Genomic DNA, 69,683 nt, shown 5'->3' on the forward strand with positions numbered 1-69,683 from the left:
CAAATGGAATAAAGCAAGAATAACTCACAAATCACTGAAGATCCAGGTGCTGTGAGGCGTTCTCCTACCGAAGTGGTATGCAATGCAGAGAATTCGTAGATGGCGGTGCATCTGCCTGGGAAAAAATAGCGTAGGACAAAACTTGCAGGAACTGGGTACAAAAAGAATTTATTGGCACATAAAAACAGCAACAGCAAAACTCTGACGCGTTTCAGCCGCAACGGGCCTTTGTCAAAGACTCTTTGACAAAGGCCCGTTGCGGCTGAAACGCGTCAGAGTTTTGCTGTTGCTGTTTTTATGTGCCAATAAATTCTTTTTGTACCCAATTCCTGCAAGTTTGGTCCTATGCTATTTTTTCCCAGGCAGATGCACCGCCATCTAAGAATTCTCTGCAGGACATGATCATTGACATGTTAGGTGACAAACTCCACCCTGTTTGTTACTTCCGGAAGGACCTCACATAATCCATACATGCTTCCGGAAGGACCTCACATAATCCATACATGCTTCCGGAAGGACCTCACATAATCCATACATGCTTCCGGAAGGACCTCACATAATCCATACATGCTTCCGGAAGGACCTCACATAATCCATACATGCTTCCGGAAGGACCTCACATAATCAATACATGCTTCCGGAAGGACCTCACATAATCATGAATTACATAATCCTGTAGATACGATCCCAGTGTTATTGACATCTGTCACTATTACAGGAAGAGTTGTGATAGGGGGCAGAGTTAAGGCTGTGAGGGACAGCAGAGTGACCGATCCAAAGTGAATGTTTACTCACAGAGAGCCTGTTTGAATTGGCAATCCTTTAATGTCTCTATATACACAGAGAACACCCGCACAGCTGAGCAATAGACCAATGTGAGGTGCTAACTAGGTAAGGACAAGAATGTATCAAGGAGAAAAAGAAACCTACTATGCAAGCACTCTGTCACAAATGAATGTATAGTGAATGTATTAAAATACTTTATTGTATCAATAAATAAAAAAAGGGGGTTTAAAATAAAATGTATGTCAAACAGTACGTGACTGTCATTTATAACATAACTCTGGTAACTTAGGTTGATTTATCATATGGAGATCCCTGATTGATGTTCAGGACCTGTTGCTATTATATAGCTGCCTATATTTATTGTGACTGACATGGTCCTAGAGGTACAGTGTGTCCTACACATATCTGGCACTGTCCCATGAGAAGTGACCGCTCTGAACCAGCGCACCTCTCCCCAGGGATCTGGAGGGGAGCCAGCGATCCTCTCCCCTGGGATCTGGAGGGGAGCCAGCGATCCTCTCCCCTGGGATCTGGAGGGGAGCCAGCGATCCTCTCCCCTGGGATCTGGAGGGGAGCCAGCGATCCTCTCCCCTGGGATCTGGAGGGGAGCCAGCGATCCTCTCCCCTGGGATCTGGAGGGGAGCCAGCGATCCTCTCCCCTGGGATCTGGAGGGAGCCAGCGCAGGTTCTCAGCATTTGCATGCTAGCTCGGAGCCAGAACTCGTTGGAGCTAAAGCCCCAGACGGTTCATTAGCACAGGGGAACCATGAGCCGTTTCAAATTCCCAAATATTAGTCCATCGTCCCCCAACAGCAGCAGGAGGGAGGTGAAGAGTGTATTGTCATACTCTACACCCATTTATTCTGCAGCATGTTTAGGGTCCCCAGCGTTGGGCTGCTTCTTCCGTGAGACAGGAGGCTGAGAGATCCTCCGTTTCCCATCTGTTCTCTGGCTGTGTACGGGCCGGAGGGGGGGAGGTCCTGCGGGCCGGAGGGGGGGGTCCTGCGGGCCTGTGAGGCTGGAGGGGGTCCTGCGGGCCGGCGAGGCTGGCTGTGATGGTGTGTGTCCCAGGTGAGCACAAATGATAGAAACACAGGGAGTTCCAGTGAGAGCAGCGCGTGTGCGTGTGTGTGCGTGTGTGTGGTGCTTCGGCTGGGAGAAATAAGTGAATATGATGTCCTGTTATTAAGTCCCATAACTTACTGTATATACAAGCTGTCAAGAGAAGCCAAATATTAGGATGAAGTGACTCCATATGGAATTTCATTTGGATTGCTAGCTCTTCAAGACAGATTGCCTACACCCTGCTTCTCTTGTCCCTGTATTGTAGGTGTATAGCCCTGTACTGGTGTCTCCGCTATGGCGTGCGCCCACGCGGCGGCAGCCCGTGTGCCGTGCGCAGGGTGGGATGGTGAGTTTCTGTGAAGTGGTGGCAGGCGATTCCTCGGCTGCCCGAGTTTCCAAATGCGACGATTAACGAGGCACAAAACCAGGCCTGTTCACTAGCGAGCGAGCGTGCGAGGCAGGCTGCTTCCCCGGCCTCCGAGCACACATTCCGTGCAGCCGGAGCCCCCAGGGGCCTGAACAAGATGCTCGTGTGAGGAATGCTTCTTTTCCACAGGAAGTGCGGCTCTCGTTCAGGGGGCTAGGGGTAATATTCCTGCCCCTTACTCTGACACTGTGCGCGCAGCTTATGTAAAGTCCTCCGCGGGAAAGACCAGGGCGCTGCCATCTTAAATGTGACCTGCACACCCGACGTGTTTTTTGTAACGTTCCCGAGATGCTCCACGTGGAAGTGTAAAGGGACAGTGGCTGTAGTTAAGATGGGGGGGGGGGGCGGGGGGTTGGAGACGTTTCCCATTTAAATGCTCTGTGTGCAGGGTTATGATCTGCTGCAGACACCGTAATCCCACTGAAACCTCTATCTGTCCCAGGCATTTCTTTATAGGGGATCCTCCCCCCCCCTCTGTCATCCACATGGACGGATTAGATTGTAAGCTCTTCGGGGCAGGGACTCCTTTTCATGAATGTTACTTTTATGTCTGAAGCACTTCTCCCCTTTATGTGTTAGTTGTATTATTTGTTATTTATGACTGTCCCGTGTGTCACTGCGGTGAAGCGCTGTGTACATTAATGGCGCTATATAAATAAAGACGTCACAGAGCGAGGGCTCCGGGGTTGATATCACGCCATGCTTGTCCTGCACCGGTTTGTGTACTTACCGAATCTCGCTGCATCATCGCGCGTGTCTGTCCCGCGGAGGGCAGGTCCCAGTGCAGGCCTTAAAACTTAACGCAGGAGACGTGCGCTGGTGTTAACCCTGTCGGTGCTGGGCTCGGTGTGCCTGCTTTGTTACTGAAGCGCCTGTCTGTGTCACAGATGTGAGTTTATAGCATTACAGATCTGTTTCTCATTAGGGCAGAGTTCTCAACTCCAGTCCTCAAGAAACCCCCCCCCCCTCCCAACAGGTCAGGTTTTCAGGATATCCCTGCTTCAGCACATGTGGCTCAGTCTTCCATTGAGCCACTTGTGCTGAGGCAGGGATATCCTTGAAACCTGACCTGTTTGGTTGGGGGCTTGAAGTCTGGAGTTGAGCCCCCTGGGTTAGGGGATTCAGATAATGAAGATAACGTAGTGTGGGTGTTGTCTGTGCTATATATGGCTCAGCGTGTGCTGTTATACCCCCTGTGTTATATACTGCTCAGCGTGTGCTGTTATACCCCCTGTGTGCTGCTATATCCTGTGTTGTATACTGCTCAGCGTGTGCTGTTATACCCCCTGTTTGCTGTGCTATATACTGCTTAGCTGCCATACTCCCTGTGTGCTGTGCTATATACTGCTCAGCTGCTATACTCCCTGTGTGCTGTGCTATATACTGCTCAGCCGCTATACCCCCTGTGTGCTGTGCTATATACTGCTCAGCATGTGCTGCTATACCCCCTGTGTGCTGTGCTATATACTGCTCGGGTGTGCTGTGCTATATACTGCTCGGGTGTGCTGTGCTATATACTGCTCAGCTGCTATATCCCCTGTATGCTGTGCTATATACTGCTCGGGGTGTGCTGCTATATCCCCTGTGCTGTGCTATATACTGCTCGGGGTGTGCTGCTATATCCCCTGTGTGCTGTGCTATATACTGCTCGGGGTGTGCTGCTGTATCCCCTGTGCTGTGCTATATACTGCTCGGGGTGTGCTGCTGTATCCCCTGTGCTGTGCTATATACTGCTCAGCGTGTGCTGTTATACCCCCTGTTTGCTGTGCTATATACTGCTTAGCTGCCATACTCCCTGTGTGCTGTGCTATATACTGCTCAGCCGCTATACCCCCTGTGTGCTGTGCTATATACTGCTCAGCATGTGCTGCTATACCCCCTGTGTGCTGTGCTATATACTGCTCGGGTGTGCTGTGCTATATACTGCTCGGGTGTGCTGTGCTATATACTGCTCAGCTGCTATATCCCCTGTATGCTGTGCTATATACTGCTCGGGGTGTGCTGCTATATCCCCTGTGCTGTGCTATATACTGCTCGGGGTGTGCTGCTATATCCCCTGTGTGCTGTGCTATATACTGCTCGGGGTGTGCTGCTGTATCCCCTGTGCTGTGCTATATACTGCTCGGGGTGTGCTGCTATATCCCCTGTGTGCTGTGCTATATACTGCTCGGGGTGTGCTGCTGTATCCCCTGTGCTGTGCTATATACTGCTCGGGGTGTGCTGCTGTATCCCCTATGCTGTGCTATATACTGCTCGGGGTGTGCTGCTGTATCCCCTGTGCTGTGCTATATACTGCTCGGGGTGTGCTGCTGTATCCCCTGTGCTGTGCTATATACTGCTCGGGTGTGCTGCTGTATCCCCTGTGTGCTGCGGTGAGGTATCAACCAGAGTAACTGTTCCCAATGTTGGGGTTTACACCCAGCTCAAAAGTGTGACCACCCCTGTCCCGCAATCAATGGTCATCGCATCCCAAAGCAGCGCTTTGCAGAAGGACAGAACTGCCAGTATCACCAACTGTGTGTGTGTGTGTGTGTGTGTGTGTGTGTGTGTGTGTGTGTGTGACACTGTGTGGGTGTGGGACATTGTGGGTGTGGGACACTGTGGGTGTGGGACACTGTGGGACACTGTGTGTGGGTGTGGGACACTGTGTGTGGGTGTGGGACACTGTGTGTGTGGGTGGGGGACACTGTGGGACACTGTGTGTGGGTGTGGGACACTGTGTGTGGGTGTGGGACACTGTGTGTGTGGGTGGGGGACACTGTGTGTGTGGGTGTGGGACACTGTGTGTGGGTGTGGGACACTGTGTGTGTGGGTGGGGGACACTGTGTGTGTGGGTGTGGGACACTGTGTGTGTGGGTGTGGGACACTGTGTGTGTGGGTGTGGGACACTGTGTGTGTGGGTGTGGGACACTGTGTGTGTGGGTGGGGGACACTGTGTGTGTGGGTGGGGGACACTGTGTGTGTGTGGGTGGGGGACACTGTGTGTGTGTGGGTGGGGGACACTGTGTGTGTGTGGGTGGGGGACACTGTGTGTGTGTGGGTGGGGGACACTGTGTGTGTGTGGGTGGGGGACACTGTGTGTGTGTGGGTGGGGGACACTGTGTGTGTGTGGGTGGGGGACACTGTGTGTGTGTGGGTAGGGGACACTGTGTGTGTGTGGGTGGGGGACACTGTGTGTGTGTGTGTGTGTGTGTGTGTGTGTGTGACACTGTGTGTGTGTGTGACACTGTGTGTGTGTGTGTCACTGTGTGTGTGTGTGTCACTGTGTGTGTGTGTGTCACTGTGTGTGTGTCACTGTGTGTGTGTCACTGTGTGTGTCACTGTGTGTGTGTGTGTCACTGTGTGTGTGTGTGTGTGTGTGTCACTGTGTGTGTGTGTGTCACTGTGTGTGTGTGTGTGTGTGTGTGTGTGTGTGTGTGTGTGTGTGTGTGTGTGTGTGTGTGACACTGTGTGTGTGTGTGTGACACTGTGTGTGTGTGTGACACTGTGTGTGTGTGTGACACTGTGTGTGTGTGTGACACTGTGTGTGTGTGTGACACTGTGTGTGTGTGTGTGTGACACTGTGTGTGTGTGTGTGTGACACTGTGTGTGTGTGTGTGACACTGTGTGTGTGTGTGTGACACTGTGTGTGTGTGACACTGTGTGTGTGTGTGACACTGTGTGTGTGTGTGACACTGTGTGTGTGTGTGACACTGTGTGTGTGACACTGTGTGTGTGACACTGTGTGTGACACTGTGTGTGTGTCACTGTGTGTGTGTCACTGTGTGTGTGTCACTGTGTGTGTGTCACTGTGTGTGTGTCACTGTGTGTGTGTCACTGTGTGTGTGTCACTGTGTGTCACTGTGTGTCACTGTGTGTCACTGTGTGTGTGTGTGTCACTGTGTGTGTGTCAGTGTGTGTGACACTGTGTCAGTGTGTGTGACACTGTGTCAGTGTGTGTGACACTGTGTCAGTGTGTGTGACACTGTGTCAGTGTGTGTGACACTGTGTGTGTGTGACACTGTGTGTGTGTGTGTGTGTGTGACACTTACAGAATGTTGCGTGTATGTATACATACATACATATGCTGAAGGAGTTGTAGATTGTAAGCTCTGCGGGGCAGGGACAGTGCCTATAACATTCTACGTATATACTGTGTGTGGGTGTGGGACACTGTGTGTGGGTGTGGGACACTGTGTGTGTGGGTGTGGGACACTGTGTGTGTGGGTGTGGGACACTGTGTGTGTGGGTGTGGGACACTGTGTGTGTGGGTGTGGGACACTGTGTGTGTGGGTGTGGGACACTGTGTGTGTGGGTGGGGGACACTGTGTGTGTGGGTGTGGGACACTGTGTGTGTGGGTGGGGGACACTGTGTGTGTGTGGGTGGGGGACACTGTGTGTGTGTGGGTGGGGGACACTGTGTGTGTGTGGGTGGGGGACACTGTGTGTGTGTGGGTGGGGGACACTGTGTGTGTGTGGGTGGGGGACACTGTGTGTGTGTGGGTGGGGGACACTGTGTGTGTGTGGGTGGGGGACACTGTGTGTGTGTGGGTGGGGGACACTGTGTGTGTGTGGGTGGGGGACACTGTGTGTGTGTGTGGGACACTGTGTGTGTGTGTGTGTGTGTGTGTGTGTGTGTGTGTGACACTGTGTGTGTGTGTGACACTGTGTGTGTGTGTGACACTGTGTGTGTGTGTGTCACTGTGTGTGTGTGTCACTGTGTGTGTCACTGTGTGTGTGTGTGTCACTGTGTGTGTGTGTGTGTGTGTGTCACTGTGTGTGTGTGTGTCACTGTGTGTGTGTGTGTCACTGTGTGTGTGTGTGTGTGTGTGTGACACTGTGTGTGTGTGTGTGTGTGTGTGTGACACTGTGTGTGTGTGTGTGTGTGTGACACTGTGTGTGTGTGTGACACTGTGTGTGTGTGTGACACTGTGTGTGTGTGTGTGTGTGTGACACTGTGTGTGTGTGTGACACTGTGTGTGTGTGTGTGTGACACTGTGTGTGTGACACTGTGTGTGTGTGTGTGACACTGTGTGTGTGTGTGTGACACTGTGTGTGTGTGTGACACTGTGTGTGTGACACTGTGTGTGTGACACTGTGTGTGTGTCACTGTGTGTGTGTCACTGTGTGTGTGTCACTGTGTGTGTGTCACTGTGTGTGTCACTGTGTGTGTCACTGTGTGTCACTGTGTGTCACTGTGTGTCACTGTGTGTCACTGTGTGTCACTGTGTGTCACTGTGTGTCACTGTGTGTGTGTGTGTCACTGTGTGTGTGTCAGTGTGTGTGACACTGTGTCAGTGTGTGTGACACTGTGTCAGTGTGTGTGACACTGTGTCAGTGTGTGTGACACTGTGTGTGTGTGACACTGTGTGTGTGTGACACTGTGTGTGTGTGTGTGTGTGTGTGACACTTACAGAATGTTGCGTGTATGTATACATACATACATATGCTGAAGGAGTTGTAGATTGTAAGCTCTGCGGGGCAGGGACAGTGCCTGTAACATTCTACGTATAGCGCTGCGTCCCACGCACTGTTGTAAATGGGAGAAACATGCTATGTGAAATAGTTCTGTGTGTGTGTGTGTGTGTGTGTGTGTGACACTGTGTGTGTGTGTTACATGAACAAATCCATGCAGTGTTTTTGCCATTGAGCTGCGTTCTGATCCTGATGTTGTAATACACAGAGAATCTCTGTATTGTGCAGCCTGTGTGACATCTTCTCGCTGATCCATGGGCTTCGCTCCGCTAGATAAACTCATTCTGAAAAGAGCTGCACCTTCCTGTATCCCTGTTATAGCCCTCCCGTCCTGCACCTTCCTGTATCCCTGTTATAACCCTCCCGTCCTGCACCTTCCTGTATCCCTGTTATAGCCCTCCCGTCCTGCACCTTCCTGTATCCCTGTTATAACCCTCCCGTCCTGCACCTTCCTGTATCCCTGTTATAACCCTCCCGTCCTGCACCTTCCTGTATCCCTGTTATAGCCCTCCCGTCCTGCACCTTCCTGTATCCCTGTTATAGCCCTCCCGTCCTGCACCTTCCTGTATCCCTGTTATAGCCCTCCCGTCCTGCACCTTCCTGTATCCCTGTTATAACCCTCCCGTCCTGCACCTTCCTGTATCCCTGTTATAGCCCTCCCGTCCTGCACCTTCCTGTATCCCTGTTATAACCCTCCCGTCCTGCACCTTCCTGTATCCCTGTTATAACCCTCCCGTCCTGCACCTTCCTGTATCCCTGTTATAACCCTCCCGTCCTGCACCTTCCTGTATCCCTGTTATAGCCCTCCCGTCCTGCACCTTCCTGTATCCCTGTTATAACCCTCCCGTCCTGCACCTTCCTGTATCCCTGTTATAACCCTCCCGTGCTGCACCTTATTGTATCCTTGTTATAACCCTCCCGTCCTGCACCTTCCTGTATCCCTGTTATAACCCTCCCGTGCTGCACCTTATTGTATCCCTGTTATAACCCTCCCGTCCTGCACCTTATTGTATCCCTGTTATAACCCTCCCGTCCTGCACCTTCCTGTATCCCTGTTATAACCCTCCCGTCCTGCACCTTCCTGTATCCCTGTTATAGCCCTCCCGTCCTGCACCTTCCTGTATCCCTGTTATAGCCCTCCCGTCCTGCACCTTCCTGTATCCCTGTTATAACCCTCCCGTCCTGCACCTTCCTGTATCCCTGTTATAACCCTCCCGTGCTGCACCTTATTGTATCCCTGTTATAGCCCTCCCGTCCTGCGCCTTCCTGTACCCCTGTTATAGCCCTCCCGTCCTGCACCTTCCTGTATCCCTGTTATAACCCTCCCGTCCTGCACCTTCCTGTGTCCCTGTTATAACCCTCCCGTCCTGCACCTTCCTGTATCCCTGTTATAGCCCTCCCGTCCTGCGCCTTCCTGTATCCCTGTTATATCCCTCCCGTCCTGCACCTTCCTGTATCCCTGTTATAACCCTCCCGTCCTGCACCTTCCTGTATCCCTGTTATAACCCTCCCGTCCTGCACCTTCCTGTATCCCTGTTATAACCCTCCCGTCCTGCACCTTCCTGTATCCCTGTTATAGCCCTCCCGTCCTGCACCTTCCTGTATCCCTGTTATAGCCCTCCCGTCCTGCACCTTCCTGTATCCCTGTTATAACCCTCCCGTCCTGCACCTTCCTGTATCCCTGTTATAACCCTCCCGTCCTGCACCTTCCTGTATCCCTGTTATACCCCTCCCGTCCTGCACCTTCCTGTATCCCTGTTATATCCCTCCCGTCCTGCACCTTCCTGTATCCCTGTTATAACCCTCCCGTCCTGCACCTTCCTGTATCCCTGTTATAGCCCTCCCGTCCTGCACCTTCCTGTATCCCTGTTATAACCCTCCCGTCCTGCACCTTCCTGTATCCCTGTTATAGCCCTCCCGTCCTGCACCTTCCTGTATCCCTGTTATAACCCTCCCGTCCTGCACCTTCCTGTATCCCTGTTATAGCCCTCCCGTCCTGCACCTTCCTGTATCCCTGTTATAGCCCTCCCTTCCTGTATCCCTGTTATAACCCTCCCGTCCTGCACCTTCCTGTATCCCTGTTATAGCCCTCCCGTCCTGCACCTTATTCTATCCCTGTTATAGCCCTCCCGTCCTGCACCTTCCTGTATCCCTGTTATAACCCTCCCGTCCTGCACCTTCCTGTATCCCTGTTATAGCCCTCCCGTCCTGCACCTTCCTGTATCCCTGTTATAACCCTCCCGTCCTGCACCTTCCTGTATCCCTGTTATAGCCCTCCCGTCCTGCACCTTCCTGTATCCCTGTTATAACCCTCCCGTCCTGCACCTTCCTGTATCCCTGTTATAACCCTCCCGTCCTGCACCTTCCTGTATCCCTGTTATAACCCTCCCGTCCTGCACCTTCCTGTATCCCTGTTATAGCCCTCCCGTCCTGCACCTTCCTGTATCCCTGTTATAACCCTCCCGTCCTGCACCTTCCTGTATCCCTGTTATAGCCCTCCCGTCCTGCACCTTCCTGTATCCCTGTTATAGCACTCCCGTCCTGCACCTTCCTGTATCCCTGTTATAACCCTCCCGTCCTGCACCTTCCTGTATCCCTGTTATAACCCTCCCGTCCTGCACCTTCCTGTATCCCTGTTATAACCCTCCCGTCCTGCACCTTCCTGTATCCCTGTTATAGCCCTCCTGTCCTGCACCTTATTCTATCCCTGTTATAGCCCTCCCGTCCTGCACCTTCCTGTATCCCTGTTATAACCCTCCCGTCCTGCACCTTCCTGTATCCCTGTTATAACCCTCCCGTCCTGCACCTTCCTGTATCCCTGTTATAACACTCCCGTCCTGCACCTTCCTGTATCCCTGTTATAACCCTCCCGTCCTGCACCTTCCTGTATCCCTGTTATAACCCTCCCGTCCTGCACCTTCCTGTATCCCTGTTATAACCCTCCCGTCCTGCGCCTTCCTGTATCCCTGTTATAGCCCTCCCGTCCTGCGCCTTCCTGTATCCCTGTTATAGCCCTCCCGTCCTGCGCCTTCCTGTATCCCTGTTATAGCCCTCCCGTCCTGCGCCTTCCTGTATCCCTGTTATAACCCTCCCGTCCTGCGCCTTCCTGTATCCCTGTTATAACCCTCCCGTCCTGCGCCTTCCTGTATCCCTGTTATAACCCTCCCGTCCTGCGCCTTCCTGTATCCCTGTTATAACCCTCCCGTCCTGCGCCTTCCTGTATCCCTGTTATAACCCTCCCGTCCTGCGCCTTCCTGTATCCCTGTTATAACCCTCCCGTCCTGCGCCTTCCTGTATCCCTGTTATAACCCTCCCGTCCTGCGCCTTCCTGTATCCCTGTTATAACCCTCCCGTCCTGCGCCTTCCTGTATCCCTGTTATAACCCTCCCGTCCTGCGCCTTCCTGTATCCCTGTTATAGCCCTCCCGTCCTGCACCTTCCTGTATCCCTGTTATAACCCTCCCGTCCTGCACCTTCCTGTATCCCTGTTATAACCCTCCCGTCCTGCACCTTCCTGTATCCCTGTTATAACCCTCCCGTCCTGCACCTTCCTGTATCCCTGTTATAACCCTCCCGTCCTGCACCTTCCTGTAACCCTGTTATAACCCTCCCGTCCTGCACCTTCCTGTATCCCTGTTATAGCCCTCCCGTCCTGCACCTTCCTGTATCCCTGTTATACCCCTCCCGTCCTGCACCTTCCTGTATCCCTGTTATAGCCCTCCCGTCCTGCACCTTATTCTATCCCTGTTATAGCCCTCCCGTCCTGCACCTTCCTGTATCCCTGTTATAACCCTCCCGTCCTGCACCTTCCTGTATCCCTGTTATAGCCCTCCCGTCCTGCACCTTCCTGTATCCCTGTTATAACCCTCCCGTCCTGCACCTTCCTGTATCCCTGTTATAACCCTCCCGTCCTGCACCTTCCTGTATCCCTGTTATAGCCCTCCCGTCCTGCACCTTCCTGTATCCCTGTTATAACCCTCCCGTCCTGCACCTTCCTGTATCCCTGTTATAACCCTCCCGTCCTGCACCTTCCTGTATCCCTGTTATAACCCTCCCGTCCTGCACCTTCCTGTATCCCTGTTATAGCCCTCCCGTCCTGCACCTTCCTGTATCCCTGTTATAGCCCTCCCGTCCTGCACCTTCCTGTATCCCTGTTATAACCCTCCCGTCCTGCACCTTCCTGTATCCCTGTTATAACCCTCCCGTCCTGCACCTTCCTGTATCCCTGTTATACCCCTCCCGTCCTGCACCTTCCTGTATCCCTGTTATATCCCTCCCGTCCTGCACCTTCCTGTATCCCTGTTATAACCCTCCCGTCCTGCACCTTCCTGTATCCCTGTTATAGCCCTCCCGTCCTGCACCTTCCTGTATCCCTGTTATAACCCTCCCGTCCTGCACCTTCCTGTATCCCTGTTATAGCCCTCCCGTCCTGCACCTTCCTGTATCCCTGTTATAACCCTCCCGTCCTGCACCTTCCTGTATCCCTGTTATAGCCCTCCCGTCCTGCACCTTCCTGTATCCCTGTTATAGCCCTCCCTTCCTGTATCCCTGTTATAACCCTCCCGTCCTGCACCTTCCTGTATCCCTGTTATAGCCCTCCCGTCCTGCACCTTATTCTATCCCTGTTATAGCCCTCCCGTCCTGCACCTTCCTGTATCCCTGTTATAACCCTCCCGTCCTGCACCTTCCTGTATCCCTGTTATAGCCCTCCCGTCCTGCACCTTCCTGTATCCCTGTTATAACCCTCCCGTCCTGCACCTTCCTGTATCCCTGTTATAGCCCTCCCGTCCTGCACCTTCCTGTATCCCTGTTATAACCCTCCCGTCCTGCACCTTCCTGTATCCCTGTTATAACCCTCCCGTCCTGCACCTTCCTGTATCCCTGTTATAACCCTCCCGTCCTGCACCTTCCTGTATCCCTGTTATAGCCCTCCCGTCCTGCACCTTCCTGTATCCCTGTTATAACCCTCCCGTCCTGCACCTTCCTGTATCCCTGTTATAGCCCTCCCGTCCTGCACCTTCCTGTATCCCTGTTATAGCACTCCCGTCCTGCACCTTCCTGTATCCCTGTTATAACCCTCCCGTCCTGCACCTTCCTGTATCCCTGTTATAACCCTCCCGTCCTGCACCTTCCTGTATCCCTGTTATAACCCTCCCGTCCTGCACCTTCCTGTATCCCTGTTATAGCCCTCCTGTCCTGCACCTTATTCTATCCCTGTTATAGCCCTCCCGTCCTGCACCTTCCTGTATCCCTGTTATAACCCTCCCGTCCTGCACCTTCCTGTATCCCTGTTATAACCCTCCCGTCCTGCACCTTCCTGTATCCCTGTTATAACACTCCCGTCCTGCACCTTCCTGTATCCCTGTTATAACCCTCCCGTCCTGCACCTTCCTGTATCCCTGTTATAACCCTCCCGTCCTGCACCTTCCTGTATCCCTGTTATAACCCTCCCGTCCTGCGCCTTCCTGTATCCCTGTTATAGCCCTCCCGTCCTGCGCCTTCCTGTATCCCTGTTATAGCCCTCCCGTCCTGCGCCTTCCTGTATCCCTGTTATAGCCCTCCCGTCCTGCGCCTTCCTGTATCCCTGTTATAACCCTCCCGTCCTGCGCCTTCCTGTATCCCTGTTATAACCCTCCCGTCCTGCGCCTTCCTGTATCCCTGTTATAACCCTCCCGTCCTGCGCCTTCCTGTATCCCTGTTATAACCCTCCCGTCCTGCGCCTTCCTGTATCCCTGTTATAACCCTCCCGTCCTGCGCCTTCCTGTATCCCTGTTATAACCCTCCCGTCCTGCGCCTTCCTGTATCCCTGTTATAACCCTCCCGTCCTGCGCCTTCCTGTATCCCTGTTATAACCCTCCCGTCCTGCGCCTTCCTGTATCCCTGTTATAACCCTCCCGTCCTGCGCCTTCCTGTATCCCTGTTATAGCCCTCCCGTCCTGCACCTTCCTGTATCCCTGTTATAGCCCTCCCGTCCTGCACCTTCCTGTATCCTTGTTATAGCCCTCCCGTCCTGCACCTTCCTGTATCCCTGTTATAACCCTCCCGTCCTGCACCTTCCTGTATCCCTGTTATAGCCCTCCCGTCCTGCACCTTCCTGTATCCCTGTTATAGCCCTCCCGTCCTGCACCTTCCTGTATCCCTGTTATAGCCCTCCCGTCCTGCACCTTCCTGTATCCCTGTTATAACCCTCCCGTCCTGCACCTTCCTGTATCCCTGTTATAGCCCTCCCGTCCTGCACCTTCCTGTATCCCTGTTATTGCCCTCCCGTCCTGCACCTTCCTGTATCCCTGTTATAACCCTCCCGTCCTGCACCTTCCTGTATCCCTGTTATAACCCTCCCGTCCTGCACCTTCCTGTATCCCTGTTATAACCCTCCCGTCCTGCACCTTCCTGTATCCCTGTTATAGCCCTCCCGTCCTGCACCTTCCTGTATCCCTGTTATAACCCTCCCGTCCTGCACCTTCCTGTATCCCTGTTATAACCCTCCCGTCCTGCACCTTCCTGTATCCCTGTTATAACCCTCCCGTCCTGCACCTTCCTGTATCCCTGTTATAACCCTCCCGTCCTGCACCTTCCTGTATCCCTGTTATAACCCTCCCGTCCTGCACCTTCCTGTAACCCTGTTATAACCCTCCCGTCCTGCACCTTCCTGTATCCCTGTTATAGCCCTCCCGTCCTGCACCTTCCTGTATCCCTGTTATACCCCTCCCGTCCTGCACCTTCCTGTATCCCTGTTATAGCCCTCCCGTCCTGCACCTTATTCTATCCCTGTTATAGCCCTCCCGTCCTGCACCTTCCTGTATCCCTGTTATAACCCTCCCGTCCTGCACCTTCCTGTATCCCTGTTATAGCCCTCCCGTCCTGCACCTTCCTGTATCCCTGTTATAGCCCTCCCGTCCTGCACCTTATTCTATCCCTGTTATAACCCTCCCGTCCTGCACCTTCCTGTATCCCTGTTATAACCCTCCCGTCCTGCACCTTCCTGTATCCCTGTTATAACCCTCCCGTCCTGCACCTTCCTGTATCCCTGTTATAGCCCTCCCGTCCTGCACCTTCCTGTATCCCTGTTATAACCCTCCCGTCCTGCACCTTCCTGTATCCCTGTTATAGCCCTCCCGTCCTGCACCTTCCTGTATCCCTGTTATAACCCTCCCGTCCTGCACCTTCCTGTATCCCTGTTATAACCCTCCCGTCCTGCACCTTCCTGTATCCCTGTTATAGCCCTCCCGTCCTGCACCTTCCTGTATCCCTGTTATAACCCTCCCGTCCTGCTCCTTCCTGTATCCCTGTTATAGCCCTCCCGTCCTGCACCTTCCTGTATCCCTGTTATAACCCTCCCGTCCTGCACCTTCCTGTATCCCTGTTATAACCCTCCCGTCCTGCACCTTCCTGTATCCCTGTTATAGCCCTCCCGTCCTGCACCTTCCTGTATCCCTGTTATAACCCTCCCGTCCTGCACCTTCCTGTATCCCTGTTATAGCCCTCCCGTCCTGCACCTTCCTGTATCCCTGTTATAGCCCTCCCGTCCTGCACCTTCCTGTATCCCTGTTATAGCCCTCCCGTCCTGCACATTCCTGTATCCCTGTTATAACCCTCCCGTCCTGCACCTTCCTGTATCCCTGTTATAACCCTCCCGTCCTGCACCTTCCTGTATCCCTGTTATAGCCCTCCCGTCCTGCACCTTCCTGTATCCCTGTTATAACCCTCCCGTCCTGCACCTTCCTGTACCCCTGTTATAGCCCTCCCGTCCTGCACCTTCCTGTATCCCTGTTATAGCCCTCCCGTCTGCGTGCGGCTCACTTTGGCCCTTGTGTTATACTCCCCTGGAGTCGGTTTGTTACAGGGTTTTGTGTGTTACAGGGTTTTGTGTGTTACAGGGTTTTGTGTGTTACAGGGTTTTGTGTGTTACAGGGTTTTGTGTGTTACAGGGTTTTGTGTGTTACAGGGTTTTGTGTGTTACAGGGTTTTGTGTGTTACAGGGTTTTGTGTGTTACAGGGTTTTGTGTGTTACAGGGTTTTGTGTGTTACAGGGTTTTGTGTGTTACAGGGTTTTGTGTGTTACAGGGTTTTGTGTGTAACCGGCCACAAAAGGGTTTAAAACAAAAAAAAATAATGTGGTGACAACAGCAAATGTGAAACGTTTGTATTTTTGTAGCCAGCGCCTATATGGGAAAGCGTCTCCCCGGCACCTCTCTCCGCGCTGGGATCCAGATGTGCATATAACATGTTTACCGTGGGACAGACGCCTCGGAGGGGGATGGGGGTGCAGACTCGTATCTGTGACTTAACAAGGAATGCCAAGTATTAGCAACGGTTTAGCGTCTGTCAGGAGCCGCGTGATGCTGTGCGAGAATCCAAATAAGGGAAACGGTCCCTCGATGGGGTGTGTGTGTGTGTGTGTGTGTGTGTGTATCCGTGCTGGGATTTGTTGTCTTTAGCAGAAACTCCGTGAAACCTCCTCCTCCTCCTTTTATCCTGGTACCGTGAGACCCGACGCAGCGTCGCTGTGGAAGTGAAGGGTTTCATTGAGCGCGGGACGGGGAGTTGGGGGGGGGGGTGTGTGTGTGTGTGTATGTGTGTGTGTTTTCATTGAGCGCGGGACGGGGAGTTGGGGGGGGGGGTGTGTGTGTGTGTGTATGTGTGTGTGTTTTCATTGAGCGCGGGACGGGGAGTTGGGGTGACGACGTGTTGGTTGGTAGCAGTTGAGTGTTTGTTGATGTCACTGCCGTGGATCTCCATTGGGCTGCAGCGATATTTGAAAGGTGAGGAGGAGGAGGAGCTGCTGTATATATCTTCCCCCCGTTGCTGTTCTGCGGGAGACCGTGTGCGTCCCGACCCGTCTCCACCAGCTGGGACCCGTATTGCAGCAGGTACTGATCCCACTAGCTCCTCACTGCGCTATTTCTGAGCCCTTTAATATGCAGGGAGACGTGTAAGCAAGGGAACCGCCGCCCTGCAGAGCTTACTGTCCAAGGTGACTAGTGGGGGACAGAGGGGTGATTGTATGCAGTGTGTGGACAGGATAGGCATTAGTAAGGCCGCGATTATTGTACCGGCGGTGCGCGCACGAAGCGGCCGTCGCATCTAAAACAAATTATTTTATCGTCTCTGGATAGTCGCTCCGTCGCGATTCCGCGCGGTCGCACCCACTATGCGCAGCGTCATTGGACACCAGGTATTTGATTCACGCCGCCGGCACTGTAATAGCGGCCTAAGTGTGTGTGGTTAGCCTCGGGCGACGGTCGGCGTTTGTAAGAGGTTGCAATTCCGAATTGAGGAAAAGGGGAACGACCTTGTGGCAGGCGGGAGGTAGGTACCTAGTGCAAAAATAATAGATCGCTATATAAATCTATACACGATGCGCTGTATATCGTGCACGGTTAGAATCTGTGGCTTTTCACCTCGATCGCACATGCGCCCCTGGGAACGTCTCTGAAGTAAGTTTATTTTGGTGCTGCGGCCGCCCCTACTGTATATCTGGAGGGACCAGGAACGCGGCAGAATGGTAATCCCTCAGAATATGCCATACTCTGCACCATTATATCCTCTGCAGTCACTAGTCCCCGGCTTCAATCGGGTTTGTGCCCTGACAAAAAGATGACCGGTATCATTGAATACGTGCGTGTACCAAGGATGCACAACAGTTTGTCCTGGTCAGTGCGCGGGATGGAGAATATTTGAGAGATTCTTGAGACGAACGCGGTCCTAAAACCTGGCTGAGTGTCGGCGAGCCGCCAGGAAAGTGCGGCCCGCGAAATACGCCGTGTAATAAACTGAATCTCTCGTCTCTACCCTCCCCCCGCCCCCCAGATCCGGCTGTAAATGCATCACAAACAGAAGGCCCAGAATGAGGAAAGCCAACAGGAGCGCGGGCGCCGCCCCCAAGGCACCCGCCGCTAGCAAACCGCCGGGCGCCGAGAGGGCCAAGTCCGAGAGCAACGCAAGCGCGGCGGCCAAGAGCTCCCGGCCGGGCTCTTCCTTATCCAAGGTGAGAGGGGAGGCAGGGGGTGGGGGGCATGGTGAGGGGGCAGATTGCAGGGGGGGGCATCTGACCTTCTTCCTCGTCTCCCTCCCAGGCTAAAAGCAACGATGATCTCCTAGCCGGCGTGGCTGCCGGACTGCCCACGAGCAACGGTGTGAAGGCGAAGAGGAGCAACGCCGCGTCGAACCCCGGGGCGGCGATGAGCGGACAGGAGGGGAGAACGAGGAGCGGCGCAGGTACAGCGGCGCGGTCACCCCCCCTGATAGAGCTGCCTCCATGTCGTGTGGCAGTGATACTTCATGCATATAAGCGAATAAGGCGAAAGTGTCATATTACTTTGGTACTCCTAACTGCGCCACTTCCTGCAGGCCATGATGACATCACTTGTTCACTTGACTGGCTGTACAGGAAGTGACGCAGCCCTGCATGACCTGATTGGCATAGGTCTGGGAGCTGTATACATACTGGCTTATTCACGCCCCTATAATAATCCTAAAGAGATAATGGAACTAGAGGTTAATAGTCTGTGTCTTTCGTCCCCGGCGCCCAGTCGCTCCCGTCTTTACAGCGCCATATTTCCTCTCGTCTTGCAGGCAGCGGCTCCAACGCCAAGCGCAGCGGCTCCTCGGGGGCAAAAGAGGCCGGGTCGTCCCGTGAGAGAGTGCGCGACCGCTCACGTCTGAACCTCAGCAAGAAGCCCCAGGGATCGGGGGTCAGCGCGGGAGAGGCGCCCGGCCCCAGCAAGCGCTCCCGAGGCCGCGCAGAGTCGGACGTGCTCCGCATGAGCAAATCCAAGTCTGACAACCAGATCAGTGACCGGTCAGCCCTGGAGGCCAAAGTGAAGGACCTGCTGAGCCTGGCCAAGAGCAAGGATGCAGAGATACTGCTGCTGCGCGGCGAGCTGAGGGACACCCGATCAGAGCTGGGGCAAGACGCCTCCGACCAGAGCCCCGAGGAGCCCCCCTTAGTGCAGCTGCAGGAGCAGAACGCGGTGGTGCGTGAGGAGCTGCAGCAGCTGAAGAGTGAGAACCGCATGCTAAAAGATCGGCTGAACGCGCTTGGTTTCTCCCTGGGGCAGCAGCCGGACGTCACAGAGAAGTTCTACAGCTACCAATCGCTAAGCCCCGCAGCGGAGAGCCACAGCGACTGTGGCGGGGGGACTCTGGCCTCCTCGGTGGAGGGCTCAGCCCCCGGCTCCATGGAGGACCTTCTGAGCCAAGACGAGAGCACGCTGACCGGGGAGAGGAGAAGCAGCTCCGTAGATAACCTGGACAGCGAGTGCAGCGAGGTTTACCAGCCTCTCACCTCCAGCGACGACGCCCTGGACGCTCCCTCCTCGTCTTCCGAGTCCGAAGGCCTCCCCAGCACGGATCGCTCCCGCAAGGGCAGCAGCGGGAACAGCAGCGAGGTGTCCGTCGCTTGCCTGACCGAGCGCATCCACCAGATGGAGGAGAACCAGCACAGCACGGCAGAGGAGCTGCAGGCCACCCTGCAGGAGCTCGCCGACCTGCAGCAGATCACGCAGGAGCTGAACAGCGAGAACGAAAGGCTGGGCGAAGAGAAGCTCATCCTGATGGACTCGCTGTGCCAGCAGAGCGACAAGCTGGAGCAGTTCAGCCGGCAGCTGGAGTACGCCCGGGCGCTCCTGGACGAGAACCACGTGCCCTACACACTCGACGAAGACCTGAAGAGCAGCCGCTACCTGGACCTGGAGCAGCGCTACGTGGAGCTGGCGGAGAGCGGCCGCTTCGAGCGGGAGCAGCTCCTGGGGGTGCAGCAGCACCTGAGCAACACGCTGAAGATGGCGGAGCAGGACAACAAGGACGCCCAGGACGTGATCCGCGCGCTGAAGGATCGCAACCATCACATGGAGCGCATCGCGGAGGCCGAGCAACTGGGGAAGCAGGCTCTGGCGGCCACGCTGGAGGAGTACAAGATCACGCTGGGGTCCGAGCAGGCCGAGTCCACGCGGGTGAAGGCGCAGCTGGAGCAGGAGAAGCAGAGGGTGGCGGAGCTGTACTCCATCCACAGCTCCGGCGACGCGTCTCACATCCAGAACCTGCTGGAGAGCGTGCGCGGCGACAAGGAGAAGGCGGAGAGCCTGGCGGGGAGCCTGCAGGACGAGCTGGCGCACGTACGCAGCGACTTCAACCGCATGCAGGACGCCTTCGGCAAGGTGAGCGCTGCGCGTCGGCAACGGAGGGTGGGAAGGGCCTTCCAATAAGCCCAGCGCGGCTTGGGTTTCTGAGCCTCAAGGTGTAACTGGGACATAGGCCCGAGGAACCTGTGACTCATGAAGTGTGCGTTTCATCCACTAGGTGGCGCTGACAGGGGGGTGACAGGAGTCGGAATCTTTCTCCCTTACCGTTTCCCTGGCTGCCTCTCGCCACCTCTTTGGTGACTTCACCTCCTTTTTTCGCGCCCCCCCCCCCCCCATCTTGTTACCCCATCTCAGCTGGAGGACGAGTACCGAGGTTTCCGGGACGAGGCGCAGAAGCAGGTGTCGGAGCTGACGGTGGCGCTGGAGAAGGCGCGGGGCGAGCTGGAGGAGAAGGATACCGAGCGCGGCGACATGAAGGAGACGATCTTCGAGCTGGAGGACGAAGTGGAGCAGCACAGAGCCGTGAAGCTGCACGACAACCTGATCATCTCCGACCTGGAGAGTGAGTGTCACCCTGCCCCGGGGCAGCAGGGGGCAGTGTGGCACAGGGCAGCGTGCAGGCTGCTCGGGGATGGCGGTATATAGGGGGTTGTACATTGCGGTGACTGATGTACAAGCTCCCGGCGGTGCATGTGAGCATGGCCAGCAACGCACACACGTGTGCAGTCACAAAGCTAGCACACGCACAACCTCACAACAGTGCACACGTAACACACGGCCAACAGGTGACCCTGGTATTGTTTACTGTCACGGCTGCCGATACTCCAACACTCGCGCCCTCTGTCTGCTGTCTTGCTCTCGCGTTTTCTCGTGCTGCCATCTTTCTTGCGCACCGTTGCTCTCTCGCACCCTCTCGTACTGACGTTTCGCTTGCGCACCATGACGCTCTTCCACCCTCTCGTACTGACGTCTCGCTTGTGCACCATGACGCTCTTCCACCCTCTCGTACTGACGTCTCGCTTGTGCACCATGGGTCTCACAGCCTCTCGTACCGCCGTCTCGGTTGCGCACTATTACTCTCTCGTCCCCTCTCGTGCTGCCGTCTCGCTTGCGCACTGTGACTCTCGCGCCCGCTCGTGCTGCCGTCTCACTTGCGCACTGTGACTCTCGTGCCCGCTCGTGCTGCCGTCTCGCTTGCGCACCGTGACTCTCGCGCCCGCTTGTGCTGCCGTCTCGGCTGCGCACCATGACTCCCTCGCCCCCCTCTCATGCTGTCTCGCTTGCACACCATGGCTCTCTCGCGCCCTCTCTTACTGCCGTCTCGCTTGAGCACCATGGATCTCTCACCGTCTCGCTTGCGCACCATGACTCTAGCGCCCTCTCTTACTGCCGTCTCGCTTGAGCACCATGGCTCTCTCGCCGTCTCGCTTGCGCACCATGACTCTAGCGCCCTCTCTTACTGCCGTCTCGCTTGAGCACCATGGCTCTCTCGCCGTCTCGCTTGCGCACCATGACTCTAGCGCCCTCTCTTACTGCCGTCTCGCTTGCGCACCATGGCTCTCTCGCCGTCTCGCTTGCGCACCATGGCTCTGTTGCACTCGTACTGCTGTCTCGCTTGCGCACCATGACTCTCGCGCCCTCTCTTACTGCCGTCTCGCTAGCGCACCATGGCTCTCTCGCCGTCTCGCTTGCGCACCATGACTCTCTCGCCCTCTCTTACTGCCGTCTCGCTTGCGCACCATGGCTCTCTCGCCGTCTCGCTTGCGCACCATGACTCTCGCGCCCTCTCTTACTGCCGTCTCGCTTGCGCACCATGGCTCTCTCGCCGTCTCGCTTGCGCACCATGACTCTAGCGCCCTCTCTTACTGCCGTCTCGCTTGCGCACCATGACTCTCGCGCCCTCTCTTACTGCCGTCTCGCTTGCGCACCATGGCTCTCTCGCCGTCTCGCTTGCACACCATGGCTCTCTCATGCTGCCGTCTCTCTTGCGCACCATGGCTCTCTCGCCGTCTCGCTTGCGCACCATAGCTCTCTCACGCCCTTGTACCGCCGTCCCGGTTGCGCACCATGGCTCTGTTGCACTCTCATGCTGCCGTCTCTCTTGCGCACCGTGACTCTCGCGCCCTCTCGTACTGCCGTCTCTTGCACACCATGGCTCTCTCGCGCTCTCCTGTATCGCGTGGTCGCACACGGAGCCGGCATGTTTTATCACATGATCTTGCTGTGTGCGTGTGCAGTATAACACGGAGTCACGCAGAGCGGCCCTGCTGCGGAGCTGACATGGTTACAAACACAGCCTAGAGGTCACATCCTGCCCTGTACGTGCTCATCCCACCTCTCCCCCTCCCCCACTCCCCCCCAAGCGCCTGCGTCTTCCTGCTTCAAACAATGAGGCAGCGACGCAAGTGATTTCTGCCACCAGCAGCCATAAATCTTCCCCGGGATGACGAGGTGTTAGGACGCGGGATCTTTGGGGAGACACGTCTCACATGGAGCCCGGGGGGGGGGGGGGGGGGGGGGAGAGAGTTATTCAATTACGTCTGCATCTCCAGCGTGTTTTCTTCGGCAATTTGCTCTTAGTACCGTGATGAATGGGTGCGTGTTACAGGGTGCGTGTTACAGGGTGCGTGTTACAGGCAGCGAGCGGGATCTGAAGCTGTGTGGGAAATCATGCATTTAAGGCTGGGAATAGTTAGAGGGCTTTGGAGCCAAACCTCTGTCTGTGGCTGACTTGTGTCAGAGTCCTGTGTTCTGCGTGTGACACTGTCCCTCTCTCTCTTCTCCCCTCTTCCCTTTCTCCCCATCCCGTCCCTCTACCCCCCATCTCTCTACCCTCTCCCATCTCTTTCACCCCCCCCATCTTCCTATCTTTCCTTCCCCCCCATCTTTCCTTCCCCCCCCGTCCCATCTTTCCTTCCCCCCCGTCCCATCTTTCCTTCCCCCCCCGTCCCATCTTTCCTTCCCCCCCGTCCCATCTTTCCTTCCCCCCCGTCCCATCTTTCCTTCCCCCCCGTCCCATCTTTCCTTCCCCCCCGTCCCATCTTTCCTTCCCCCCCCCCCGTCCCATCTTTCCTTCCCCCCCCGTCCCATCTTTCCTTTCCCCCCCCCCCGTCCCATCTTTCCTTCCCCCCCCCCCCCGTCCCATCTTTCCTTCCCCCCTCCCGTCCCATCTTTCCTTCCCCCCCCCCGTCCCATCTTTCCTTCCCCCCCCCGTCCCATCTTTCCTTCCCCCCCCGTCCCATCTTTCCTTCCCCCCCGTCCCATCTTTCCTTCCTTCCCCCCCGTCCCATCTTTCCTTCCCCCCCCCCGTCCCATCTTTCCTTCCCCCCCCCCCCGTCCCATCTTTCCTTCCCCCCCCCCCCGTCCCATCTTTCCTTCCCCCCCCCCCCCGTCCCATCTTTCCTTCCCCCCCCCCGTCCCATCTTTCCTTCCCCCCCCCCGTCCCATCTTTCCTTCCCCACCCCTGTCCCATCTTTCCTTCCCCCCCCCCCGTCCCATCTTTCCTTCCCCCCCCCGTCCCATCTTTCCTCCCCCCCCCCGTCCCATCTTTCATTCCCCCCCCCCCGTCCCATCTTTCCTTCCCCCCCCCGTCCCATCTTTCCTTCCCCCCCCGTCCCATCTTTCCTTCCCCCCCCCCCCGTCCCATCTTTCCTTCCCCCCCCCCCGTCCCATCTTTCCTTCCCCCCCCCGTCCCATCTTTCCTCCCCACCCCCTCCCCCGTCCCATCTCTTCTCTCCCCCCCCCATCCCATCTCTTGCCCCCCTCCCCAGACACTGTAAAGAAGCTGCAGGACCAGAAACATGACATGGAACGGGAGATCAAAATCCTGAACAGAAAGCTGCGGGTAAGAGCGGAGCGATAAGTATAGGGGCAGACCCTAATACTTGTGGGGTTACCAATCTGCGCCCCCATTATCCTTCACTTATTTTGATAGAGGAGACAGGGCACTGTCCCAGGGAGGCTGCTGTCAATAGCACGCTGTATTTCCCAGGAGTCAAAATTCCATGTCGGCCATTTTGTTTTATCCCAGGTCAGCTGGGCGACTATGGAAGCCACGATTTGGTTCAGATGTCCCTGCTAGTGATGAAATGTTTGGTTAGCGTGGGTTGCCCAGTTAACCCTTTAGTTGGTGTTAGGGCCACGCAGGGGGGAAGGGGTGGTCATAAACCTAAGCTGACCCCCCCCTCTCTGGCGCCCCCTGCAGGAGGAGTCCGCAGAGTGGCGCCAATTCCAGGCTGACCTGCAGACCGCCGTGGTGATCGCCAACGACATCAAGTCGGAGGCTCAGGAGGAGATCGGTGAGCTGAAGCGGCGGCTGCTGGAGTCCCAGGAGAAGACGGAGAAGCTCGCCAAGGAGCTGGACGAGGCGACGTCACGCAAGTGAGGGGGGCCAGGGAAGGGGCAGTCTCCTCTATGGGGGAGGGGAGGTGTTACTGCTGCTTAATGTTGGGGGAGATGGTGCACGTCTGTGTGCGTGCGCGTGTCTGTGCGTGCGCGTGTCCGTGTGTATACACGTATGTTTTCACTCACACGCAATCTGCTATGGCTTCTTCCCCCAGGCAGGAGGAGGAGCGCGGCCGGGTCTATAACTACATGAACGCCGTGGAGCGGGACCTGGCGGCGCTGAGACAGGGAATGGGTCTGAGCCGCAGGTCGTCCACGTCCTCTGAGCCCACACCCACCGTCAAGACCCTCATCAAATCCTTCGACAATGCGTCCTCGCAAGGTGACATAGTGACCGTGCGCAGATGTGCGGGGGGCACCCTGTGACCTCGGGGGGGGAGGAGGGGTGTGAGTGGGAGTCTTGTGACCTTGTGCAGACCTCTATGGTCTCCTGTTCAGAAGCTCATGTTGTGCTTTGTTCATGTCAGTCACGAGTCCAGTGGCGGCGGCAGCGGCGACAGCGACAGCGATTCCCCGTACACCCCTGAGCCCGAGCCCCATGAAGACCCCTCCGGCAGCCGCCATCTCCCCTATGCAGGTAGGCAGGAGAATCGGAGCATGCCTTCTGCGTTCCCCTGCAGTGCGATGCTGTGCGTATCTGTGCCGTCTGCAGTGCGATGCTGTGCGTATCTGTGCCGTCTGCGTTCCTCTGCAGTGCGATGCTGTGCGTATCTGTGCCGGTCTGCGTTCCTCTGCAGTGCGATGCTGTGCGTATCTGTGCCGGTCTGCGTTCCTCTGCAGTGCGATGCTGTGCGTATCTGTGCCGGTCTGCGTTCCCCTGCAGTGCGATGCTGTGCGTATCTGTGCCGGTCTGCGTTCCTCTGCAGTGCGATGCTGTGCGTATCTGTGCCGGTCTGCGTTCCTCTGCTGTGCGTATCTGTGCCGGTCTGCGTTCCTCTGCAGTGCGATGCTGTGCGTATCTGTGCCGGTCTGCGTTCCCCTGCAGTGCGATGCTGTGCGTATCTGCCGGTCTGCGTTCCCCTGCAGTGTGATGCTGTGCGTATCTGTGCTGGTCTGCGTTCCTCTGCAGTGCGATGCTGTGCGTATCTGTGCCGGTCTGCGTTCCCCTGCAGTGCGATGCTGTGCGTATCTGTGCCGGTCTGCGTTCCTCTGCAGTGCGATGCTGTGCGTATCTGTGCCGGTCTGCGTTCCTCTGTAGTGCGATGCTGTGCGTATCTGTGCCGGTCTGCGTTCCTCTGCAGTGCGATGCTGTGCGTATCTGTGCCGGTCTGCGTTCCCCTGCAGTGCGATGCTGTGCGTATCTACCGGTCTGCGTTCCTCTGCAATGCGATGCTGTGCGTGTCTGTGCCGGTCTGCGTTCCTCTGCAGTGCGATGCTGTGCGTATCTGCCGGTCTGCGTTCCCCTGCAGTGCGATGCTGTGCGTATCTGTGCCGGTCTGCGTTCCTCTGCAGTGCGATGCTGTGCGTATCTGTGCCGGTCTGCGTTCCTCTGCAGTGCGATGCTGTGCGTATCTGTGCCGTCTGCGTTCCTCTGCAGTGCGATGCTGTGCGTATCTGTGCTGGTCTGCGTTCCTCTGCAGTGCGATGCTGTGCGTATCTGTGCTGGTCTGCGTTCCTCTGCAGTGCGATGCTGTGCGTATCTGTGCCGGTCTGCGTTCCCCTGCAGTGCGATGCTGTGCGTATCTGTGCCGGTCTGCGTTCCCTGCAGTGCGATGCTGTGCGTATCTGTGCCGGTCTGCGTTCCTCTGCAGTGCGTTCCTCTGCAGTGCGATGCTGTGCGTATCTGTGCCGGTCTGCGTTCCTCTGCAGTGCGATGCTGTGCGTATCTGTGCCGGTCTGCGTTCCTCTGCAGTGCGATGCTGTGCGTATCTGTGCCGGTCTGCGTTCCTCTGCAGTGCGATGCTGTGCGTATCTGTGCCGGTCTGCGTTCCTCTGCAGTGCGATGCTGTGCGTATCTGTGCCGGTCTGCGTTCCTCTGCAGTGCGATGCTGTGCGTATCTGTGCCGGTCTGCGTTCCTCTGCAGTGCGATGCTGTGCGTATCTGTGCCGGTCTGCGTTCCCCTGCAGTGCGATGCTGTGCGTATCTGTGCCGGTCTGCGTTCCTCTGCAGTGCGATGCTGTGCGTATCTGTGCCGGTCTGCGTTCCTCTGCAGTGCGATGCTGTGCGTATCTGTGCCGGTCTGCGTTCCCCTGCAGTGCGATGCTGTGCGTATCTGTGCCGGTCTGCGTTCCTCTGCAGTGCGATGCTGTGCGTATCTGTGCCGGTCTGCGTTCCTCTGCAGTGCGATGCTGTGCGTATCTGTGCCGGTCTGCGTTCCCCTGCAGTGCGATGCTGTGCGTATCTGTGCCGGTCTGCGTTCCTCTGCAGTGCGATGCTGTGCGTATCTGTGCCGGTCTGCGTTCCTCTGCAGTGCGATGCTGTGCGTATCTGTGCCGGTCTGCGTTCCTCTGCAGTGCGATGCTGTGCGTATCTGTGCCGGTCTGCGTTCCCCTGCAGTGCGATGCTGTGCGTATCTGTGCCGGTCTGCGTTCCTCTGCAGTGCGATGCTGTGCGTATCTGTGCCGGTCTGCGCTCCTCTGCAGTGCGATGCTGTGCGTATCTACTGGTCTGCGTTCCCCTGCAGTGCGATGCTGTGCGTATCTGTGCCGGTCTGCGTTCCTCTGCAGTGCGATGCTGTGCGTATCTGTGCCGGTCTGCGTTCCTCTGCAGTGCGATGCTGTGCGTATCTGTGCCGGTCTGCGTTCCCCTACAGTGCGATGCTGTGCGTATCTGTGCCGGTCTGCGTTCCTCTGCAGTGCGATGCTGTGCATATCTGTGCCGGTCTGCGTTCCCCTGCAGTGCGATGCTGTGCGTATCTGTGCCGGACTGCGTTCCTCTGCAGTGCGATGCTGTGCATATCTGTGCCGGTCTGCGTTCCCCTGCAGTGCGATGCTGTGCGTATCTACCGGTCTGCGTTCCCCTGCAGTGCGATGCTGTGCGTATCTGTGCTGGTCTGCGTTCCTCTGCAGTGCGATGCTGTGCGTATCTGTGCCGGTCTGCGTTCCTCTGCAGTGCGATGCTGTGCGTATCTGTGCCGGTCTGCGTTCCCTGCAGTGCGATGCTGTGCGTATCTGTGCCGGTCTGCGTTCCTCTGCAGTGCGATGCTGTGCGTATCTGTGCCGGTCTGCGTTCCTCTGCAGTGCGATGCTGTGCGTATCTGTGCAGGTCTGCGTTCCCCTGCAGTGCGATGCTGTGCGTATCTACCGGTCTGCGTTCCTCTGCAGTGCGATGCTGTGCGTATCTGTGCCGGTCTGCGTTCCTCTGCAGTGCGATGCTGTGCGTATCTGTGCCGGTCTGCGTTCCCCTGCAGTGCGATGCTGTGCGTATCTGTGCCGGTCTGCGTTCCCCTGCAGTGCGATGCTGTGCGTATCTGTGCCGGTCTGCGTTCCCCTGCAGTGCGATGCTGTGCGTATCTGTGCAGATCTGCGTTCCTCTGCAGTGCGATGCTGTGCGTATCTGTGCCGGTCTGCGTTCCCTGCAGTGCGATGCTGTGCGTATCTGTGCCGGTCTGCGTTCCTCTGCAGTGCGATGCTGTGCGTATCTGTGCCGGTCTGCGTTCCTCTGCAGTGCGATGCTGTGCGTATCTGTGCCGGTCTGCGTTCCCCTGCAGTGCGATGCTGTGCGTATCTGTGCCGGTCTGCGTTCCCCTGCAGTGCGATGCTGTGCGTATCTGTGCCGGTCTGCGTTCCCTGCAGTGCGATGCTGTGCGTATCTGTGCCGGTCTGCGTTCCTCTGCAGTGTGATGCTGTGCGTATCTGTGCCGGTCTGCGTTCCTCTGCAGTGCGATGCTGTGCGTATCTACCGGTCTGCGTTCCCCTGCAGTGCGATGCTGTGCGTATCTGTGCCGGTCTGCGTTCCCCTGCAGTGCGATGCTGTGCGTATCTACCGGTCTGCGTTCCCCTGCAGTGCGATGCTGTGCGTATCTGCCGGTCTGCGTTCCCCTGCAGTGCGATGCTGTGCGTATCTGTGCCGGTCTGCGTTCCTCTGCAGTGCGATGCTGTGCGTATCTGTGCCGGTCTGCGTTCCTCTGCAGTGCGATGCTGTGCGTATCTGTGCCGGTCTGCGTTCCTCTGCAGTGCGATGCTGTGCGTATCTGTGCCGGTCTGCGTTCCTCTGCAGTGTGATGCTGTGCGTATCTGTGCCGGTCTGCGTTCCCCTGCAGTGCGATGCTGTGCGTATCTGTGCCGGTCAGCGTTCCTCTGCAGTGCGATGCTGTGCGTATCTGTGCCGGTCTGCGTTCCCCTGCAGTGCGATGCTGTGCGTATCTACCGGTCTGCGTTCCCCTGCAGTGCGATGCTGTGCGTATCTGCCGGTCTGCGTTCCCCTGCAGTGCGATGCTGTGCGTATCTGTGCCGGTCTGCGTTCCTTTGCAGTGCGATGCTGTGCGTATCTGTGCCGGTCTGCGTTCCCCTACAGTGCGATGCTGTGCGTATCTGTGCTGGTCTGCGTTCCCCTGCAGTGCGATGCTGTGCGTATCTGTGCCGGTCTGCGTTCCTCTGCAGTGCGATGCTGTGCGTATCTGTGCCGGTCTGCGTTCCTCTGCAGTGCGATGCTGTGTGTATCTGTGCCGGTCTGCGTTCCTCTGCAGTGCGATGCTGTGCGTATCTGTGCCGGTCTGCGTTCCCCTGCAGTGCGATGCTGTGCGTATCTGCCGGTCTGCGTTCCCCTGCAGTGCGATACTGTGCGTATCTGTGCCGGTCTGCGTTCCCCTGCAGTGCGATGCTGTGCGTATCTGTGCCGGTCTGCGTTCCTCTGCAGTGCGATGCTGTGCGTGTCCGTATCAGTCTGCGTTCCTCTGCAGTGCGATGCTGTGCGTATCTGTGCCGGTCTGCGTTCCTCTGCAGTGCGATGCTGTGCGTATCTGTGCCGGTCTGCGTTCCCCTGCAGTGCGATGCTGTGCGTATCTACCGGTCTGCATTCCCCTGCAGTGCGATGCTGTGCGTATCTGTGCCGGTCTGCGTTCCTCTGCAGTGCGGTGCTGTGCGTATCTGTGCCGGTCTGCGTTCCCCTGCAGTGCGATGCTGTGCGTATCTGTGCTGGTCTGCGTTCCTCTGCAGTGCGATGCTGTGCGTATCTGTGCCGGTCTGCGTTCCTCTGCAGTGCGATGCTGTGCATATCTGTGCCGGTCTGCGTTCCCTGCAGTGCGATGCTGTGCGTATCTGTGCCGGTCTGCGTTCCTCTGCAGTGCGATGCTGTGCGTATCTGTGCCGGTCTGCGTTCCTCTGCAGTGCGATGCTGTGCGTATCTGTGCAGGTCTGCGTTCCCCTGCAGTGCGATGCTGTGCGTATCTACCGGTCTGCGTTCCTCTGCAGTGCGATGCTGTGCGTATCTGTGCCGGTCTGCGTTCCTCTGCAGTGCGATGCTGTGCGTATCTGTGCCGGTCTGCGTTCCCCTGCAGTGCGATGCTGTGCGTATCTGTGCCGGTCTGCGTTCCCCTGCAGTGCGATGCTGTGCGTATCTGTGCCGGTCTGCGTTCCTCTGCAGTGCGATGCTGTGCGTATCTGTGCCGGTCTGCGTTCCCCTGCAGTGCGATGCTGTGCGTATCTGTGCCGGTCTGCGTTCCCCTGCAGTGCGATGCTGTGCGTATCTGTGCCGGTCTGCGTTCCCCTGCAGTGCGATGCTGTGCGTATCTGTGCAGGTCTGCGTTCCTCTGCAGTGCGATGCTGTGCGTATCTGTGCCGGTCTGCGTTCCCTGCAGTGCGATGCTGTGCGTATCTGTGCCGGTCTGCGTTCCTCTGCAGTGCGATGCTGTGCGTATCTGTGCTGGTCTGCGCTCCTCTGCAGTGCGATGCTGTGCGTATCTGTGCCGGTCTGCGTTCCCCTGCAGTGCGATGCTGTGCGTATCTGTGCCGGTCTGCGTTCCATGCAGTGCGATGCTGTGCGTATCTGTGCCGGTCTGCGTTTCTCTGCAGTGTGATGCTGTGCGTATCTGTGCCGGTCTGCGTTCCTCTGCAGTGCGATGCTGTGCGTATATACCGGTCTGCGTTCCCCTGCAGTGCGATGCTGTGCGTATCTGTGCCGGTCTGCGTTCCCCTGCAGTGCGATGCTGTGCGTATCTACCGGTCTGCGTTCCCCTGCAGTGCGATGCTGTGCGTATCTGTGCCGGTCTGCGTTCCTCTGCAGTGCGATGCTGTGCGTATCTGTGCCGGTCTGCGTTCCCCTACAGTGCGATGCTGTGCGTATCTGTGCCGGTCTGCGTTCCTCTGCTGTGCGTATCTGTGCCGGTCTGCGTTCCTCTGCAGTGCGATGCTGTGCATATCTGTGCCGGTCTGCGTTCCCCTGCAGTGCGATGCTGTGCGTATCTGTGCCGGTCTGCGTTCCTCTGCAGTGCGATGCTGTGCGTATCTGTGCCGGTCTGCGTTCCTCTGCAGTGCGATGCTGTGTGTATCTGTGCCCGTCTGCGTTCCCCTGCAGTGCGATGCTGTGCGTATCTACCGGTCTGCGTTCCCCTGCAGTGCGATGCTGTGCGTATCTGTGCCGGTCTGCGTTCCTCTGCAGTGCGATGCTGTGCGTATCTGTGCCGGTCTGCGTTCCTCTGCAGTGCGATGCTGTGCGTATCTGTGCCGGTCTGCGTTCCTCTGCAGTGCGATGCTGTGCGTATCTGCCGGTCTGCGTTCCCCTGCAGTGCAATGCTGTGCGTATCTGTGCCGGTCTGCGTTCCCCTGCAGTGCGATGCTGTGCGTATCTGTGCCGGTCTGCGTTCCTCTGCAGTGCGATGCTGTGCGTATCTGTGCTGGTCTGCGTTCCTCTGCAGTGCGATGCTGTGCGTATCTGTGCCGGTCTGCGTTCCCCTGCGTTGCGATGCTGTGCGTATCTACCGGTCTGCGTTCCCCTGCTGTGCGATGCTGTGCGTATCTGTGCCGGTCTGCGTTCCTCTGCAGTGCGATGCTGTGCGTATCTGTGCCGGTCTGCGTTCCTCTGCAGTGCGATGCTGTGCGTATCTGTGCCGGTCTGCGTTCCCCTGCAGTGCGATGCTGTGCGTATCTGTGCGGTCTGCGTTCCTCTGCAGTGCGATGCTGTGCGTATCTGCCGGTCTGCGTTCCCCTGCAGTGCGATGCTGTGCGTATCTGTGCCGGTCTGCGTTCCCCTGCAGTGCGATGCTGTGCGTATCTGTGCCGGTCTGCGTTCCTCTGCAGTGCGATGCTGTGCGTATCTGTGCCGGTCTGCGTTCCTCTGCAGTGCGATGCTGTGCGTATCTGTGCCGGTCTGCGTTCCCCTGCAGTGCGATGCTGTGCGTATCTACCGGTCTGCATTCCCCTGCTGTGCGATGCTGTGCGTATCTGTGCCGGTCTGCGTTCCCCTGCAGTGCGATGCTGTGCGTATCTGTGCCGGTCTGCGTTCCTCTGCAGTGCGATGCTGTGCGTATCTGTGCCGGTCTGCGTTCCCTGCAGTGCGATGCTGTGCGTATCTGTGCCGGTCTGCGTTCCTCTGCAGTGTGATGCTGTGCGTATCTGTGCCGGTCTGCGTTCCTCTGCAGTGCGATGCTGTGCGTATCTACCGGTCTGCGTTCCCCTCCAGTGCGATGCTGTGCGTATCTGTGCCGGTCTGCGTTCCCTGCAGTGCGATGCTGTGCGTATCTGTGCCAGTCTGCGTTCCTCTGCAGTGCGATGCTGTGCGTATCTACCGGTCTGCGTTCCCCTGCAGTGCGATGCTGTGCGTATCTGTGCAGGTCTGCGTTCCTCTGCAGTGCGATGCTGTGCGTATCTGTGCCGGTCTGCGTTCCTCTGCAGTGCGATGCTGTGCGTATCTGTGCCGGTCTGCGTTCCCCTGCAGTGCGATGCTGTGCGTATCTGTGCCGGTCTGTGTTCCCCTGCAGTGCGATGCTGTGCGTATCTGTGCCGGTCTGCGTTCCTCTGCAGTGCGATGCTGTGCGTATCTGTGCCGGTCTGCAGTGCGATGCTGTGCGTATCTGTGCCGGTCTGCGTTCCTCTGCAGTGCGATGCTGTGCGTATCTGTGCCGGTCTGCGTTCCCCTGCAGTGCGATGCTGTGCGTATCTGTGCCGGTCTGCGTCCCTCTGCAGTGCGATGCTGTGCGTATCTGCCGGTCTGCGTTCCCTGCAGTGCGATGCTGTGCGTATCTGTGCCGGTCTGCGTTCCCCTGCAGTGCGATGCTGTGCGTATCTGTGCTGGTCTGCGTTCCCCTGCAGTGCGATGCTGTGCATATCTGTGCCGGTCTGCGTTCCTCTGCAGTGCGATGCTGTGCGTATCTGCCGGTCTGCGTTCCCCTGCAGTGCGATGCTGTGCGTATCTGTGCCGGTCTGCGTTCCCCTGCAGTGCGATGCTGTGCGTATCTGTGCCGGTCTGCGTTCCCCTGCAGTGCGATGCTGTGCGTATCTGTGCCGGTCTGCGTTCCTCTGCAGTGCGATGCTGTGCGTATCTGTGCCGGTCTGCGTTCCTCTGCAGTGCGATGCTGTGCGTATCTGTGCCGGTCTGCGTTCCCTGCAGTGCGATGCTGTGCGTATCTACCGGTCTGCGTTCCCCTGCTGTGCGATGCTGTGCGTATCTCTGCCGGTCTGCGTTCCTCTGCAGTGCGATGCTGTGCGTATCTGTGCCGGTCTGCGTTTCCCTGCAGTGCGATGCTGTGCGTGTCTGTGCCGGTCTGCGTTCCTCTGCAGTGCGATGCTGTGCGTATCTGTGCCGGTCTGCGTTACTCTGCAGTGCGATGCTGTGCGTATCTGTGCCGGTCTGCGTTCCTCTGCAGTGCGATGCTGTGCGTATCTACCGGTCTGCGTTCCGCTGCAGTGCGATGCTGTGCGTATCTGCCGGTCTGCGTTCCTCTGCTGTGCGATGCTGTGCGTATCTGTGCCGGTCTGCGTTCCTCTGCAGTGCGATGCTGTGCGTATCTGTGCCGGTCTGCGTTCCCCTGCAGTGCGATGCTGTGCGTATCTGTGCCGGTCTGCATTCCTCTGCAGTGCGATGCTGTGCGTATCTGCCGGTCTGCGTTCCCCTGCTGTGCGATGCTGTGCGTATCTGTGCCGGTCTGCGTTCCCCTGCAGTGCGATGCTGTGCGTATCTGTGCCGGTCTGCGTTCCCCTGCAGTGCGATGCTGTGCGTATCTGTGCCGGTCTGCGTTCCTCTGCAGTGCGATGCTGTGCGTATCTACCGGTCTGCGTTCCCCTGCAGTGCGATGCTGTGCGTATCTGTGCCGGTCTGCGTTCCCCTGCAGTGCGATGCTGTGCGTGTCTGTGCCGGTCTGCGTTCCTCTGCAGTGCGATGCTGTGCGTATCTGTGCCGGTCTGCGTTCCTCTGCAGTGCGATGCTGTGCGTATCTGTGCCGGTCTGCGTTCCTCTGCAGTGCGATGCTGTGCGTATCTACCGGTCTGCGTTCCGCTGCAGTGCGATGCTGTGCGTGTCTGCCGGTCTGCTTTCCTCTGCTGTGCGATGCTGTGCGTATCTGTGCCGGTCTGCGTTCCTCTGCAGTGCGATGCTGTGCGTATCTGTGCCGGTCTGCGTTCCTCTGCAGTGCGATGCTGTGCGTATCTGTGCCGGTCTGCGTTCCTCTGCAGTGTGATGCTGTGCGTATCTACCGGTCTGCGTTCCGCTGCAGTGCGATGCTGTGCGTATCTGCCGGTCTGCGTTCCTCTGCTGTGCGTATCTGTGCCGGTCTGCGTTCCTCTGCAGTGCGATGCTGTGCGTATCTGTGCCGGTCTGCGTTCCTCTGCAGTGCGATGCTGTGCGTATCTGCCGGTCTGCGTTCCCCTAGTGTGCGATGCTGTGCGTATCTACCGGTCTGTGTTCCGCTGCTGTGCGTATCTGCCGGTCTGCGTTCCTCTGCAGTGCGATGCTGTGCGTATCTGTGCCGGTCTGCGTTCCTCTACAGTGCGATGCTGTGCGTATCTGTGCCGGTCTGCGTTCCTCTGCAGTGCGATGCTGTGCGTATCTGCCGGTCTGCGTTCCGATGCTGTGCGATGCTGTGCGATGCTGTGCGATGCTGTGCGATGCTGTGCGATGCTGTGCGATGCTGTGCGATGCTGTGCGATGCTGTGCGATGCTGTGCGATGCTGTGCGATGCTGTGCGATGCTGTGCGATGCTGTGCGATGCTGTGCGATGCTGTGCGATGCTGTGCGATGCTGTGCGATGCTGTGCGATGCTGTGCGATGCTGTGCGATGCTGTGCGATGCTGTGCGATGCTGTGCCGGTCTGCGTTCCTCTGCAGTGCGATGCTGTGCGTATCTGTGCCGGTCTGCGTTCCTCTGCAGTGCGATGCTGTGCGTATCTGTGCCGGTCTGCGTTCCTCTGCAGTGCGATGCTGTGCGTATCTGTGCCGGTCTGCGTTCCTCTGCAGTGCGATGCTGTGCGTATCTGTGCCGGTCTGCGTTCCTCTGCAGTGCGATGCTGTGCGTATCTGTGCCGGTCTGCGTTCCTCTGCAGTGCGATGCTGTGCGTATCTGTGCCGGTCTGCGTTCCCCTGCAGTGCGATGCTGTGCGTATCTGTGCCGGTCTGCGTTCCCCTGCAGTGCGATGCTGTGCGTATCTGTGCCGGTCTGCGTTCCCCTGCAGTGCGATGCTGTGCGTATCTGTGCCGGTCTGCGTTCCTCTGCAGTGCGATGCTGTGCGTATCTGTGCCGGTCTGCGTTCCTCTGCAGTGCGATGCTGTGCGTATCTGCCGGTCTGCGTTCCCCTGCAGTGCGATGCTGTGCGTATCTGTGCCGGTCTGCGTTCCCCTGCAGTGCGATGCTGTGCGTATCTGTGCAGGTCTGCGTTCCTCTGCAGTGCGTATCTGTGCCGGTCTGCGTTCCCCTGCAGTGCGATGCTGTGCGTATCTGTGCCGGTCTGCGTTTCCCTGCAGTGCGATGCTGTGCGTATCTGTGCCGGTCTGCGTGCCTCTGCAGTGCGATGCTGTGCGTCTCAGTCTGCGTTCCCCTGCAGTGCGATGCTGTGCGTGTCTCAGTCTGCTTTCCCCTGCAGTGCGATGCTGTGCGTGTCTCAGTCTGCTTTCCCCTGCAGTGCGATGCTGTGCGTGTCTCAGTCTGCTTTCCCCTGCAGTGCGATGCTGTGCGTGTCTCAGTCTGCTTTCCCCTGCAGTGCGATGCTGTGCGTGTCTGTCGGTCTGCGTTTCGATACTGTGCACGTTTCTGTATCGGAGCAGTGCGATGCTGTGCGTGTCTGTCTGCGTGCCTCTGCAGTGCGATGCTGTGCGTGTCTCAGTCTGCGTTCCCCTTCGGTGCGATGCTGTGCGTGTCTGTCGGTCTGCGTTTCGATACTTTGCACGTTTCTGTATCGGAGCAGTGCGATGCTGTGCGTGTCTGTCTGCGTGCCTCTGCAGTGCGATGCTGTGCGTGTCTCAGTCTGCGTTCCCCTTCGGTGCGATGCTGTGCGTGTCTGTCGGTCTGCGTTTCGATACTGTGCACGTTTCTGTATCGGAGCAGTGCGATGCTGTGCGTGTCTGTCTGCGTGCCTCTGCAGTGCGATGCTGTGCGTGTCTCAGTCTGCGTTCCCCTTCGGTGCGATGCTGTGCGTGTCTGTCGGTCTGCGTTTCGATACTGTGCACGTTTCTGTATCGGAGCAGTGCGATGCTGTGCGTGTCTGTATTAGTCTGCGTTCCCCTGCAGTGCGATGCTGTGCGTGTCTGTATTAGTCTGCGTTCCTCTGCAGTGCGATGCTGCGCGCACGTCTGTATCGGTGTTCCGTGCAATGCGCGGTCTTCAGCGCGGTGGTGGAAGTGGGGAGTTCCCTTCACCCTTCTCTTTCCCTCCTGCCCCTCTCCTCTCTCTGCAGAGACATTCCATCAGTGGGCCCATATCTGCCGCCAAGTCCTTACCGGGCCTGTCGGAGAAGAGACCCAGCTACGCAGACATCCCTGTGCAGGGTGCGTATCGCGGCTCGGAATGCACGCTTCTGATTGGACGATCACGCAGCCCTCTGGCTTTACCGGAGTTAATAAGGCCCCACGGCCCTGTATGGGTGCACTCGGACCGGTACCCACGGTCAGACAGCTCTGGTACCACTGGGGGGGCACAGATAGGAGGGTCCACAGTCCCTACATGTGTCATCTGATGCACCAGGAGTTCTGGGAGGGAGGGTTTTAACCCCTTCCTGTCTACTCTCTGTAGAGCACCTCCTGAGAAGCTCATCCAGCAGCAGGGCTGCCTCCTCGTTACCCAGGGTGCCAGCCATGGACAGCACCAAATCCATCTCCGGTAAAGCCTGACACCCCCCTTCCCCACCTCACCCGAACTAGCCACCTCCCTTACGTACTCCCTTATGCCGCCCCCCTTACGTACTCCCTAATACCGCCCCCCTTACCTACTCCCTAATACCGCCCCCCTTACGTACTCCCTAATGCCGCCCCCCTTACGTACTCCCTAATACCGCCCCCCTTACGTACTCCCTAATACCGCCCCCCTTACCTACTCCTTAATGCCGCCCCCCTTACGTACTCCCTAATACCGCCCCCCTTACGTACTCCCTAATACCGCCCCCCTTACCTACTCCCTTATGCCGCCCCCCTTACTTACTCCCTAATACCGCCCCCTTACGTACTCCCTAATACCGCCCCCCTTACGTACTCCCTAATACCGCCCCCCTTACCTACTCCCTTATGCCGCCCCCCTTACGTACTCCCTAATGCCGCCCCCCTTACGTACTCCCTAATACCGCCCCCTTACGTACTCCCTAATGCCGCCCCCCTTACGTACTCCCTAATACCGCCCCCCTTACGTACTCCCTAATACCGCCCCCTTACGTACTCCCTAATACCGCCCCCTTACGTACTCCCTAATACCGCCCCCCTTACGTACTCCCTAATACCGCCCCCCTTACGTACTCCCTAATGCCGCCCCCCTTACGTACTCCCTAATACCGCCCCCCTTACCTACTCCCTAATGCCGCCCCCCTTACGTACTCCCTAATACCGCCCCCCTTACGTACTCCCTAATACCGCCCCCCTTACGTACTCCCTAATACCGCCCCCCTTACGTACTCCCTAATGCCGCCCCCCTTACGTACTCCCTAATACCGCCCCCCTTACCTACTCCCTAATGCCGCCCCCCTTACGTACTCCCTAATACCGCCCCCCTTACGTACTCCCTAATACCGCCCCCCTTACGTACTCCCTAATACCGCCCCCCTTACGTACTCCCTAATACCGCCCCCTTACGTACTCCCTAATGCCGCCCCCCTTACCTACTCCCTAATGCCGCCCCCCTTACGTACTCCCTAATACCGCCCCCTTACGTACTCCCCAATGCCGCCCCCCTTACGTACTCCCCAATGCCGCCCCCCTTACGTACTCCCTAATACCGCCCCCCTTACGTACTCCCTAATACCGCCCCCCCTTACGTACTCCCTAATACCGGCCCCCCTTACGTACTCTTTAATACCGCCCCCTTACGTACTCCCTAATGCCGCCCCCCTTGCGTACTCCCTAATGCCGCCCCCCTTGCGTACTCCCTAATGCCGCCCCCCTTGCGTACTCCCTAATGCCGCCCCCCTTACGTACTCCCTAATGCCGCCCCCCTTACGTACTCCCTAATGCCGCCCCCCTTACGTACTCCCTAATACCGCCCCCTCTTACGTACTCCCTAATACCGCCCCCTTACGTACTCCCTAATGCCGCCCCCCTTACGTACTCCCTAATACCGCCCCCCTTACGTACTCCCTAATACCGCCCCCTTACGTACTCCCTAATGCCGCCCCCCTTGCGTACTCCCTAATGCCGCCCCCCTTGCGTACTCCCTAATGCCGCCCCCCTTGCGTACTCCCTAATACCGCCCCCCTTGCGTACTCCCTAATACCGCCCCCCTTACGTACTCCCTAATACCGCCCCCCTTACGTACTCCCTAATGCCGCCCCCCTTGCGTACTCCCTAATGCCGCCCCCCTTGCGTACTCCCTAATGCCGCCCCCCTTGCGTACTCCCTAATGCCGCCCCCCCTTGCGTACTCCCTAATACCACCCCCCTTACATACTCCCTAATGCCGCCCCCCTTACGTACTCCCTAATGCCGCCCCCCTTACGTACTCCCTAATGCCGCCCCCCTTACGTACTCCCTAATACCGCCCCCCCCTTACGTACTCCCTAATACCGCCCCCCTCTTACGTACTCCCTAATACCGCCCCCCCCTTACGTACTCCCTAATGCCGCCCCCCTTGCGTACTCCCTAATGCCGCCCCCCTTGCGTACTCCCTAATGCCGCCCCCCTTGCGTACTCCCTAATGCCGCCCCCCTTGCGTACTCCCTAATACCACCCCCCTTACATACTCCCTAATGCCGCCCCCCTTACCTGATTTAGTCGTTAGCCGGCAGGGGACCTGAATAACTCTTATTGGCTGTCTCCCCCAGTGTCACGGCGCAGCAGCGAGGAGCTGAAACGCGACATCACAGTGCCAGACGGAGGCTCTGCCTCTCCCCTGATGACGATGACGTCGCCCTCTCCACAGATGTCCCTCTCATCAACCTCCCCCACCGCATCCGTCACTCCCACCACCCGGAACCGCATCAGGTACAGGAAGACGGAGGACCAGCGGTGTCTCCCTTTAGGACTGTCCCTCCCCCGGCGGGGTGACGGTGTGTCCCCTTAGGACTGTCCCTCCCCGGCGGGGTGACGGTGTCTCCCCTTAGGACTGTCCCACCCCGGCGGGGTGACGGTGTGTCCCCTTAGGACTGTCCCACCCCGGCGGGATGACGGTGTGTCCCCTTAGGACTGTCCCTCCCCCGGCGGGGTGACGGTGTGTCCCCTTAGGACTGTCCCTCCCCTGGCGGGGTGACGGTGTGTCCCCTTAGGACTGTCCCACCCCGGCGGGGTGACGGTGTGTCCCCTTAGGACTGTCCCACCCTGGCGGGGTGACGGTGTCTCCCCTTAGGACTGTCCCTCCCTGGCGGGGTGACGGTGTCTCCCCTTAGGACTGTCCCACCCGGGCGGGGTGACGGTGTGTCCCCTTAGGACTGTCCCACCCCGGCGGGGTGACGGTGTGTCCCCTTAGGACTGTCCCACCCTGGCGGGGTGACGGTGTGTCCCCTTAGGACTGTCCCACCCCGGCGGGGTGACGGTGGGTCCCCTTAGGACTGTCCCACACCGGCGGGGTGACGGTGTGTCCCCTTAGGACTGTCCCTCCCCTGGCGGGGTGACGGTGTGTCCCCTTAGGACTGTCCCACCCCGGCGAGGTGACGGTGTGTCCCCTTAGGACTGTCCCACCCCGGCGGGGTGACGGTGTGTCCCCTTAGGACTGTCCCACCCCGGCGGGGTGACGGTGTGTCCCCTTAGGACTGTCCCTCCCCCGGCGGGGTGACGGTGTCTCCCCTTAGGACTGTCCCACCCCGGCGGGGTGACGGTGTGTCCCCTTAGGACTGTCCCACCCCGGCGGGGTGACGGTGTGTCCCCTTAGGACTGTCCCACCCTGGCGGGGTGACGGTGTCTCCCCTTAGGACTGTCCCACCCCGGCGGGGTGACGGTGTGTCCCCTTAGGACTGTCCACCCCGGCGGGGTGACGGTGTCTCCCCTTAGGACTGTCCCACCCGGGCGGGGTGACGGTGTCTCCCCTTAGGACTGTCCCACCCCGGCGGGGTGAAGGTGTGTCCCCTTAGGACTGTCCCACCCCGGCGGGGTGACGGTGTGTCCCCTTAGGACTGTCCCACCCCGGCGGGGTGACGGTGTCTCCCCTTAGGACTGTCCCACCCGGGCGGGGTGACGGTGTCTCCCCTTAGGACTGTCCCACCCCGGCGGGGTGACGGTGTGTCCCCTTAGGACTGTCCCACCCCGGCGGGGTGACGGTGTGTCCCCTTAGGACTGTCCCACCCCGGCGGGGTGACGGTGTGTCCCCTTAGGACTGTCCCACCCTGGCGGGGTGACGGTGTCTCCCCTTAGGACTGTCCCTCCCTGGCGGGGTGACGGTGTCTCCCCTTAGGACTGTCCCACCCGGGCGGGGTGACGGTGTCTCCCCTTAGGACTGTCCCACCCGGGCGGGGTGACGGTGTGTCCCCTTAGGACTGTCCCACCCCGGCGGGGTGACGGTGTGTCCCCTTAGGACTGTCCCACCCGGGCGGGGTGACGGTGTGTCCCCTTAGGACTGTCCCACCCCGGCGGGGTGACGGTGTCTCCCCTTAGGACTGTCCCACCCTGGCGGGGTGACGGTGTCTCCCCTTAGGACTGTCCCTCCCCCGGCGGGGTGACGGTGTGTCCCCTTAGGACTGTCCCTCCCCTGGCGGGGTGACGGTGTGTCCCCTTAGGACTGTCCCACCCCGGCGGGGTGACGGTGTGTCCCCTTAGGACTGTCCCACCCTGGCGGGGTGACGGTGTCTCCCCTTAGGACTGTCCCTCCCTGGCGGGGTGACGGTGTCTCCCCTTAGGACTGTCCCACCCGGGCGGGGTGACGGTGTGTCCCCTTAGGACTGTCCCTCCCCTGGCGGGGTGACGGTGTGTCCCCTTAGGACTGTCCCACCCGGGCGGGGTGACGGTGTGTCCCCTTAGGACTGTCCCTCCCCCGGCGGGGTGACGGTGTGTCCACTTAGGACTGTCCCACCCGGGCGGGGTGACGGTGTGTCCCCTTAGGACTGTCCCACCCCGGCGGGGTGACGGTGTGTCCCCTTAGGACTGTCCCACCCGGGCGGGGTGACGGTGTGTCCCCTTAGGACTGTCCCACCCCGGCGGGGTGACGGTGTCTCCCCTTAGGACTGTCCCACCCTGGCGGGGTGACGGTGTCTCCCCTTAGGACTGTCCCTCCCCCGGCGGGGTGACGGTGTGTCCCCTTAGGACTGTCCCTCCCCTGGCGGGGTGACGGTGTGTCCCCTTAGGACTGTCCCACCCCGGCGGGGTGACGGTGTGTCCCCTTAGGACTGTCCCACCCTGGCGGGGTGACGGTGTCTCCCCTTAGGACTGTCCCTCCCTGGCGGGGTGACGGTGTCTCCCCTTAGGACTGTCCCACCCGGGCGGGGTGACGGTGTGTCCCCTTAGGACTGTCCCACCCCGGCGGGGTGACGGTGTGTCCCCTTAGGACTGTCCCACCCTGGCGGGGTGACGGTGTGTCCCCTTAGGACTGTCCCACCCCGGCGGGGTGACGGTGGGTCCCCTTAGGACTGTCCCACACCGGCGGGGTGACGGTGTGTCCCCTTAGGACTGTCCCTCCCCTGGCGGGGTGACGGTGTGTCCCCTTAGGACTGTCCCACCCCGGCGAGGTGACGGTGTGTCCCCTTAGGACTGTCCCACCCCGGCGGGGTGACGGTGTGTCCCCTTAGGACTGTCCCACCCCGGCGGGGTGACGGTGTGTCCCCTTAGGACTGTCCCTCCCCCGGCGGGGTGACGGTGTCTCCCCTTAGGACTGTCCCACCCCGGCGGGGTGACGGTGTGTCCCCTTAGGACTGTCCCACCCCGGCGGGGTGACGGTGTGTCCCCTTAGGACTGTCCCACCCTGGCGGGGTGACGGTGTCTCCCCTTAGGACTGTCCCACCCCGGCGGGGTGACGGTGTGTCCCCTTAGGACTGTCCCACCCCGGCGGGTGACGGTGTGTCCCCTTAGGACTGTCCCACCCGGGCGGGGTGACGGTGTCTCCCCTTAGGACTGTCCCACCCCGGCGGGGTGAAGGTGTGTCCCCTTAGGACTGTCCCACCCCGGCGGGGTGACGGTGTGTCCCCTTAGGACTGTCCCACCCCGGCGGGGTGACGGTGTGTCCCCTTAGGACTGTCCCACCCGGGCGGGGTGACGGTGTGTCCCCTTAGGACTGTCCCACCCGGGCGGGGTGACGGTGTGTCCCCTTAGGACTGTCCCTCCCCTGGCGGGGTGACGGTGTGTCCCCTTAGGACTGTCCCTCCCCTGGCGGGGTGACGGTGTGTCCCCTTAGGACTGTCCCACCCGGGCGGGGTGACGGTGTGTCCCCTTAGGACTGTCCCTCCCCCGGCGGGGTGACGGTGTGTCCACTTAGGACTGTCCCACCCGGGCGGGGTGACGGTGTGTCCCCTTAGGACTGTCCCACCCCGGCGGGGTGACGGTGTGTCCCCTTAGGACTGTCCCACCCCGGCGGGGTGACGGTGTCTCCCCTTAGGACTGTCCCACCCCGGCGGGGTGACGGTGTCTCCCCTTAGGACTGTCCCACCCCGGGCGGGGTGACGGTGTCTCCCCTTAGGACTGTCCCACCCTGGCGGGGTGACGGTGTCTCCCCTTAGGACTGTCCCACCCTGGCGGGGTGACGGTGTGTCCCCATAGCACTGTCCCACCCCGGCGGGGTGACGGTGTGTCCCCTTAGCACTGTCCCACCCCGGCGGGGTGACGGTGTGTCCCCTTTAGGACTGTCCCTCCCCCGGCGGGGTGACGGTGTGTCCCCTTAGGACTGTCCCACCCCGGCGGGGTGACGGTGTGTCCCCTTAGGACTGTCCCTCCCTGGCGGGGTGACGGTGTCTCCCCTTAGGACTGTCCCACCCCGGCGGGGTGACGGTGTGTCCCCTTAGGACTGTCCCACCCCGGCGGGGTGACGGTGTGTCCCCTTAGGACTGTCCCACCCCGGCGGGGTGACGGTGTGTCCCCTTAGGACTGTCCCACCCCGGCGGGGTGACGGTGTGTCCCCTTAGGACTGTCCCACCCCGGCGGGGTGACGGTGTGTCCCCTTAGGACTGTCCCACCCGGGCGGGGTGACACTGGTAGGTGTGTGAGTTTCTATACGTTGTGCCCTGTAGGGAGGAGAGGAAAGACCCCTTATCGGCACTCGCCCGGGAGTACGGGGGTTCCAAGCGCAACGCTCTGTTGAAGTGGTGTCAGAAGAAGACGGAGGGATACCAGGCGAGTGTGGAGGAGGGCCTGTCCTGTTATATACACAGGGTACACTGCAGGGGAAGGGCCGGGCCTGTTATATACACAGGGTACACAGCAGGGGGAGGGCCAGGGCTGTTATATACACAGGGTACACTGCAGGGGGAGGGCCGGGGCTGTTATATACACAGGGTACACTGCAGGGGGAGGGCCGGGGCTGTTATATACACAGGGTACACTGCAGGGGGAGGGCCGGGCCTGTTATATACACAGGGTACACTGCACGGGCAGGGCCGGGGCTGTTATATACACAGGGTACACTGCAGGGGCAGGGCCGGGGCTGTTATATACACAGGGTACACTGCAGGGGGAGGGCCGGGGCTGTTATATACACAGGGTACACTGCAGGGGAGGGCCGGGGCTGTTATATACACAGGGTACACTGCAAGGGGAGGGCCGGGCCTGTTATATACACAGGGTACACTGCAGGGGGAGGGCCGGGGCTGTTATATACACAGGGTACACTGCAAGGGGAGGGCCGGGCCTGTTATATACACAGGGTACACTGCCGGGGCTGTTACATACACAGGGTACATTGCAGGGGGAGGGCTGGGCCTGTTATATACACAGGGTACACTGCCGGGGCTGTTATATACACAGGGTACACTGCCGGGGCTGTTATATACACAGGGTACACTGCCGGGGCTGTTATATACACAGGGTACACTGCACAGGGACGGCTGGGCCTGTTTATATATACACACAGGATATACTGTAGTGGGAAGGCCTGTCCTGTTATACATACAGGATATACTGTACGGGGAGTGCCGGGCCTATTTATTTACAGTGCGCGGGGAGGGCCGGGCCTGTTTATATATACACACAGGATACACTGCAGGGGTAAGGCCTGTCCTGTTATACACACACACGATACATTAATCTTTTCATGTCTGCCTCTTGGCTGTGAAGGGGTTATTATGTAAGTGTGGGTTTGACCCTTGGCAGGCGTGGGCAGATCGTCGGGCTGGTGAATTAGATCCTGGGTTATTAGGCAGCACTCTTTCCTGGGAGCGGATGAAGGATTGTTACTGGGATACCTGCAGTCCCATCTGTCCGCAGGAAGGAATTGGAGACGGCTCCTTGTCATAAACAGAGACACAGCGGGTGCATTGCACTGCCCGTCTCCGATCCCTGGCCTGGCGTGTGCCCACCCCTGGGTATCTCCAAGGCTTAGGGGGCAGGTGCCCGGGCTGGCAGAGGCTGTGGGGGAATTAAAGGCACAAGAGAACCTATTTCCTCAAGCATCGCGAGTTAAAAACACACAGTCCCACTTCAGAGACCAGTCTTTACGTAACTGGGGCACTCTTGATTACATAGAAGTAATTCTCGCAGTGAAAGGGGCGATAAGGGGTTCATCACTTACGGCCTTGAAAGGAGTCGGGGTGAGGAGGGGATTGGAAGAGATCAGGGTGTAAGAATTGAGCCGGTTTCCTGTGCATTCAGCTGCGTGTCAGAGGGATGTTCCGAGCCACAAGTGACAGTGTCTGTTTCCTATAATAACCAGTGAGGACATTGATCTGGGGGAGAGGGGAATCAAACACTTCACTGGCGAGGTGGGGGGGGAGCACGTGTCACGGGAGCAGAGCTGTGGGAGAGCACGTGTCACGGGAGCAGAGCTGTGGGAGAGCACGTGTCACGGGAGCAGAGCTGTGGGGAGAGTACGTGTCACGGGAGCAGAGCTGTGGGAGAGCACGTGTCACGGGAGCAGAGCTGTGGGAGAGCACGTGTCACGGGAGCAGAGCTGTGGGAGAGCACGTGTCACGGGAGCAGAGCTGTGGGAGAGCACGTGTCACGGGAGCAGAGCTGTGGGAGAGGTGGGAGAGCACGTGTCACGGGAGCAGAGCTGTGGGAGAGCATGTGTCACTGGAGCAGAGCTGTGGGGGATCACGTGTCTCACGGGACCAGCGCTGGGGTGGGAAAGCACATGTGTCATGGGAGCAGCGCTGGAGAGATGGGGGGAGATTGGGTCTCATGAGGGGGGGGGGGAGAAGAGACTGTCACCCCGGAGCAGAAGTCTGTTCTCCAGCTTATAATGGGGGGGTGGGGGGGGCGCTTGTGCGTTCTTCACCAGGTCTCAGAATCACACAGGTCCCGTCCCTGTAATTAGGATTAGGAAATAGAGAACGGAAGGGGAACACAGAGCTGCTGCGTTTCCCGGGTCCCACACACACTGCGCCGCTGAGCGTCAGTCTGAGAGGCGGGTAGCACGCAGGTACGCAGCGTGTTTGAGAATGGGGTCGGCGACGCGTGCTGTGTTTTGGGAGGAGGGAGGCACGTTTTCAGGATGGATGGGGGGGGGGGGGGTTTGCCCGTGCAGTCAATTTTGGAGGGGGGAGATGCGTCACGCATTTCAGGAGGGTGGGGGGGAGAGAAGACACGCAGTGTGTTTTAGGCCTCTGTGTAAGCGTGGCGTGATAACAGGACAAGCTTTACTTATGCTGATATTTAGGGGGGAAATGTGCAGTGACATTCCCAATAATAAGTTGCCAGGCGATGGAGTCTGAGCCAACATGAAATAATTGTCTCTGCAGCGTCCTCCCCCGGCAGTGCCTCGCTCCCCCCCCCCACTCCGGCAGTGCCTCGCTCCCCCCCCCCCTCCAGCAGTGCCTCGCTCCCCCCCCCCCTCCGGCAGTGCCTCGCTCCCCCCCCCCCTCCGGCAGTGCCTCGCTCCCCCCCCCCCCTCCGGCAGTGCCTCGCTCCCACTCCGGCAGTGCCTCGCTTCCCCCCCCCCCCCCTCCGGCAGTGCCTCGCTCTCCCCCCCCCCTCCGGCAGTGCCTCGCTCACCCCCCCCCCCCTCCGGCAGTGCCTCGCCCCCCCCCCCCCACTCCGGCAGTGCTTGCTACCCCCCCCACTCCGGCAGTGCCTCGCTCCCCCCCCGCCTCTGGCAGTGCCTCGCTCCCCCCCCCCCTCTGGCAGTGCCTCGCTCCCCCCCCCACCTCCGGCAGTGCCTCGCCTCCCCCACACCCCCCCCCTCCGGCAGTGCCTCACTCCCCCCTCCCCCCTCCAGCAGTGAGCAGTGACCCCCACCCCTCCCCCGGGGGCTGGGAGAAATATGTACTTGTCAACATTTTTGCGTTTTCTCTTTACAACTCATCACACATGAAATGATGAGACCGCGAGAAGATTTTCCCCTAAATGAGGAAACCGCTGCAATTCTCTACTGTCCTAATAAACATTAAGACGATATATTTCTGGGGAGCTACGGAGAGGAGAGAATCACTGTATAAAGCAGGAAAATGTGTCTATATTTGATCAAATATAATCTGCATCAATAACACAAGCACGTAATAGTGTAAGCTTTCCGGTACAGGGAGCGTGGTGTGTAAGCTCTCTCCGGTGCAGGAGTGAGTGGTGTGTAAGCTCTCTCCGGTGCAGGGAGTGTGGTGTGTAAGCTCTCTCCGGTACAAGGAGCGTGGTGTGTAAGCTCTCTCCGGTGCAGGGAGTGTGGTGTGTAAGCTGTCCGGTGCAGGGAGCGTGATGTGTAAGCTCTCTCCGGTGCAGGGAGTGTGGTGTGTAAGCTCTCTCCGGTGCAGGGAGCGTGGTGTGTAAGCTCTCTCCGGTGCAGGGAGTGTGGTGTGTAAGCTCTCTCCGGTGCAGGGAGCGTGGTGTGTAAGCTCTCCGGTGCAGGGAGCGTGGTGTGTAAGCTCTCTCCGGTGCAGGGAGTGTGGTGTGTAAGCTCTCTCCGGTGCAGGGAGCGTGGTGTGTAAGCTCTCCGGTGCAGGGAGCGTGGTGTGTAAGCTCTCTCCGGTGCAGGGAGCGTGGTGTGTAAGCTCTCCGTGCAGGGAGCGTGGTGTGTAAGCTCTCCAGTGCAGGGAGCGTGGTGTGTAAGCTCTCTCCTGTGCAGGGAGCGTGGTGTGTAAGCTCTCTCCGGTGCAGGGAGCGTGGTGTGTAAGCTCTTCGGTGCAGGGAGCGTGGTGTGTAAGCTCTCCGGTGCAGGGAGCGTGGTGTGTAAGCTTTCCGGTGCAGGGAGCGTGGTGTGTAAGCTCTCCGGTGCAGGGAGCGTGATGTGTAGCTCTCTCCGGTGCAGGGAGCGTGATGTGTAAGCTCTCTCCGGTGCAGGGAGCGTGATGTGTAAGCTCTCCGGTGCAGGAGTGTGGTGTGTAAGCTCTCCGGTGCAGGGAGTGTGATGTGTAAGCTCTCTCCGGTGCAGGAGCGTGATGTGTAAGCTCTCGGTGCAGGGAGCGTGATGTGTAAGCTCTCCGGTGCAGGGAGCGTGGTGTGTAAGCTCTCTCCGGTGCAGGAGCGTGGTGTGTAAGCTTTCTGATGCAGGGAGCGTGGTGTGTAAGCTCTCCGGTGCAGGGAGCGTGGTGTGTAGCTCTCCGGTGCAGGGAGCGTGGTGTGTAAGCTCTCCGGTGCAGGGAGCGTGGTGTGTAAGCTCTCTCCGGTGCAGGGAGCGTGGTGTGTAAGCTCTCTCCGGTGCAGGGAGCGTGTGTGTAAGCTCTCTCGGTGCAGGGAGCGTGGTGTGTAAGCTCTCCGGTGCAGGGAGCGTGGTGTGTAAGCTCTCCGGTGCAGGAGCGTGGTGTGTAAGCTCTCCGGTGCAGGGAGCGTGGTGTGTAAGCTCTCCGGTGCAGGGAGCGTGGTGTGTAAGCTCTCTCCGGTGTAGGGAGCGTGGTGTGTAAGCTCTCTCCGGTGCAGGGAGCGTGGTGTGTAAGCTCTTTGGTGCAGGGAGTGTGGTGTGTAAGCTCTCCGGTGCAGGGAGTGTGGTGAGTAAGCTCTTCGGTGCAGGGAGTGTGGTGTGTAAGCTCTCCGGTGCAGGGAGCGTGGTGTGTAAGCTCTTCGGTGCAGGGAGCGTGGTGTGTAAGCTCTTCGGTGCAGGGAGTGTGGTGTGTAAGCTCTCTCCGGTGCAGGGAGCGTGGTGTGTAAGCTCTCCGGAGCAGGGAGCGTGGTGTGTAAGCTCTCCGGTGCAGGGAGCGTGTGTGTAAGCTCTCTCCGGTGCAGGGAGCGTGGTGTGTAAGCTCTCCGGTGCAGGGAGCGTGGTGTGCAAGCTCTCCGGTACAGGAGCGGGGTGTGTAAGCTCTCTCCTGTGCAGGGAGCGTCGGTGTGTAAGCTCTCCGTGCAGGAGCGTGGTGTGTAAGCTCTCTCCGGTGCAGGGAGCGTGGTGTAAGTCTGCGTCTCTGCCCTACAAACCGCGCAAACACGGTTGGTTTTGTTGTGCTCCTCCAGTTAATGCGCTGGTAATGTGTTGTGTTTGGGACCCCCTGCCCAGCCGGACAGTATCCGTGTGTGTGTCTGCGCACATACAGCGGACAGTATCCGTGTGTGTGTCTGCGCACGTACAGCCGGACAGTATCCGTGTGTGTGTCTGCGCACGTACAGCCGGACAGTATCCGTGTGTGTGTCTGCGCACGTACAGCCGGACAGTATCCGTGTGTGTCTGCGCACGTACAGCCGGACAGTATACGTGTGTGTGTCTGCGCACGTACAGCCGGACAGTATCCGTGTGTGTGTCTGCGCACGTACAGCCGGACAGTATCCGTGTGTGTCTGCGCACGTACAGCCGGACAGATACGTGTGTGTCTGCGCACGTACAGCCGGACAGTATCCGTGTGTGTGTCTGCGCACGTACAGCCGGACAGTATCCGTGTGTGTCTGCGCACGTACAGCCGGACAGTATCCGTGTGTGTGTTTGCGCACGTACAGCCGGACAGTATCCGTGTTGCGCACGTACAGCCGGACAGTATCCGTGTGTGTGTCTGCGCACGTACAGCCGGACAGTATCCGTGTGTGTGTCTGCGCACGTATAGTCGGACAGTATCCGTGTGTGGTCTGCGCACGTACAGCCGGACAGTATCCGTGTGTGTGTCTGCGCACGTACAGCCGGACAGTATCCGTGTGTGTCTGCGCACGTACAGCCGGACAGTATCCTGTGTGTTCGTGTCTGCGCACGTACAGCCGGACAGTATACGTGTGTGTCTGCGCACGTACAGCCGGACAGTATCCGTGTGTGTCTGCGCACGTACAGCCGGACAATATACGTGTGTGTGTCTGCGCACGTACAGCCGGACAGTATCCGTGTGTGTGTCTGCGCACGTACAGCCGGACAGTATCCGTGTGTGTGTCTGCGCACGTACAGCCGGACAGTATCCGTGTGTGTGTTTGCGCACGTACAGCCGGACAGTATCCGTGTTGCGCACGTACAGCCGGACAGTATCCGTGTGTGTGTCTGCGCACGTACAGCCGGACAGTATCCGTGTGTGTGTCTACGCACGTACAGCCGGACAGTATCCGTGTGTGTGTCTGCGCACGTACAGTCGGACAGTATCTGTGTGTGTGTCTGCGCACGTACAGTCGGACAGTATCTGTGTGTGTGTCTGCGCACGTACAGTGGGACAGTATCCGTGTGTGTCTGCGCACGTACAGCCGGACAGTATCCGTGTGTGTGTCTGCGCACGTACAGCCGGACAGTATCCGTGTGTGTGTCTGCGCACGTACAGCCGGACAGTATCCGTGTGTGTGTCTGCGCACGTACAGCCGGACAGTATCCGTGTGTGTCTGCGCACGTACAGCCGGACAGTATCCGTGTGTGTCTGTGCACGTACAGCCGGATAGTATCCGTGTGTGTCTGCGCACGTACAGCCGGACAGTATCCGTGTGTGTGTCTGCGCACGTACAGCCGGACAGTATCCGTGTGTGTGTCTGCGCACGTACAGCCGGACAGTATCCGTGTGTGTGTCTGCGCACGTACAGCCGGACAGTATCCGTGTGTGTGTGTCTGCGCACGTACAGCCGGACAGTATCCGTGTGTGTGTGTCTGCGCACGTACAGCCGGACAGTATCCGTGTGTGTGTGTCTGCGCACGTACAGCCGGACAGTATCCGTGTGTCTGCGCACGTACAGCCGGACAGTATCCGTGTGTGTGTCTGCGCACGTACAGCCGGACAGTATCCGTGTGTGTGTCTGCGCACGTACAGCTGGACAAGTGGCAGGAAATGAATTCTTTATTATTATTGTTATTATTTTAGTTTCTTCCCAGAAATGGATTTGACCCGAGGGCAGGAGGGGGCAGAGCGGACAGGCACTTCCTGCTCTGAATTGAGGGGAAGAGCAGAGGATTCCTTCTGACTGTGCTAGGCACACATACCTCTCATACACGCATCAGACACGCACACCTAATACACACATCAGGGACACTTACCTCTCATACACACCCAATACACACATCAGGGACACGTACCTCTCATACACACCTTATACACACATTAGGCACACGTGCCTGTGATACACACACATTAGGCACACGTGCCTGTGATACACACACATTAGGCACACGCGCCTGTGATACACACACATTAGGCACACGTACCTGTCTGTTTACTCTTTCTCTCTTTCTCAGAATATTGACATCACAAACTTCAGCAGCAGTTGGAATGATGGGCTCGCATTCTGTGCCCTCCTGCACACGTACCTCCCTGCACACATCCCGTACCAGGAGCTGAGCAGCCAGGACAAGGTAACACTGCGCGTACATACAGCCGTGTGACTCGCATGTGCGCGCACCTCCCTGCGCGCGCGCACCTCCCTGCACACATCCCGTACCAAGAGCTGAGCAGCCAGGACACGATAACACTGCGCGTACATTCAGCCGTGTGACTCGCGTGCGCGCACAAGGTAACGCCATGTCTGTGCAGCATGTCCGGTCACAAACTCCCTGTAAAACACATTGACCAGATCACCTTTTTCGTGCGCGCACACACGCATCGCCTATGACCGAGTGAGACACACACACACACACACACACACACACACACACTGGCTTTGTGATGCACACACACACACACACACACACACAGTGGCTTTGTGACGCACACACCCTGCGTGTGTGCGGTGAGCTCACGCCGCCGGTACCCTCTGTCTCTGCAGCGGAGGAACTTCACGCTCGCCTTTCAAGCAGCTGAGAGTGTGGGGATCAAATCTACTCTGGTGAGTGTGATGGGGGGGAGGGGAGGAGGAGAGACGGTAAGGGTGGGGGAGGAGAGAGACGGTAAGGGGGGTGGGGGGAGGAGAGAGACGGTAAGGGGGGGGGAGAGAGACGGTAAGGGGGGGGGAGGAGAGAGATGGTAAGGGGGGAGAGGAGAGATGGTAAGGGGGGGGGGAGAGAGACGGTAAGGGGGGGGGAGAGAGACGGTAAGGGGGGTGGGGGGAGGAGAGAGACGGTAAGGGGGGGGAGGAGAGAGACGGTAAGGGGGGGGGAGGAGAGAGACGGTAAGGGGGGGGGAGGAGAGAGACGGTAAGGGGGGGGGAGGAGAGAGACGGTAAGGGGGGGGGGAAGGAGAGAGACGGTAAGGGGGGGAAGGAGAGAGACGTAAGGGGAGGGGGGGGAGAGACGTTAAGGGGAGGGGGTAATTTTCATGCTGGAAGAAGGGGGGGTTATTTTTATGATCCTGTCAGTGTTCTTGTATCAATGTGTCACGGTGTGTGTCCTCTGCAGGACATCAATGAGATGGTCCGCACTGAGCGCCCAGACTGGCAGTGTCTCATGTTGTACGTCACGTCCATCTACAAATACTTTGAGACCTGAGTGCCCGCTTGCCCCCGAGCCTGGCATCCCCTGCTGCTCTCCGTATGGACTTGTGGATTACACACACACAGCCTCTGTTCAGGACCCCTCGGTCCTGCCCTCTGCATAGCTAGGCCCAGCTGCTCCAGAACAGCAGCGTGCGGGCAATACCAACACCTCCCAGCGGCATCCACAGCTTTCACAGAGGTCCCTGTCTACCCGCTGTGCCTGCCTGGCACACACTCCTCGTATGGTTGGTACAAGTGCTTCCATGGTCGCTGCCTGGCACAGTCAGTAGGAAGTACGGGCTGCTTTTTGCTTCCTCAGCCCATCCTAGTGCCTTAGAAATTTGTGGGCCGCAGAGCTGCTTCTCTACGGACCTTCTCCCCAACACGTGTACCCTGGGATGAGTGGTACTGACCGTGTTAGGCCCCGTGTCCATACCCACGTGTTCTCCGCTGCTGCCTTCTGAGTCCTGATTGTCTCCCGTTTGCTGCTCTCTGCATAGAACACTACGTGGCAATGCCAACGACTGTTACACTAAAGCTGCAGCCAGCTGCTCCCCGCACACGCTACATCCGCATGGGCACGCCAAAGCCGCCATTTTCTTTTACACCAACAGACACGCCACCGAATGCAGCTTTGTGCTGTGTGTGCAACACATCCCACGGCCCAGAGTCTTGACTGTGCAGCCATCTTTAAATGTCCCCTAACTGCTTCCTGTACAAACATTGAGCCTCGCACTGCCACGGAAATCCAATTCCTACCCAGAGCTCATCCACGTTCCTGCACAGCACGTGTCTCACAGGCCCGGGGGTATTTCCTGCGCTGCCACGTTCACCGGACTGATCGGTTTGTCCCCTTCATCGGCCCATCTCTGTATTTAAAGTCCTTGCATCCTCCCCCAGGTGGAAGACCTCACGGAGTAGGGGGGTGCTTCTCGTGCCAGTGTTGTGCGCAGTGCCAGCTGCTCCATAAACATTGCCCCTCCCCCCTCACGGGCAGAGGGTGGCAGCTGCACCAGGACAGGGATACTATCCACAAACGCACAAACCCGTGCTGCCCCATCAGGCGTTGAAGGGTAAGTGGAGGAGAAAGAGCTTGGCTGGGGCACTGGTCAGTATAACTGCCCCTGACCGACGCAATAAAGAACACTCCGACCTTTTTAACCATCATGTAACCCTTGGAGTGCCCTGCAAAGTGATACCAGCCTCTCCAGCACTGAGGAGGTTAATGTAAGGCGCGTTCAAAGGGTTTCCTCTCAATAGCCCAAAAGCCTTAACGAAGTACACACGGCGTGTACTATACAAGACGCGCTGCTTGCACCGAACCGCGCAAAGATTCGGGCAGAGATTCTGGGCTCAGACATGGCAATTAAATCCTACAGTGCATTAATATTCGTTCTCTAACCGCCCTCCCCAAGACCAAACCCAGCTGGGGCCGCGGGCCAAGCCCCGTCTGCACATAATAGGGGGCGGGGGGGTGCACCCCACCCTCTCCCAGGAGCTTCCTAACTGCGGCTTTATAGAAATAGGACAGGGGTGCTCCACTCCTCAAACCCCACTCCGCCCCCAACAGGTCAGGGATTTCGGATATCCTGGCTTCATCACAGGTGGCTGCACCATCTGTGCTGAAGCAACGGTATCCTTAAAACCTGACCTGTTGGGGGGGGGGGGGGGTACTGAGGATTGGAGTTGAGCCTCCCCTGCAATCGCGCACCGCAGACTCTGCTCCATCCCTGCGGCTGAAGGCCACGCTCCACCTTGCCTGTGATTGGTTAAATCTGGCGTGTGCCTCCTACCTGCTCAGTGTCAGATATGGGGGGGGGGGGGAGAGATGTGTCATAGATTTTACGGGCATTCCTTGTTAAATACCTAATAACTTTATAACCCCTCTTTTTGTAGAATTTCCAGGCTAATTTATTTTCCCCCTCGCAACATTTCTTACTATTTTTGAAATGCGCCGTTGTGAAGCGTCGGTCACCGAAAGGACGAGGGGTTTTTGTACACGGATGTCAGAATGGCGGTTTCACTGTCGGTGCGCAGTAGGATATGACGCTGCAGGGGGGCTCTCGCTGCGCCGTGTTACCACTGGCAGACTTGCAGACGGTATTTGGGGATATGTAAGGTAACATGTCGCCTCCTAGCTAATGTGCAGAACCCAGTCGTCTGTCGATCATTTGTTGGCCCCGCCTCCAGCAGGCCGGTCCCCGCGGATGTCTGCAGCATTAACTCCGGCACTGCCGGCCACGCATTGCATCGATAACATGCACAGCAATGCATTGTGGGCCTTCCTGGCAGCAAAGTGTTAACGTAAGCCTCTTAAGTTTTAATATTCACAATGTATATAAATGTATATGTGTATATAAATGTATATGTGTATACACACACACACGCATTTGCTTTGAGATGCAAAAGGGCATTTTCTAAATAAAGACACAAGCTTCCATTTCTCTGTTCTGCGCGTTGGTTTTGTGCAGAATTTTCCACAAACACTAAAAACACCAATAATCCAGGAACGGGGCCGTGTGCATTTAAACTTTACGGGCTGTGATGTATCTTTATTTATATAACCCCGTCCAGGTACACAGCGTGTCACGGCGGTAATACACAGGACATAGTAATATAGCCACATAGTGGGAATGCGCGCCTCCGGCATAAAAGTGACATTAGGAAAATCGCGTTCCGGCCCCGAAGAGCTTACAATCTAAGTGGGGAGAACTTGCAGAGATCAGAGGGTGTTCAGGTACATGCGCCCGCGAGGGGCCAGGGTCAGTGCATGAGATGTATAGTATCAGCCGGCGGAGTTACTCGCACGGAATGGGAGATGTGACCGCAGACGGACTCTCCGCGCAGCTGGTCAGTCACAGGAATCGCCGCTTCGAAGGTAAGTTTCATTACTGTTTAGGGTAGGGGGTTAATTTAAGGGTTTTTGTGGTTAGGGTGAGGGGTTAATTTAAGATGTTTTACATATATGAATGGGATTAGGAAGGAGAGATGGAGATATGAGTGGAATTAGGAAGGAGAGCTGGAGATATATGAATGGGATTAGGAAGGAGAGATGGAGATCTATGAATGGGATTAGGAAGGAGAGTTGGAGATCTATGAATGGAATTAGGAAGGAGAGATGGAGATATATGAATGGAATTAGGAAGGAGAGCTGGAGATCTGAGTGGAATTAGGAAGGAGAGCTGGAGATATGAGTGGGATTAGGGAGGAGAGATGGAGATCTGAGTGGGATTAGGAAGGAGAGATGGAGATATGAATGGAATTAGGAAGGAGAACTGGAGATATGAGGAGTTGGAGGAATAATGAGGATGGTGGAAAGAAGTGAGGTTAGAGCCAATCTAAATAGAGGAGGCGTGGCAGGGCAAGTTCAGTGGTGAGTACTGGGTACTGGAATTGGAGGACGAGGACCAAGTCGAGATGTGCTCAATCTAATAAATGACGGGCCGTGTTCTAGATTGAAGATTGCGGTGTCTGGAGTCTGAAAGAATATGTCCAACTTTCCAGCGTGGGTCCAACTCCACAATCCAGGGCTACATGGGGCAGTTGTCCACTTTTTTCTTTTCTTCTCCTTCTGTTGAATTTCTTGTTACACTCCAGATGTATCCCACTTAGAGGGGGCGTTGCTTCCCCAGTCTATGGGCCCAGGACGTCACCCAGGGTTGCCACCAGTCCGGGGTTGACCTGGAGACTACGGGATGAGATGTGAAATCTCCGGGTTACTGCAGGGCCAGCTGGGATATTTGGTGCGGGGGGCCTCTGTCATTACCTGGCGGTGGTATCTCCTCCTGCATAGTCCCGTCCAAGATGGCTCCGCGACATCAAGTGGCACCATGTTGTCATGCAACAATGTGACATCATGGCAATGGCCAGCGTCGGTTGTCATGGCAACCCGACACCATTTGTCAGCGCGGAGCCATCTTGACGGGACCATGCAGGGGGAGAAGCCACCGCCGAAGAAGGTAAGACAGTTAAATATATAATAAAAACATTTATTATTATAATTTTTTTTAAAAACCAGTCTCCGTGGGTTATCATTGAACAGCAGGGGGCGTCCCTGACACGATGTTCTGACCAGGCTGCCAAACGAGAGGCACATGTTTGTAATCGGACATGTCTCACACCTATGCTATGAATTGACTAATCGGGTCAGCACCATAAGTGATCCAGTGTGTACCTGAGAAAAGAGAGATGAAGTGTTAGGATCTTAAGACGAGACGCTCGCTCGTTCCGTTAAACTCCACATTGAGTTATTAAATAACTGCGGCGGTCGGCGCCGGTGCGTTACGGTGACCGCGACCCGTCCAATCACAGCGCTCTCCCTTACATATACTTGTCTCCCGGCATCAAATTAGACTGTAAGCTCTTCAGGTTTCATTGGCCCATTTTCCGCAACGCTGGCGAGTAAGAAACCAACGTGACGGCACCGGGACGCCCCGTACTTTGGGGTCGGTCACTTGGGCGCCGGGAAGCGGCTTTCTCGTGCTGGAGAAGATTCTGGTCCCACTCGGGGGACAGAGCGGATCTCTCCAGTGCATGGAGGTGGCTGCACCTTGATACGAGTCTCTCAGTCTTGCGTAAGGGGGGGGGGGGGGGCTGTTGCGCAAGACGCCACCTGACAGTTGGGGTCCTGCTAACCCCTGTGCGAGAGCCGGCCTGTATGTCCGGGGCACACTATTAAGGGGGATCGGAGCTCGATCTGGCGTTACCTGCCATTGACTTGAATTTCGCTCCGACGCCCACTGCAACCCCCCCCCCCCCTCTTATTGGAGTTTAGGAAATGTCCCTCACTCACTCCTTAGAGCAGACTAAGGCTGAGCCACCTGTGCTGAAGCAGCGATTTACGGAAAACCTGACCTGTTGGTGGCCGCACCCCCTGGTTTAGAGACCTCGGCGAGCTCCTGTAAAACAGTGTGCAGCCCCTCCCTACTGTTATTAATTTGTACTTCTCTTTACGTGTTTGACTTCTCGGGTAACGAGATGTTGGGTAATTCCGAGCGCTCGGTGACGTAAACGCCTGGTAATTACCCCTGGCTGCAGTCTGACATGGCGTGCGGGCCAGCCTTGGTGTCCTGGTTTGCTGTTCAGCTTCTGATCAATGCATTGTACAGCAAATAAAAATATCACTTGTGAGCACATTCGTGTGTGTCAGACAGGTTTGCAACCTGCCTTTCCCCATTATCTCTGTGCTTCCACAGCAGCCAGGGATTCTGGGTAATGACATGCAAATGAGCAGTGTCACCTTTTACTTCTCATCCAGTTTAACATGGAGCCCTATAAGCTTATGCCTGCCGCATTACACAGCCTGGGTTAAAGACGTGCAGAGCCAGTAACCCTACCTACAGACAGCTGTTTCCACCTTTTTTGGGTCTCATCAGTGTGAGCGTGGTTGCTATGCATGCACTGAAATGCTGTGCGTTGTAGGGGGAGAAGTCAGGACGGTGCCTGACCACCTGTGGGCAGCAATAAGGCACTCAAGTGCGATTCCTTCAACACATTTGGGGCACAGCATAGTTCTGCCACCGTACAGCACGGGCAGCGGTAATCTGCAGCGAGATAATGTGCGCTGATATCACGGGGTTCTCCCTTTCCGTACTGGACACAATACGGGAGACTTGTTTATGAGTGGAGTTGATGCAAACCTCGCTTATTACCGTCTCCGATAAACCAGCTTTGCACTGGCTAATTGATGGCTTGGGTGAAATCTAATTTAAGCAGCTACACGGAGGCGTGGAGTCGGTCGCTGGTGACAAAGACGGGGATCCGTCTGCCTTCAGTGAACAAGGAGAGGTATCCGAATAATTCAGTGTCTGTATGTGGAACAGATTGGCCGCCCCTGTCAGACTGCAGAATGTGGATGCAACATCCGTGGGCATGAAAGGGCGAGACCGGGTTTGGGAGAGGTTAGGGGACGGGGTGCAAGGAAAACTTTAGACACCCCTGGGAAATGCCAAACATTGGAGAATGTCATGCAATGATGGTGTGTCCAGGACCTGGGGGTGTCCGTGGGGTACCAAGGCTGTTTAGTAGGATTGCAGGGTCAGGGAAATAGGAATGTATATGGGGGAAATATTTCTTTTAATTAGAATAATATTTTAAGGGGAACTGTCGAGAGTTCGCTGCTCCTGCGGTCACATGGCTGAGCTTCAAATACGTCCGCTCCGAGACATCAGCTGTTCACCCTTTCACTGCCAAAGGGGACTGCGGTGCAGGGTATTAACACGCAGAGCGTTATAAGAACACGCAGAGTGAGGATATAACATGCAGAGCGGTATAACAACACATGGAGAGAAATAACACGCACAGCAGGGGGAATAGCCCCGTCGGCAGCAAACTGGTTAAATGACATGTTAATTTGCCAAAACAAAATCCCCAAAGTCTGGTGCGTTTCACATGGGTGTGCGTTTCGCATGCATGTGCGTTTCACACGGGTGTTCGTTTCGCATGTGTGTTCATTTCACATGTGCGTGCGATTCACACGGGCGTGCGTTGAGGGTGTGGGAGTTGAGCTCTGAATAAAGTGTTTGCCGTTGGATTCTGCTTACAGATGTCCAAGTGTTGCTGTGATTATGAGATCAGCTGTATCCTCTGAAACATGTCCCCTCCGCTGTCCCTTCCTCTTCCTACAGAAATAATCTGCAGTGTGAGCTCTTCCTGAGAGAACCCAAAAGCCATCAAATTCCTTTCCCCAAAGGTGGCCACTCTTCCCTGGGGGGGGGGGGGGGGGGGCCTGGAGGGGTGTCTCTGCTCCTCCATGGGGGGGGGGGGGTGTCCCTGCTCCTCCCTGTGGGGTCTCTGCCTCTGTCAAACTCTCACCCAGTTTTTCGTCTCTAGGCTGCGCTTATAGTGCTGACATCATGCTCCGGTCGCAAGAAAAATCCCCCCCCCCCCTCGCTCATTTCCCCACACCCACCCTCCCCCCTTTTGTTTGGGGGGGGGGGGGGGAATGAGCAATGTGTATTACAGATTCCAATATAAGCTCCCCCACATTAAAATATGGGGGAATGGTGTATGTAGGTATGTATATCTGTATTGCTATACAGTACTGCCATCCACATTAACAAATTATATCCTGGGAATACAACTGCACCAAAAAGCTTACAATCTAAGTGGTATGTAGGGAGAGTTGAGCCTAGTAATGTCGCTTGTCATCCAGTTCAACGACGCTTACCTCCCGCCCCACAGTGGGAAGTGGGGAGACGTGTTCTCACTTTGTTGGGACTTCTATTTAAATCTGGGAAAAGTTGGACTGTTTAATGATGTTTAATATAAAATGTGTGTCCCGGGGTGTCTGACGCCAGCGTCGCCCCATACAAGGGAGTTCTCGTGCAAACACAACGGAAGCTTCTATTCAAAGTTTTTAGGAATACACCAGGGGGGCTCAACTCCAGTTCCCCCCCTCCCAACAGGTCAGGTTTTCAGGATATCCCTGCTTCAACAGACTGAGACACTGATTGGGCCACCGCTGCTGAAGCTGGGATATCCGTAAAACCTGACCTGTTGGTGGGCCCTTGCGGACTGCAGTTGAGCCCCCCCCCCCCCCCCCCCCCGGGATACACAATAACGATGAACGCAAATGGCTATATTGTCACGAACCTCCCGGCGCCTTATTTATTTAGCAGGGAAAACCCAGTCTTTGGAGGCATATCAGAGAGCGCAGCATCTTGCATTAATCTGTGTGCAGAAAGCCATCTCGTTACGATCTGCATGGGAATTCCGTGCCCAGGACAAAGGATGAGGCGCCGGGCCAATTCTTTCGCAGAGCGGGGAAAGGATGAGTTTGACTCCGGGGGGGGGGGGGGGCTTTTCAGGACAGCGATTGAATAGACACGCGGGGCGGCCCACCCTCGCTCCTGCCAAGCGTTCGGGCAGCGAGGCGCCTGGTACAGGCGGGGCAGGAACGTCGGGGAAAGAAAGCTCTGGCTTTACCTCCCCTGAGCTGCTGCGGGTCCCGCGTCTTTATAACGAGGGAGTAGGGTCGCCAGGTGTCCGGTATTGAACGGGACTGTCCAGTATTTGGATACTCTGTCCAGTAAAAAAATGAGAGGTACTGTAATACTGGACATGTATGTGTCCGGTATTTTCCTCCCTGGACAGTGAGCCGATGTACCTTTCACCATTGAGTCCAGTATTTTTGGAGAAGCCACCTGGCAACCCTTCGAGGGAGCCTTGTCCTTATTGGGAGGGGTGCTTCCTTTCACCTCTGGGTGATGCTTCTTTGCACATCTGGATTGCCAGGGAGAATCTCACTGTCAGGAATTTTTTATTGAGGGCTAATCCAGTGTTCCCTAACATTAAATCTCTCATCAACTGGATTTTTTTGGGGTGGAGGGTCACATTTGCAACGTTTAACGCCATCTTTAAAACTCAATCGCTTGTTAGCTAGGGGTGGGAAAGAAACTAGTCATTATTTGGGATTTCAGAAGGGGGGAAAAGGGATAAGGCTTATGTTGAATGAAACGGGCTTTGCATTTTCCGTTACGTTGCACGGAGCTGGAGCCTTAGCACCAGGCCAGGGACGAGCTCGGGCGCTGGGTGATAAGCCGCTGGGTGATAAGCCGGCTGCCTAACGAGGCTTCTCTGCACAATGGGACAATCATTCCTAATTAGATCTCCCTCCAGGCCCTGGGTGAGGTGTTGTCAGATGGTAACCAGGCGAAGGGGGTGGGAGGGGGCAGAGGGTTAAAGGAGGGGGGAGAGAAGGCAGGGCATGAGAGGGTCAGGGTGTGGGAGAAAGCAGGTGTTGAGAGGGGGTTGGAGGGGGTAGGGGTTGAGAGGGGGCAGCGGTGAGAGGGGGTTGGAGGGGGTAGGGGGTGAGAGAAAGCAGGGGTTGAGAGGGGGCAGCGGTGAGAGGGGGTTGGAGGGGGTAGGGGGTGAGAGAAAGCAGGGGTCTAGAGGGGGCAGCGGTGAGGGTGTTGGAGGGGGTAGGGGGTGAGAGAAAGCAGGGGTTGAGAGGGGGCAGCGGGTGAGAGGGGGTTGGAGGGGGTAGGGGGTGAGAGAAAGCAGGGGTTGAGAGGGGGTGCTGCACATTATCTGATGTCACCCAGCACCTGTCACAGCTCTGTCACCGTCATACTCGCCCCTTTCACTTTGGGGAGCTGAGGAACCTCTGAAATGGTTCAATGCCATGTTGGGATATGGAAAGAAAGTCAAGATTATTTCTCTGGCATTTCTTTACAGTTTGGTGCAGTGCTAATAGCCGTAGTGATCTGGGGACAAATTTAACGTAGCCTTGTCACTGGAATAATTTGATTTGACAAGCCTCACAGGTCTCTTCTTCATATGTACAGAGCTCCCCAAACCTCACAGGTCTCTTTTCCTCGTGTACCGAGAGGTTGAGGATGCCCTGTACTCATTATTTACAAAAAAAATTAAGAACTTGCTAATTGATCTGTTATATATATCACAGCCTGTGATGATATACACAGTAATATTTTAACATACGAACGTCTCGTAACACAAAACCTCGGCAGACCGAAGCCCCCACAAGAAAGAATTTCCCCATCAGAAGGAATAGAGGAAACCGAAAGACGGAAGGAAGGAAGGAAGGAAGGAAAGAAAGATTAAGAAACTCAGATCCAGAGGTTGGAAAGAGATAGGGAGGGGAGAGAGGAAGGGAGGGAGAAAGAGATGGGGAGGGGAGAGAGGAAGAGATGTGGAGGGAGAAAGAGAGAGGGAGGGGAGAGAGGAAGAGATGTGGAGGGAGAAAGAGAGAGGGAGGGGAGAGAGGAAGAGATGTGGAGGGAGAAAGAGAGAGGGAGGGGAGAGAGGAAGAGATGTGGAGGGAGAAAGAGAGAGGAAGAGATGGGGGGAGAGAGAGGAAGAGATGGGGAGGGAGAAAGAGAAAGGGAGGGGAGAGAGATAGGGAAGGGACGAGAGCTGTATGTGTATTCTTCACGTACTCACCCCCTCGGGATTCTGCAGATACTTTCATCTCACCTGGTGTCTCATTAGACATGGCGTGGGCAACGTCAGTCCTCAAGGGCCACCAACAGGTCTGGTTTTCAGGATTTCCCTGCTTCAGCATAGGTGGTTGAATCAGTGGCTCAGTTTTTGACTGCACCACCTGTGCTGAAGCAGGGATATCCTGAAAACCTGTCCTGTTGGTGGCCCTCGCGGACTGGAGTGGCCCACCCCTGCTTTAGACCTTGGCCATCATGGGATGTCACGAGAGTTTTATGTCATTGATATGTTCCAAAGATTCCCACAGGTATAACGCCTCCCACCATAACTCCGTCCTCTGCATCACACGGTCACAATTCTCACACTACGGAGGGAAATCTCCTCAACGCTCCACGTGGCTGATCTTTTAAGGCTGTGTATCTCTGTGATGTTTATTTGTGTGTCTGAGACTAGTGACTATACAACCACTGTTTGCTTCCGTCCTCCTGGAGCCTTCCAGAAATGTTTGTTTTACTGGAGAATCTCTGTCGCGTTTTACTGTCCTCGCCTCTGACGTTCAGAACGCCGAGGGGCGCAGAGGGCTGCAGAGAGGCGCAGAGGGCTGCTGAGAGAGGCGCAGAGGGCTGCTGAGAGAGGCGCAGAGGGCTGCTGAGAGAGGCGCAGAGGGCTGCTGAGAGAGGCGCAGAGGGCTGCTGAGAGAGGCGCAGAGGGCTGCTGAGAGAGGCGCAGAAAGCTGCTGAGAGGTGCAGAGAGCTGCAGAGAGCTGCAGAGAGCTGCGGAGAGGCACAGAGAGCTGCTGAGAGGCGCAGAGAGCTGCTGAGAGGCGCAGAGAGCTGCAGAGAGGCGCAGAGAGCAGCACAAAGCCGCAGCTGTGTCTACATTCTGTGTCTGCTGCACGGTAGGGTTTGGGTTAACCTTCATTTCTGCCCTCTCCTGTCAGTTTGTCATCCTGCAGAAGCCCTTCTTTCTCCGTCCGGGTGCACAGAGAATACAGATTTATTTCACTTGGGCTTTTTCACAAACCAACTCTGATTAACATTAGAGAAGAATTTAATCTACACTTTAAATCCGCCAGAAAACAAAACAAACCCTGGTATATTCTGGAAGTGTGAGAGCAGCGTTGTGTGTGTGTGTGTGTGTGTGTGTGTGTGTGTGTACACACACAGTACATAACAGTCAGACATAGGGCCCAGCAAGGTAGACAAACAGTGGGTGGTAGTCAGTGTGGCTGATACACACCCACACACATACCCACACTGATACACACACCACACTGATACACACACACTGATACACAAACACTGATACACACACACAAACACTGACACACACCCACACACATACCCACACTGATACACACACATACCCACACTGATACACACACACTGATATACACACACACACACACACACACACACACACACACACACACCTCCCCCTGCACCGCCCGCCAGCGACGGAAGTCACTGCTCGCCGAGCCCGTGGACCGGACGGGGGGAGAACCCGCCCGTCAGACCCGGCTCCGCTCTCTCCCACCTATCGGCCGCGCGCCTGGGCAGAAGCAGGGAGTTCCCCAACAGCAACCGCGCACTGTCCCCATGCGCACGCGAGGGAGGGAAAGTGCGCGCGCCTCCAGCCATCCGCGCTCCCGCCAACCCTACCTACCTCGGGCAGCAGCAGCAGCCACAGGGAACGGAGGCAGAGGGGGGAAAGCGCCAAAAAGCCAACGGCTGTCCCCGCTCCCTGCCCGCGCGGATCGGGGGGAGGAAGCGGAGAAAGCCCCGCCCCCGGCATCCTCCAGCCAATCACCGGCAGCCCGGCATATTAGAAGCCCAACCCCCTGAAATTCAAAAAAATACTCACCGGCCGGGCAGCCTCGCCGCCGCCGCGCGCCGCCACCACAGTACAAAACGGGACCAGGGAGAAAAACCGGGACATTGCCGGGACGGACTGGCCAGAAAAAAACGGTACTGTCTCGGCAACACCGGGACGCCTGGTCACCCACTTTACATAAACTTACTCTCAGGAGCATCTGGGATAGTTTGTAGCCACACTGACTGCCACCCACTGTTTGCCCACCTTGCTGGGCCCTATGTCTGGCTGTTTGTTTTGTATTTTAGTTTGGGTTTTGTGTGAGACCCAAGACACTGTGGCAGCACTTTGGGACATTTATTTTCATGTATGTATAGGTATCCCATCTTGTGCTGCATTAGGCCGAGTCTATAGAAGGACAGGCCGTGCTGAGCCGTGCGGACGCTCCGCGCTGAGCCCCTGCATCCTCAATGAGGATGCCTTGAGAGGGGGCTCACGCGAGCGTCCGCAGGCGTGCTGAGGCGCTGGAGGTTTCAGCCGAGCGCCAATCTGTTTTTCAGCGCGCTGTCGGCTGAAAACCTCCAATGACAGCACAGCAGCGTCAACGTCACGGCGCCGTGACATTGACGTCAGTGCGTCGCGGGCGATTGGCCCAGCGACGTCACTGCCCCGCCTCCAACCACCTCCCCCCCGGCTCCCTTCGCGCACGCTGGCTCGCCTGCAAGTCCGTGCAATCGCGCTGACTGAAGCAGGCGAGCCTCAGCGTTAGCGTGCCTCCGCTCTCCCCACCCCTCTATGGTCCGGGCCTTAGGCTGTCCCCGCTGGCGCTGAGCGCGCTCATGCTTGGAGAGCGCTCCAAGCATGAGCACCGGGTGTCCTGCTTGTGGGGTGGGAGAGGGGGGGGGGATTGCGGGTAGTTGAGCGCGCGGGTAAGTATAGATTTTTTTGTTTACCTAAGCGCCGATCGCGGCTGAGCGTGTGCACGAGCGCCGTGCACACCGCGTGAGCGGGGACTTACATATATCTATATATGTAATTCCCCGCCACAAGCGCCGCCCGATCAGCGCTAGCGTGGATTTAGCCTTAGAATCCGTCCGCTCCTCCTCCTCTTACCGGGCCCCTCTCAACTGGAACAACCTACCGGAGACGCTCTAAATCAGTCTAAGTTCTTTCAAGACTTCAGCTGTCTCACATTTTAATCTGGTCTGTAACTGTTACATACGCCTATAACATATATTGTCCCTAACTGGCCATGCGATGTCTGTAAGTATAGCGTACGACCTCTGTCCATTTAATGTAACCGTGTATTATCCTAACCCTGTGCCCCGGACATGCCTGAACCCGGGAGGGAACTCGCAGTGTATTACTCCCTGGTAACACGTGTTACAAATAAATAAAAAGTGCGCCGTGCATTCCCAGCCCCTTCGGCAGGGAAAGGGTTACAGGTGTCAGAAACTTTGACTCTTGCCACCCGGACAAGCCCCGGCAGGAAGGAAAGTTCTGGGCATGCGGGCTGGAAACACCTGCAGGCTGGGTAGGAACCCAGCAGACATTGCAGTGGGAGATGCCACACGCCGACCCACCCAGTCATGAATCTCCCAGCTCAGGTGTGTCCCACCTGTAGCGCCGTCACTGCCAGAGGCCAGCAACTGGCACTGAAGGAGTTAACCTCTACCCTGCCTTATCCACCCCGGAGTCACCCCCCCTCCCCCCTTCATGTACAGGGGGATTGTGCATCTCTGGGGTCTCTGCACTGTCGGCACACGAAGGGTACCCGGAGCTTTTCTCTGCTGGGATAACTTGTGAGAGGGAGAGTGTGGGAAAGTGTGAGCGTGTGTTAGTGAGCATGTGGGAGAGTGTGTGTGTTAGAGTGAAAGCATATGGGAGTGAGCGTGCGGGAGAGTGTGAGCGTGCGTGTGTGTTAAGTAGTCTGCAGATCTGACCTGTTCATTAATTAATGACAGAGATTACTGATTCTATTGGAATCCTTTATGCAAAGGAGAGAGAGTGTGACACACAGAGAGAGAGAGAGCGATGAGTGAGTGACACAGGGAGAGAGAGGCCAGTGAGTGACACAGGGAGAGAGAGAGACCAGTGAGTGACACAGGGGGAGAGAGAGAGAGAGAGACCAGTGAGGGACACAGGAGGAGAGAGAGACCAGTGAGGGACACAGGGAGAGAGAGAGACAAGTGAGTGACACACACAGAGAGAGAGAGAGACCAGTGAGTGACACAGGGGGAGAGAGAGAGACCAGTGAGGGACACAGGAGGATAGAGAGAGACCAGTGAGGGACACGGAGAGAGAGAGACCAGTGAGTGACATGGGGAGAGAGAGCAGTGAGGGACACACAGAGAGAGAGACCAGTGAGTGACACGGGGGGGGAGAGAGAGAGACCAGTGAGTGACACAGGGGGAGAGAGAGAGACCAGTGAGTGACACAGGGGGAGAGAGAGAGACCAGTGAGTGACACAGGGTGAGAGAGAGACCAGTGAGGGACACGGGGAGAGAGAGCAGTGAGGGACACAGGGGGAGAGAGAGCAGTGAGGGACACGGAGAAAGAGAGACAAGTGAGGGATACGGGGAGAGAGAGCAGTGAGGGACACAGGGAGAGAGAGCAGTGAGGGACACGGGGAGAGAGAGCAGTGAGGGACACGGAGAAAGAGACAAGTGAGGGATACGGGGGGAGAGAGCAGTGAGGGACACAGGGAGAGAGAGCAGTGAGGGACACGGGGAGAGAGAGCAGTGAGTGACACGGGGAGAGAGAGCAGTGAGGGACACGGGGAGAGAGAGCAGTGAGTGACACGGAGAAAGACAAGTGAGGGATACGGGGAGAGAGCAGTGAGTGACACAGGAGGAGAGAGAGAGAAAGAGAGTATGAATGTGTGAGAGGGACAGGCAGAGAGAGAGAGGATGAGTGAGAGGGACAGAGAGAGACACTGTGAGAGGGACAGGCAGTGGGAAAGACAATGTGACAGATGAGGGAGGGGAAAGGAGGAGGAGGAGAGGAGAGACACGGAGCTGTGCGGGGAGACAGAGTGAGACAGACGGGCTGTGTGAGTGTGTCTAATCATACAGGAGACCCCACATGTCACTGTGAGACCCCCAGGGACAGCTGGGGGATCCGGGACACTGAGAGAAGCAGGTGAGAGGGGCAGGTACAGGGGGCACTTGTGGATTAGTTAGTAGATGGGGCAGTTGTGGGGGTGGATGGGGTAGTAATGGGGGGATCATGTGGAAGTTGCTATCAGCAGAGAGATGATTTAGGGACCTTTTATCTGGGAGAAAGTTACACATGAGGCGTTTCTATGGATTGTGATAACTGTGTGTCTGTTATATGGGGGTGGTGTGGGGCTATATGGAGGTTTTATGGGGTGGTGTGGGGTAAGGTAGGGTATATATAGAGGTTTATGGGGCGGTGTGGGGTTATATAGGGTGGTATGGGGTGAGGTAGTGTGTGTATATATATATGAGAGAGGATTTATGGGGCGAGGGGATGGTGGCTGTCAGTACCACTAGTTTTTATTTCCCTGCAGCGGAGGGGTATAGCACAGGGCCCCGAGGTGGACACGCTGTAGGAGGCTGGGCTGCTGCAGGAACCCTGCTATGTACTAGCTATTCAGCTTTGGTGTTTATCAAGGGGCGTAATTGACCCTCGTTATCGGCAGGTGTGTGTGTGTAACGCTGTGCTGGGTGTGTGTGTGTAACGCTGTGCTGGGTGTGTGTGTGTAACGCTGTGCTGGGTGTGTGTGTGTGTAACGCTGTGCTGGGTGTGTGTGTAACGCTGTGCTGGGTGTGTGTGTGTGTAACGCTGTGCTGGGTGTGTGTGTGTAACGCTGTGCTGGGTGTGTGTGTGTAACGCTGTGCTGGGTGTGTGTGTGTGTGTATATATATATATATATATAATAATGCAGGAGTTTGCAACACGGTGCTGTGTGTGTAACGCTGTGCTGGGTGTGTGTTTGGGTGTCACTGTGCTGTGTGTGTGTATAGTGCGGATGTGTTGTGTGTAACACTTTGCTGGCTGTGCGTGTGTAGTGCTTGCTGTGTAGTGTGTAATGCTCTGCTGACTGTTTGTGTAGTGCTGGGTGCGTGTAACAATTTGCTGTGTGTACTGTTGCACTGGGTGTGTGTGCATGTGTGTAAGACTGTGTGTGCGTGTAACACTGTGCTAGGTGTGTGTGTGCTTGTAACACTGTGCTAGGTGTGTGTGTGCGTGTAACACTGTGCTAGGTGTGTTTGCGCACATGTAACACTGATGGGTGTGTGTATGTGCGTGCGTGTAACTGTGTTAGGTGTGGGTGTGTGTATGTGCCTGTAACTGCTGGGTGTGTGTGTGTGTGTGCGCGCGCACACTTGTAACTGTGCTGGTTGTGGGTTTGTGTTTGCCTGTAACACTGCTGGGTGTTTGTGTGCACGCGTGTAACTGTGCTGGGAGTGTGTGTGTGCACTGAGTTGGGTGTGTTTCTGTGTGTGTAAGTCTGTGTTGGGGATGTGTGGCGTGTAACACTGTTGGGTGTGTGGGTTTGTGTAAGACTTGGATGTGTGTGTAACACTGTGTTGGGTGTGTTTGTGTGTAAGACTGTGTTGGGGGTGGGTGTGTGTAACACTGTGGGGTGTATTTGTGTGTGTAAATGTGTGTCGCGTGTAACACTGCTGGGTGTGTGTGTGTTTGTGTGTGTGTAACTGCTGGGTGTGTGTGTGTAACACTGTGTTGGGTGTGTTTGTGTGTATGTGTAAGACTGTGTTGGGGGTGTGTGTGCGTGTAACACTGTGCTGGGTGTGTGTGGGTGTGTAACACTGTGTTGTGTGTGTAAGTGTGTGCGCGTGTGCGTGTAACTGCTGGGTGTGTATGTGTAACACTGTGTTGGGTGTGTTTGTGTGTATGTGTAAGACTGTTGGGGGGGTGTGTGCGTGTAACACTGTGCTGGGTGTGTGTGGGTGTGTAACACTGTGTTGGGTGTGCATGTAACACTGTGTTGTGTGTGCGCGCGTGTGCGTGTAACTGCAGGGTGTGTGTGTAACACTGTGTTGGGTGTGTTTGTGTGTAAGACTGTGTTGGGGGTGGGTGTGTGTAACACTGGGGTGTATTTGTGTGTGTAAATGTGTGTCGCGTGTAACACTGCTGGGTGTGTGTGTAACACTGTGTTGGGTGTGTGTGTATGTGTAACACTGTGTTGGGGGTGTGTGTGCGTGTAACACTGTGCTGGGTGTGTTTGTGTGTATGTGTAACACTGTGTTGGGGGTGTGTGCGTGTAACACTGTGCTGGGTGTGTTTGTGTGTATGTGTAACACTGTGTTGGGGGTGTGTGCGTGTAACACTGTGCTGGGTGTGTCCGTTGTGCTGTGTGGAGCGCTGGAACTGACCACGTGACAGCAGCTGTGACAAAGCTAGAACTGTCACTCTTAAATCCCTGCGCGTGGGACCCCTGCGCGTGGCTCCCCTGCGCGTGTCATGTCAGGTGGCACAGGAAGATAAGTGTCACACACGGTCCCAGCCCTGAATACCTGTCACTAGCTCTCTCCTTAAAACCAGAGACATAACATAAAACACAGACAAAGCTCAGTGCACATCCAGAAAAACTTATATACGGTACAGTGCCTAAATATACATGTATAAATAACTAATAAATACAATGGGCTTTTAGTTTAACATTTTGGCCAAATTTTTGGGGGTTCAATTTGAGCTTGTAGGTGTTCTGTATGTTCACTAGCTCTCTCCTGCCTGATAACCATATCTGTGTGTGTGTCATGCAACCAGCAGGGCCTGTGGTACTGTTACTCCTCTTACCCTTCAGTACATATCTGTGTGTGTGTGTCATGCAACCAGCAGGGCCTGTGGTACTGTTACTCCTCTTACCCTTCAGTACATATCTGTGTGTGTCGTGCAACCAGCAGGGCCTGTGGTACTGTTACTCCTCTTACCCTTCATTACATATCTGTGTGTGTCGTGCAGCGAGCAGGGCCTGTGGTACTGTTACTCCTCTTACCCTTCAGTACATATCTGTGTGTGTCGTGCAGCCAGCAGGGCCTGTGGTACTGTTACTCCTCTTACCCTTCATTACATATCTGTGTGTGTCGTGCAGCCAGCAGGGCCTGTGGTACTGTTACTCCTGTTACCCTTCAGTACATATCTGTGTGTGTCGTGCAGCGAGCAGGGCCTGTGGTACTGTTACTCCTCTTACCCTTCATTACATATCTGTGTGTGTCTTGCAGCGAGCAGGGCCTGTGGTACTGTTACTCCTCTTACCCTTCATTACATATCTGTGTGTGTCGTGCAGCGAGCAGGGCCTGTGGTACTGTTACTCCTCTTACCCTTCAGTACATATCTGTGTGTGTGGTGCAGCCAGCAGGGCCTGTGGTACTGTTTCTCCTCTTACCCTTCATTACATATCTGTGTGTGTCGTGCAGCCAGCAGGGCCTGTGGTACTGTTACTCCTCTTACCCTTCAGTACATATCTGTGTGTGTCGTGCAG

General features: G+C 57.0%; 2 protein-coding genes across 2 annotated transcripts in view; both read left to right on the forward strand.

The window, feature by feature from the left end:
• The first annotated feature begins 16,429 nt into the window (after window positions 1-16,429).
• SPECC1L (sperm antigen with calponin homology and coiled-coil domains 1 like) lies at window positions 16,430-53,939 on the forward strand. Its single transcript, XM_075568449.1, has 16 exons — window positions 16,430-16,601; window positions 17,542-17,719; window positions 17,808-17,949; window positions 18,307-19,889; window positions 20,169-20,376; window positions 23,585-23,658; window positions 24,019-24,194; window positions 24,374-24,540; window positions 24,686-24,795; window positions 35,978-36,068; window positions 36,313-36,399; window positions 38,542-38,701; window positions 42,862-42,964; window positions 50,328-50,444; window positions 50,855-50,914; window positions 51,423-53,939. The coding sequence occupies exons 2-16, from the start codon at window positions 17,579-17,581 to the stop codon at window positions 51,510-51,512; spliced, it is 3,309 nt and encodes a 1,102-aa protein (XP_075424564.1). The 5' UTR covers window positions 16,430-16,601; window positions 17,542-17,578; the 3' UTR covers window positions 51,513-53,939.
• A 12,083-nt stretch (window positions 53,940-66,022) lies between these two features.
• Window positions 66,023-69,683, forward strand: part of LOC142464500 (adenosine receptor A2a-like) — a 4,391-nt gene continuing 730 nt past the window's right edge. The window contains exon 1 of the mRNA XM_075567881.1: window positions 66,023-66,352. The gene's annotated coding sequence lies outside the window, so the exon portion shown is untranslated. The remainder of the gene's footprint in view (window positions 66,353-69,683) is intronic.

The sequence above is a fragment of the Ascaphus truei genome, chromosome 13 (genome assembly GCF_040206685.1).
Source record: "Ascaphus truei isolate aAscTru1 chromosome 13, aAscTru1.hap1, whole genome shotgun sequence".
Taxonomy (NCBI): Eukaryota; Metazoa; Chordata; class Amphibia; order Anura; family Ascaphidae; genus Ascaphus; species Ascaphus truei.

Coding starts and splice junctions, on each gene's coding strand:
- SPECC1L (XM_075568449.1), top strand. CDS start 17,579: ATGAGGAAAGCCAACAGGAGCGCGGGCGCCGCCCCCAAGGCACCCGCC. Junction 20,377..23,584: donor GATCATCTCCGACCTGGAGA/GTGAGTGTCACC, acceptor CCCCCTCCCCAG/ACACTGTAAAGAAGCTGCAG. Junction 38,702..42,861: donor ACCACCCGGAACCGCATCAG/GTACAGGAAGAC, acceptor TGTGCCCTGTAG/GGAGGAGAGGAAAGACCCCT.